We start from the raw sequence: 69065 nt of genomic DNA, 5'->3' as shown, positions 1-69065 counted from the left end.
AGCTACAACGAGCCGTTAAAGGCAGAGAGTGAAATTCAGTGAATACACGTAGTTTACAGAGATGCTGTATGAGGAACCAATGTGAGTTGCGTTTATCTTTACCCATGGATGCACAATGAGAACGGATCCATATCGTCTTACTGCCATCCCACGGAGCTGTAATAATGGATATATTGCACATATTTGCTGTAATTCATTGTCATACTACATGGGCTGTATGATTGAATCTTGTACCGTAAATGTTGTATTAAATGGAGTTAATATTACCGATATCACTAGATCATTACTAGCTAGCCGCTAGCTGCTAACTGCCGCCTCGTTCATATCAATCCATGGCGGTAGTGTGTATTTGTCATTTAATGCAGGCAACAACCGGAAGACAGAGAAGAAGAATAGACTGCGTGATATAAAAATAATGGGCATACCTCCACCCCTCGATAGTTATCGCTGACTCAGCCATGTTTAGGCAGCACTGCACGTGGAGATGTGGACGCGCAAGTCGCGCAGATTACGTACATAAACCTACAAAGTACTGATATAGTAAATTGAAAAAAAATAAATGATTATTTTTGTGTAGTTGTATATTGAAAAAAAATAATGTATGGTTGTCACAAAATCCCACGGCACACCCGGACTTGCCTCACGGCACACCAGTGTGCCGCGGCACACCGTTTGGTAACGGTGGTAACTCAGATGCTTACATGGACTTGTATGTTTTTTCCTTCATATCTAACAGAAATAAGAGAGAAAGAGATGGGAAAGTGAGTAAAGAGGGATAGGAAGGAGGAGAGATATTTGCGAGTTGCATACTCACTCTGAGTTTTCTCGATTAATAGCTTATATAGACAATACCATGCTTAAATAGACTCCTAAGTTATTATTTCATATGTGACAATATGTAAGAAAAGAGGGGAAGAGTCAAATTATATTGAGAAATTGAGCAATTGATTTCATATTGGAACATTCATTTCTCAAACCTATGTTTTATGGAAGAGGAAATGTACTTCTGATAAACTAATCCTTGATCAAACGGTAAATGGTGAATTAATATAACATTTATAATCATTGAGAAAGGGTTATTCCACAGGGACTAGCTCACATTTAACTTAAAATAACATTTATCTGCTTTGGACTGATGAGTATATGATTCTTGCATGTTAAATGACTAACACAAACCTTACATTTATAATGTGCATGTCTCAGGAAGGCTCCCAAATCATTCTGAGGGGGCCTATCCTATTTTTGTAATTGAATGATAATGTGCTAATCCATTACCTTGAGTTGTCTGCACTCAGGAAAACATCCCTATCAAGTGTTAACCCAATAACTAGGAGAGCTCTGAAGGCCAAGGGTCAGAGAGAGAGGATCACACTCTGCGGCTGCAGAGAGCAACTTATCCACGGGCAAGGAGGTCGTTCGAGATGAGAGGATTCTAATCTTCAACTTTCTGATGAGATGGGATGCTTCTTCATTTTCGCTCGCAGGACGAGCGATGGCTTCAGAGGCTTCATACAAGGTTTCCATGTTTCATTGGAGGAGCAGATGTTTTCATAACCTCTCCCATCACAGGGGGGGGCATCTGGATGTGCCACTTGGAATAGGCAGGTGCACTGCTCTCAAGCAGATAGCAGAAGGAATACAGGCAGATGAGCCTCTGTTTCACTGGGAGATCATAAAGCGCTCACTGAATGAGCCACAAAAGCAGAGCAATTGGGGGGGATTGAGATATGGCGAACTGATGAAGAGTTTTGAGCCAATCAGCACCTCAGTGCTAATCTACAGATAATTGAGTTATGGCGCTCTGATGAAGAAGAGTTTTGAGCCAATCAGCACCTCAGTGCTAATCTACAGTATCAGGATGCCTTTACACACCAGACATTCTGTGTCATAAAGAGAGGAGGAAAACATGTCTTCTAGCTCTCGTACAAAGATAACATTTGAATTGAATGACCAGATGATTACAGATGTACAATTAATGATTGTTTTTGTATTCCCAATGAACAGATATGTGTTAAATAGTGGTGATAAATATATTTTATCAGATTACACTTTCACACTAAACTAATTAATGAATTGATATTTTCAGATTTATAAGGTATTGAACAATAAGATATTTCTAATATTATAACAGACAATGTTACTATCCTTAATCATTACCAGGTAAGAACAGATGTTTTGATATTGATTACAGTTGATGCTCTGAATAAAGAACAGATGTTTTGATTTTTCTTTTCAGGTTGTTATACAATAAAATGTTTGATTCTTCAGATTGTTAAACATTTTGAGAATTGTTTAGCTTTCCCTTCAGATTTTGAAATGACATAATGATTGATAGTTGAAGTAATGTAATTAATTAAATATCATGCCTTACTCTTGAATAAAGTGTAATGAAGTAAACGTAAAGTAATGTTAAAGATTGAGGACACTGTAACTTTACAGATTACAGATTGATCGATTCATCACTGTGAATTTATACCTTAACTAGGAACCTTAGCTGGATCTCTCATGATTCTGATTTAATACCTCAATTGGATTTATTATAAATCCTAAATTCTAATTGTGTTTTAATAAGTAATTGCCTTAAAGTAAATCTTTGAGATGTAAGATGATTTAGAATTTGTGTTTGATGAATGAGATTAACTGAGTGATAAATGATAAAATATCTTATTTTTGAAACATATATTTTGCTATAATATTGTTGTATTTCATGTGTTTATTATTGTGCCTTTTGACAAAAGATGCCAAGCACTGAAGAGAGATGATTTTTATTATGATTGACTGTGTTCAATCAGGGTGATTGAAATGTTTTCAATCTTGTTCTATTTTTAATGTAATGAATGTATCTGAGCCCACCCAACTCTGAAGACGCTTATTGATTTTAAGTATTGACTGAAATATTCTTAGACTAATGTTAATTGGTTATCAATAGATTGATAAAAAGAGTGAATCTGTAAGAGAATATTTTCATCTGATCTGTTTATAGAGTTTCTTATTGTTTTATAGAATCTGTGATACTGCAAACATCTGCTTGTAGTCAGTCAGAGACTCCTCTATAGGTTGAGGTCACAGGTCAAACGCTTCTCCTATGTCCGTGGGGGGTTGACCTGGCAGCATCTCTTTGAGACAAGCAGACCATTGTCTCGCATCGGCTATTGATTATACGCGGGCTTTCTGGGAGCCCGCCTCTCCTCGTGTTGGTTAGATGTTTTGTGTCTTGTGGGGCAGAGATTACCTTGGTGGAGCACAAGGACAGTGTGAAACTAGGATGATCTCCCGGCCGTATGTAATTGTCTGTCTCTCAATAAATATCAGTGTATTGACAGGCGAATCCAGTTTCCCTCATTTGATGATGCGCTCAACATTGCTGCAAAGAAGTTTTTACTTCACATATCCTACTTTTATTATTTTTGAATAATAAATCTAATCGATAGATTTATGATTAGCATAAGTTCGTTCATGATGGCTCACTTCAGTGATAGTGATGACATCGTTGTGAATTTATTAACCGAGTCATTTTCAAGATTATGTTACAATGATAAACTGCAAAGGATCAGCTGAATGACCCGCCATCAAGTGCTTCATCCAAAAGGACAGGAGGATGGACTTTGCGTTTGAGTGATTTGATCATCAATGGTAGGCCCAAGTCATTTTCAATGCGGGCCGCCGTCATGCCCTCCCCCAATAAACACGTTTTTTATTATTTATAAAAATTTAAAAATATATATATTTTATTTTTTTTAATTATAAACTGTGAACTTTTATGCTACGATGTATGTGATGTCAGAACAAAACAAAAAAATCGCAGGCTACGTCAAATAAATGCATGTGTCTGTTGTGATTTGTGATTCGTCCCCATTTAGACCAATCACAGCGTCACACTCTGCCGCCTATTCTGGATTTGTTTATTGTGCATTCTGTAGACTCCCATTTCTGTTTGAATTACAAAATGGACATCAAAAATTGGCTTAAAAGGTCTAAGGATTTGTTAAAACGAAATAGCGATGAAAGAACTGCAGCCGATGGTGCTGCTGGCGACCCTGCACCTGCCGTTGCAGCAGCACGCCTTAATGTCACAAGCTTGACCTCGGCAAGCTGGATCGTTATCCAGGGAGATTGTTTTCAGGAAAGAAGCGCACTTTTGCCGCTGCATGGTACAACAACAGACCATGGCTTGAAGATTCGTTAAAAGCAGACGCAGCCTTCATCTGATGCGGCTTTTACTGTCAAAGGTTTTTGCGACTGGAAACACGCATTACAGACTGATAAAGGACTGCTAAGGCATGCCGCATCAAAAGAACACATTTCATGGGAGAGTTTGTGGAGAGAGAGAGACACGCGAGGAAACAAATAAGGAAATTATAACTTTGGTGCAGATCAGCTGGCACGGAGCCGTTATTACGTGTCAGCTGTCGTTGATATTATAGCTTTTTTAGCTGTCAACCAACTCCCTCTCAGGGGTGACTCGATGCACTCAACAGCATGTCCGAGTGCAGTGCATAGGAACATAAACCATGCCCAAGGCGGGCTAAGCAGTTCATCGTCTCCGTCTCTACTATTTCTCTCCGAGTGCAGCGATGAGGAAGCTGCCATCCGTAACCAGTGTGCCTTGCTCGTGATTTACCAGTGTCTGTGCTGCCACTTACGCCCACAATGTTTCAAAGTGGTTGCTATGTTGCCCTTTATTTGTGTATGTATTTGCGATAAGTGTGCGTCTTTACGCAATGCTGTTGGCCTTGCTGTTTGATATTGTGCCGCAGGCCCGCAGCACGTGACGGTTTTGTGTGCCCTCCCATGAAAATCATATGCCCTCCCTTTAGATTTGTTCTGGCGCCGGGTCTGGCCGCCGTGCCGACTTAATTCATTTGTAATTGGTACTTGGCTGTGGGTGCCTGTCATGATAGGTGTTTATATAAATGATGTTGTTTTCAGTGGCGTTTTCTCCCGGAGGCCAAGGGAAGCCAGGCTTCCCCTGTTTTTTCGGATTGTAGTTATAATTTAAATAAATAAATAAAAACACTTTGTTTTGTTTCGATAATTCTCCTTTGCTGTGTTGCTGCCGGCCCGTCTCTCCCCCATTCTCATTGAGTATTTTACAAAGAGTGAAACAAACAGCGCCTCTCTAGATGTTATGGTGAAACAGTAGATTGCACTCACTGTTGTGAGAGGAGGCCAGCCGAATCTGGCTTCCTTTGGTGAAAAAAAATGGAGGGATTGACCAATCAGATGAGGCCCACGTGATGCCCCTGTCAACCTGTGATTGGTCAGGGCCATGCCAAGGGAAGCCAGCCGCCTCTTGCTTCCCTTCAGAGGTGGCTGGCGGCTGGCGATTTGATTGGACACTGCCATCCAATCAAATCACATCAACATCAGTTTTAATACTGTAACTGTCATCACCGCCGTTAGAAATTATCAAGCAAATGAAGCATTATGGAGGGTGGAGATTTGGCGTACTTAATCAAACTTTACTAAACTTCCGCTACAGCAGCAACTAAAAATTAAATCAGATGACAGGCCAATGCCCGCACTCGAGCTGTGTGTACACCAGGGGCGTTGCCTGGACCTGGAAACATTCGGGGCTTAGCCCACAGTGGCGGCACTACAGTCAAATTTTCTACTGCAAGACTCCCCACACGCACATACACAATTGCGCCATCTAGTGTCACAAACGTATGCCTGCATTAGCTTTGTTATGGCAATAGATTGTGGGAGATTCTCATAGCACGTGAGGATCTCTTGAGGGTAAGGGGCCTGTATTATATCGGTGGACAAAATGTATGTTTTTATTTTATAAGGACTATAACGTACTGTTGTGTTTGTTTAGTTTAATTTTAATTGTTTAATGCTCACAGTCACAGCAACATGTTTTTTGTGTGATTGGCTATTTGCAGTGGCGAGCCGTGCACTTATACCTAGGCCCTCTGACCCCCACCCCCTTCCCCCGAGTTATTATGTCATAAAGTCCGCGATAATAACACCCACCCATTTAGAAGGAAGATATGATTGGTCAATTGTACTGACATTTGACATTACTCTCTCGTTTTAGTTACAATAGCTGGCCCTCTGTGAATTCTAGCTGGACGTCCAACAGCTCCTGTCTTCACACTCACAGAGAGGAGCTTCTTTCATTTAACCCTTCACATTCCAACAGAAACTGAACAGGCAGATTCGAAGGATTTATTTCTTTGGAAATGTTATTTTAAATACAATTAAATCAAGTTGGTAAAAGTAATGAAAAATATAACTAAAATGTTTTTAAATATTATTTTGTAGAATATCTTAGGCCCTCACAGAGTTTTTTTAAGTTTAATGTTTCACATCGCTTATGAAAAATATACTATCACTATACGATCACTGATATTTTGTTGTTGACTGGACACTTATTTTTTAAAAGAGATAGCATGTGAGGATCTCTTAAGCAATGAAGCTCACATGTCCTTTTTATATGCTGTCAATTGAAATGCTGGAAAGTAATCACCAACTGTGAGTGATCTGTTGCCGAGGGGACAATACACCGGAGTTACATAAGCAGAGGTAAAGTACTATTTTGGGGGAAACTCCCCCAGGAAGATTTTTTTTAAATATTGAAGTTAAAAGCATCAATCTGATGCACTTTGAGAGCAACATTAAGAGATCTATGGATACATTTCTCAACACCCATATGTACAAAAAATCAAAGAATCAGAATCAGAAAGGGGTTTAATATTTAAAAACACTTGATTTTCAAGTCACTTTCTGCTTCCTTCCTCACTTGCCGTTTCCCCTCATCACTTGCTTCCGTCATCACTTGCTTCCTTCATCACTTTCTGCTTCCTTCCTCACTTGCCGTTTCCCCTCATCACTTGCTTCTGTCATCACTTGCTTCCTTCATCACTTTCTGCTTCCTTCCTCACTTGCCGTTTCCCCTCATCACTTTCTGCTTCCTTCCTCACTTGCCGTTTCCCCTCATCACTTGCTTCCGTCATCACTTGCTTCCTTCATCACTTTCTGCTTCCTTCCTCACTTGCCGTTTCCCCTCATCACTTGCTTCTGTCATCACTTGCTTCCTTCATCACTTTCTGCTTCCTTCCTCACTTGCCGTTTCCCCTCATCACTTGCTTCTGTCATCACTTGCTTCCTTCATCACTTTCTGCTTCCTTCCTCACTTGCCGTTTCCCCTCATCACTTGCTTCCGTCATCACTTTCTGCTTCCTTCCTCACTTGCCGTTTCCCCTCATCACTTTCTTCCGTCATCACTTGCTTCCTTCATCACTTTCTGCTTCCTTCCTCACTTGCCATTTCCCCTCATCACTTGCTTCCTTCATCACATTACCTTTCATTTGCTTCGTTTTTCTCCCCATCATCACTCGCTGTCTTCAGACTCTTTATTGTTTTGTAGGTGGAAGTGTTAGGCTGAATCGCCTTGGTTTGACATTCGCAAATTGGTCGATGACCTCTCCATGGGCCACATTAGCCAAGACCTCCTTCTCAATGGAAATGATGGCCAAATGACTAAGCCTCACCTGGCCCATTGTACTTCTCAGCCAAGTGTGTAGCCTTCACAGGGCACTGAAGGACCTTTCACAACTGCAGCTGGTGACTGGGATTGTCAAAGCAGCTTGGAAGATGGCCTTAAGAGAGGGGAACATATCCTCATCCAAAAGGGAAAATACACTTTGGATACTTGGCATGTCTTTCTCTATCCTGGCAAGGTATTGTCTTGCAACAACAACCTCTTCAGTTTGTAAGTGGATGCTGTAATGTTGTGCAAGATTTTTGAGTGCCTCTTCATTCAGGAAATTCTCAGAAGCAGGGTGACATGCCTGTATGCCGATTAATATTTTTTCCCCAACTCCAGAAAACCTGTTTTGAAGCTCCTCCAGCATTCTGTCGAGAACTGGAAAGAAGATTCTCCCTCTCAAGTCATCTCCTGTTGTCAGGTCTGACCTTGCTCCACATGATGCCTCAACTACAAAGTCTTCCATGTTTCTTCGCTTCTTCCTCTGTGTCACAGTTTCGGGAATATCCAGATCATTGCACAGGGCCTTGGTCTTGTCATAGACCTCATGTGCTTTCTCGTCACTTCGGTAACTTTTCAGTGTGTTCTCAACTGCTGTTTTGTAATTTACTGCCTGCACCAAGTCAAGTGTTTCTTTCTGCAGGTATTTGTGCAGGCCCTGAGTGGTTGAGAGCAGTGTCTGGAACAGGACAAGCATGTATATGGTACTGAATTTGCAAAGCTTGCTTTCCAGTCCCTTTGCCAGAGGGGCTGGAAGGCTCCCTAAAGTCTGGATCAAAGCAGGGAGGTTTTTTAGGATTGCATTCACCGACTCAATTTGACATGCCCAGCGAGTGTGTGACAGCTGAACAAGTTGTTTGTTCCCTACCTCTAGCTGTTTCTGAAATGTTTCCAATCTCTGATGGTGGACAAGAGATGTGGAGAAGAAAGAGTAGAGACACTCCAGGAGATCAAAGAAGTCACATGCCTCTGGGATGGCTTTGCAAGTGGCGCAAAGGACAAGATTGAGTTCATGGGCATAGCAGTGAACATAAAGTGCTTCTGGATGCTTCTCTCTAAACCGAGCTTGTACACCTCTCACTTTTCCACTCATAACAGCAGCACCATCATAACTCTGGGCAACACATTTAAGATGTCCTATTCCATGTTTGTCAAGTAGCTGCTCTATTGTGTCAGTGATGGTTTTAGCATCAAATGCTGCAAGCTGAGAAAGTCCAAGGAACCTTTCTTTCACTGAGCCTTGTGGACTTACATATCGCACACACAATGCAAGCTGCTCTGTGTGATTATCTCTTGCTTCATCCACCATTACCGAGTACATTTTTGCCTCTTTGATCTCAGATATTATCCTTGCCATTATAACGTTGGCGGTGCTTTCAATCATCTCATTCTGTGATGAGGGTGAGAGGTAGGTCACACATGAAGGTGGCTTATAGGTTTGCAGAAAAGGATCAAAGTTTTCAAGAAGCTTCATGCATTCCATAAAATTACCCATATTATCACTCTCTGCTGCTTCGTTGTGCCCTCTGAAAGCAATCCCTTGCTTCCCAAGAAAGGCTGTCACTGCTGCTATGCGTTTCAGATACTCCCTACGTTCCTGAATCTCACTGACATTTGCAGCATGTAGCTGCTGTGTGATGTCCCTGTGGACCTGGGTGGCTTTAAAGCTCTTCCAGAGAATAATTAAGGCCTTGTGTACGTTTGACTTTTCATGTTCTCGAAAAGAATCCAATGAACGCTTCCAGTTTGTGTATCCTGAGGTGGTGAGGGTGTCCCTTTGATCCCTTGACTGCTTTGGTTTGCCATATATTCTACAACTAAAGCAGAACGCTGCATTGGCAGTTGTAGAATATTCAAGCCATTTAAAAGCAACTTGGTTGAAATGATCTTTTTTGCTGGCCAAACATGCCGGATGGAAAGCAGTGATGTCTCACTTGCCTTGGCCCTGTATCTGCAGTCCCTAAATCAGTTCCCCAGTTACCCATTGACTCTTGTCTGTTCTGATGTTCCTGTTCATTGTTGTTCTTATCTGTTGTATCTCCTTCTTGTGTGTCCCTTTCTCCTGTTCTCATTTCTTCATCCTCTACTCTGTTTGGCTCATCTGTGATGACTGTGTAGGTAAAGACAAACAAGTATTTTAAGTCAATCAGTTTCCAGCTCTGTCAAATAAATGAATTTCAAGATACACAAATGTGTCTTCATTAAAATGAGTGTCACCACACTGTCACAAAATGTAATACTAACCAATTGAAAATAGTTAAATTTACATTGGAAACCTCTTGTAAATATCACTAAGAGTAGTTATCTGCCAATAGGACAGAATCATTCCTATACAAATGTAGTTTGAGTAATTCACATCCATATATTTCAGTGCTACATTGATGCTTAGCTAAGCTAACTATGAAACACTTTAACTGACAGGACTCAGGAATCAGGATCAACTGTACTACTGTAAAGTAGCTTATAGCTTCATGTCGAACACTGACAGTAAGTCAACATTTCCCAGAGAGCTTTCTTTGAAATCACCAGGTAACGCTAAAAAACACAACATTTAGATTGTATGACAAAGTGTTTATTTAATCTGGCTAGCTATAGCTACTTGCTAACGGTTTAGTTTACCCGCGCGATTCAAAGTAACGTCAACGTAGCTGTATTTTACGCTTTGCTTACATGTTCGCATAACTTGTAAGTTTACTGACAGGTACATACCTTGTTCACCTGGCTCAGGTGGTGGCTCTGGGGTTGTTGTGTGAGCCACCACTTGAGAATTGCCGTCTTTTTTAATAAAAAAACTTCTAATGTCCATCTTCAGAATCTCCGCGTCCGGGGCTGACAGTTTAAAGTGTAAACATTGTCACAGAGGAGAGGTACGTACCTGTCAGCCAATAAAACACGTTTATTTCCATGCAACTCTCTGATTGGTCTGGTGGCGTCGTCTTGCCTCTGTGTTGCATTCACTGAACATGGGAAATTACAATTCTGCCGTCCGTCCTATAGGTAAAGTAGGTTAATGTATTATATTATTGAGGGAGAATTTGTCCGGGGCTAAAGAAAAAACATCCGGGGCTAAAGCCCCAGATGCCTACCCCAGGCGACGCCCATGGTGTACACAGAGGAAAAAGGGAGAGAATCGGACATTCAATGAGGACAATTATGTCCGCACGGAGTGGCTAACTGGAAGCGCTAAACTTCAGCGTCTATTTTGCTGGCCATGTCTTCTTTTTGACAAGGATTCGTGCTCCCTGAACAATCCTTGGGCAACTTCAGGATTCATCGACCTTGCCAACCTGTCACGGGCAATTGAGAGGCACGGTAAATCCAAAAATCACATAGATTGTGTGATTGTCTGCATACATTAATAAGTAAAATGCTTAAATTAATAAGGAGAGAGTTTCAGCTGGAGAGTGCGTGCGGACCTTTCGGTTAGATAACAGGCGTGTGCAAGTCCTGCATCTGTGTGATACAAATGTGTGTGAAATGATACCGGGCGCTGTAATCACTCATCTGGTTACGTTATTGACCACCCCCCCGACCCAAAAAATGGGCTTCCCCTACATTTTTCCCCACGCCACGCTACTGGTTGTTTTGTGTGGTAGAGGGTCGCTGTCATTGATGCGTTTTGCACCCCGGACCGCTGTTTTGATATTCCGCTGAAGTCTACATTGAGACGTAATATCTCTTCTTTTTTTTCGAGGGAAGGGGGGGTCAGAGGACCTAGGTATAAAAGTCACGGCTCGCCACTGCTCTCCAGCCGGATTACTCTCCACGCTCCTCCACCTCAACAGCCGCTATCAACCGGATTGTTCTCCACGCTCCTTCACCTCAAAATAAACCTTTTTAACACTCTGCCGTGTCCTGCGTTTGGGTCCTCTCAGATAACCGTAACAACGGCTAAGCATAATCTAAAGCACTTTCATCTGTTATGGACTATGCTCTGTACATAGAGGTTTCTGCAGAGAAAGATTGCTTGAGTTTACAGAAATACAGTAAATGAAGAAATACAAATGAGTTGTTGAAAAAAAAATCACATTTTATTCAAAAATCAAATTGTGCAACATGCATCTCAGCACATAGTTACTATGTGTGATTGTTTGCCAAAACCCAGTTTGTAACTGCTGCTTCCTGTGCCTCATTGGAAATCCTTCCACCTCTTTGTTTCTCTGTCCTTCAGATAAACAACAAAGATATAGTGGTCGGTCAGTGTCTGTGTTGCATAAAAGTAAGTTTACCACAGTACATTGTGCAGGATGTGTGTACAGTTATAGTATGCAACATGCCAACAATTCAATTACAGTAATGAAGTAAATACGTTTCACACAACAGATATAAGCACTGAGATATCATGAGTTAGGCAGAGCTAAAACTAACTAACCTGTTTTCAAGTCTAAGTGTCCGGATTACAGAGGCGACAGTACATCGGCTTAGATTAGGCCGAACCCTCCGTCCAGCCTCTCTCATCGTCAAACCATGGTTGATAACATTTAATTTCATTAGAGAGTATTCTTCTTTGTCCACGTCCTCTCCCTCCAGCTCTACCTCCTCTCACTCTCAGCCCAGCTCTTCCTCTTCCTCTTGCTTCCATGTTGGCTTCCATTGTTGCTGTAAGAAAGTACTCACCTGTGGTCTTTTCATAGTGCTAACATCCTGATTGATGAGCCAACAATTATGCTATCAGGTGTTTGGTCAGGTGGAACGTGTTTCTTGATCATTGGTCCATGTGTGAGGCATTTTGAATATCAGTGTTTTAAACCTGCTAACACGTGACTTTATGTCAGATTCCTGTGTCTTACGTGGAGAAACGTGTGCAGTGGTTTGCAAAAAGTGCCATGTTGATTTGCAAATTGTGTGAAAAGCTGAAAACGTGTTTAGAGTTTTGGAGATTTGAGCCGATGTTTTGCTCTTCGAGTGTCAGTTAAAATAATTGTGCTTTATGTATAATGTTAGTGTGTTAGCAATCGAGAAAAACTGTAATTCAATTTTTATTTTCACACTGTAAAGGACCTGAGTACATTTTCCACCACTGCTGGAAATGCAAATTGCTTCATGTGCATAAGCCTTGAATGACCTCTTCAGACCTCTGTTACAACAAGAGTGAAATAACCTGATCTACTCTCAATATCTGCTATTTGAAAGTCACATATGAGTCAAAGTTAAAGCTTCTCAAATGTTTCAAATTAAAAAACATTCTAAATGTAATTTTAATGTATCCTTTTCTCTTATCAGAGGAGGAAAACACACATACATTGGAAACGTTTTATCCATAAATGATAACCATATATAAATACAAATCACTTAAAAAAAACATGATGGTCAAACCTTTCTCCACAAGTGGTTTTGTTGTCAGTTATTTGGGTCAATGGATTCAGGTTTGCTGCTTTGTTTCTATCTGCTGCTGTCCAACATGCAAAACATACCACACCCAAACAAAGTCGCACCCTTTCATTTTTTGACAGCTCCAGAGTCGCCAAGAGTGTTTCCAGCTCCATCAGGTAAAATATATTTGTAGTAATTGTTGATTATAAGTTTAATGCAGGCAGTAAAAGGGAATTTACCAGTATAAGAGCAGTTTTTGAAATGTATATTAACCACAGGCATCATGGGTTATTCTGAATGTCACCAGTTGATTTGTGTTAAACTAACTATAAAAAAGAAATACAATATACTAAATCTTCAATTGATCCGTCATCTAGTATTGTGGTTGTACCAAGAGACTTCATCTTATTTTAAGTTGTTGTATTTATTTTTGAATGGCTATCATTAACATTCTTTTATTTGTGTAATACTGACATAGATGTAGCATCAATTTAGAAATGGAATTATACTGTACTATAAGGACATAATTCACCATTATCTTTGGTTACAGTTTTTCTCGATTGCTAACACACTAACATTATACATAAAGCACAATTATTTTTAACTGACACTCAAAGAGCAAAACATCGGCTCAAATCTCCAAAACACGTTTTCAGCTTTTCACACAATTTGCAAATCTACATGGCACTTTTTGCAAACCACTGCACACGTTTCTCCACGTAAAACACAGGAATCTGACATAAAGTCACGTGTTAGCAGGTTTAAAACACTGATATTCAAAATGCCTCACACATGGACCAATGATCAAGAAACACGTTCCACCTGACCAAACACCTGATAGCATAATTGTTGGCTCATCAATCAGGATGTTAGCACTATACAAAGACCACAGGTGAGTACTTTCTTACAGCAACAATGGAAGCCAACATGGAAGCAAGAGGAACAGGAAAGGCTGAGAGTGAGAGGAGGAAGAAGAGGTGGGTGAGAGTGAGAGGAGGAAGAATGAGAGGTAGAGGAAGAGGAAGAGCTGGGCTGAGAGTGAGAGGAGGAAGAATGAGAGGAGGTAGAGCTGGAGGGAGAGGACGTGGACAAAAAAGAATACTCTCTAATGAAATGAAATGTTATCAACCATGGTTTGACGATGAGAGAGGCTGGACGGAGGGTTCGGCCTAATCTAAGCTGATGTACTGTCGCCTCTGTAATCCGGACACTTAGACTTGAAAACAGGTTAGTTAGTTTTAGCTCTGCATAACTCATGATATCTCAGTGCTTATATCTGTTGTGTGAAACGTATTTACTTCATTACTGTAATTGAATTATTGGCATGTTGCATACTATAACTGTACACACATCCTGCACAATGTACTGTGGTAAACTTACTTTTATGCAACACAGACACTGACCGACCACTATATCTTTGTTGTTTATCTGAAGGACTGAGAAACAAAGAGGTGGAAGGCTAAGGATTTCCAATGACGCACAGGAAGCAGCAGTTACAAACTGGGTTTTGGCAAACAATGCCATCACACTTAGAGAGATCCGAAGCATAGTAACTATGTGCTGAGATGCATGTTGCACAATGTTAGTTTTGAATAAAATGTGATTTCTCATTTGTATTTCTGCATTTACTGTATTTCTGTATACTCAAGCAATCTTTCTCTGCAGAACCCTCTATGCACAGAGCATAGCCCATAACAGATGAGAGTGCTTTAGAGTAGGCTCAGCAGTTGGGTGGTCAAACAATCTAGTTTTATCAATGAAGTGTGTTATATTTGGTGCAAAAGTTTGCATTTGGAAAGTGTTTATGTAGTTTTGAGTGCAGTTCTTCATTTGGCAGGAGAAATTAGGTGTTTTGCACTTTGGGTGTGTGGTTTTGTGAATTGTGTTTAGTGTTCTGAGAAACTGAGCAATACAAAAAAAAAAGTGTGTTAGCAATCGAGAAAAACTGTAAAGACTAGCAAAATACTTATTGCCTTTTCTGTATGCAGTATAAATGTAAGGACAATGTCTCATCTTTTACTGCACTTTATTTTGGCAATTTGTATTCAAAGGTCCTCTTAATAACTGGAAAAGAGATTGTTTGCCACAGTGGCTGTTCTACTCTTACAGTTTTTCTCGATTGCTAACACACATTTTCTTTTTAATTGCTCAGTTTCTCAGAACACTAAACACAATTCACAAAACCACACACCCAAAGTGCAAAACACCTCATTTCTCCTGCCAAATGAAGAACTGCACTCAAAACTACATAAACACTTTCCAAATGCAAACTTTTGCACCAAATATAACACACTTCATTCATAATACTAGATTGTTTGACCACCCAACTACACACTGCTGAGCATCATCTAAAGCACTTTCATCTTTTATGGACTATGCTCTGTGCATAGAGGGTTCTGCATTTTATTCAAAACTAACATTGTGCAACATGCATCTCAGCACATAGTTACTATGCTTCGGATCTCTCTAAGTGTGATGCATTGTTTGCCAAAACCCAGTTTGTAACTGCTGCTTCCTGTGCCTCATTGAAAATCCTTAGCCTTCCACCTCTTTGTTTCTCAGTCCTTCAGATAAACAACAAAGATATAGTGGTCGGTCAGTGTCTGTGTTGCATAAAAGTAAGTTTACCACAGTACATTGTGCAGGATGTGTGTACAGTTATAGTATGCAACATACCAACAATTAAATGACAGTAATGAAGTAAATACGTTTCACACAACAGATATAAGCGCTGAGATATCATGAGTTATGCAGAGCTAAAACTAACTAACCTGTTTTCAAGTCTAAGTGTCCGGATTACAGAGGCGACAGTACATCGGCTTAGATTAGGGTGAACCCTCCGTCCAGCCTCTCTCATCGACAAACCATGGTTGATAACATTTCATTTCATTAGAGTATTCTTCTTTGTCCACGTCCTCTCCCTCCAGCTCTACCTCCTCTCATTCTTCCTCCTCTCACTCTCAGCCCAGCTCTTCCTCTTCCTCTTCCTCTTGCTTCCATGTTGGCTTCCATTGTTGCTGTAAGAAAGTACTCACCTGTGGTCTTTTCATAGTGCTAACATCCTGATTGATGAGCCAACAATGATGCTATCAGGTGTTTGGTCAGGTGGAACGTGTTTCTTGATAATTGGTCCATGTGTGAGGCATTTTGAATATCAGTGTTTTAAACCTGCTAACACGTGACTTTATGTCAGATTCCTGTGTCTTACGTGGAGAAACGTGTGCAGTGGTTTGCAAAAAGTGCCATGTTGATTTGCAAATTGTGTCAAAAGCTGAAAACGTGTTTAGAGTTTTGGAGATTTGAGCCGATGTTTTGCTCTTTGAGTGTCAGTTAAAATAATTGTGCTTTATGTATAATGTTAGTGTCTTAGCAATCGAGAAAAACTGTAATATTTCAAAGCTGAGCACAGTTCATTCTCATTCAAATAAATTATGCAAAGCGCATCGAAAATCTAATCAGATTATCTATTAAAAGATAAATATAGTGCAAAAATTATGTTTTCAGAGTTCTCCAACTGAATAAGTGGTATGAGACTTACAGAATGAGCTTTTTGTTTATCAGAAGTGTATTTTGCTTTGCACTGATTTGTGTGTTTACAGGTTAATTGTTCACTGTGGGTAGCTCAATTTATCCAACATCCGATGGGAGCCCCACCACCTGAGAAAGAGTGGAGCAGCGATCTCTTTGACTGCTTTGAGGACCACGCTACATGTAAGAAATAAAACCATGACTTAAAACGTTTTTTTCCCTTTTTTTGTGCATTATTGTGCAATATATTCAGCAAGCATCTCTGTCGGTGTATCTCCCTGTTTTTTTCAGGTTGCTACGGCTTCTGGTGTGGCCCTTGTCTGGCCTGCACTGTTACAGGACGGTTTGGTGAAAACCGTTTACTCCCAGTATGTGACATACTGAGCATGTGCACATCAGTAATGTGTGGAATTCCTGTCTATGTGCCTCCAGCAGTCCTGTCTGTTAGGGTTGCCATGCGAAACAGATACCACATCAAGGTAGGATGCTTGTAAGCATACTAGATGTCACAAAACAAATTTCATAAAAGTAAAAAAATGTAACTTAATAAACATATTTTTGTTTGGTTCTCTGCAGGGTTCTCTCTGTGGAGACATGTGTGTGTCCTGTTTGTGTCAGTGGTGCTCCTGGTGTCAGATGCATCGTGAGTTAAAACATCGCAATAAAACTCCTAATGTCATCGTTGTGCAAAGTCAACCCATTATACAAATGCAGCCTGCTCCAATGATGATGGTTGCTCAAGCTGGATATGTGACCCAACCAGGAGTCACCGTGATATCAAACTGAGCTCTGTGGACTCTCATGTGTCCGTCTGCCTTGTGAAGGAAGTTCAGCTCAGGCTGCTGTCTGTTTTATTAACATCTATATATCTAAGTGCATGTTTATCAAGTGTAATTACACTGCAGTCTCTTTAAATTGTGTCTCTTTTTGTCAAAAGTATAGAGATTTCTTTTTTTTTAACTATAAAATGACAAACCTTGTTTCAAATCTCTTGGGAAAAGTACTTTGCATGTATTTGGTCAAGGATAAAAAAAAGCTTGTGGTTTTTTGCATTTTTACCCAAATTAATTGTGTGTGGTCTATTAATAAGAGAAATAATAAAGTTGTAGAATGAGGAATAAAGTAGGCCTGCTACTCAGCGTCTTCATTGTAAGTGCACTTCATCCTAAAGGCCAACAGAGGGCACTCTGTGATCCAGATTGATGGTCAAAAGACATCATTAACTACAAACGGGGATGCACGGACCCTCCCCATACCAGATAGTATTACTTCATTGAATTATAAGACATATTTAGGATTTTTGGGCTTTTACTGATTTTCATCAATATTTTTAGAAAATAACATGAAACTGCATAGTACAAATCAGCAGTGTTTTTTTTATTAAAACTTTTATAATCTGACTCTTATACTCTAATGACAGTCCTTCACATACATGTTATGTGAATATGATATTTAAGCAGTTTTTGTTAAAACCTTTTCTATAGTCTCCATGTCATGTGACACAGTCACTCCAAATCAATGCATCATTCTTTTTCTACACTTGACGAGTAGGAAACAACTCCTGCTGTTTTTTATTGAAAATTCTTAATTATTTTATGCTGTCCATTATCTAATTCTGGTACTCCAAAACAATGCAGCATTGTATCACTTTATAGGCCAAGGACATACCTTTCATTGGATTTTAGTTGATCTTCTATTTATATGGATATTTGAATTACAATTCATAATTTTCTTTATTGGAAAATCTCATTGTAAGCAGCATTGTCATACTACAGTTGAAAGTAGGACACACCCTTTTAAACAATAACCATTATGACTTCAATATAGCTTTCACAATGGGATAAATGATGGAGTACTTAAACTAAAGTACAGTGTACATAATTAAAAAAAGGTCAAGGGCTAGCACAATATCTGATTGACTTTCAGTTTCTAATTTATAATAACAGATATTGTTTAAAATGTATTGGGAAGATCAGACCTTTAAAATCTTTATTTCACCATGAGTAATCTTAGGAACTGAGTGTGGTCTGTAATCAGGGCCGGACTGGGACAATAAATCAGGCCGGGAATTATACACCCAACCAGGCCACTACCAGTTTTATTTTGTGTAATTTTCCTGGATTTATGTGTCAATATTTACAGCGTTGCTGCCCGTAGTGATAACCCTAAACTTTAAATCTACTACCCCAGAATAAACATGGACATGGGTTACTATTTTTTTTTAAAAGTGCAAATCTATTTAGGAACCTATCCATGTGAACATATTTTAAGTGGAGGTGGACCTCAAATCCTCTAGGGGGGTCCGGGGGCATGCTCCCCGAGGAAGATTTTTTTTTTAAAATGTTGGACTTAAATGCATCAATCTAGTGCACTTTGAGGGGGAAATAAAGAGACTACACCCATATGAAACAGAACTGTATACATTTAAATAATCATAAAATCATAATAACATGGCCATAACCAATAACATACCATATCCAATATGAAAAAACATTGAAACTTGTTTATTTATTTGTTTTTGGTTCATTTATAGTTAGCATGGCATAGTGTGTCTGTGCTCCTGAATCAGCCTCACCTGTCTCCCTCCTCTCCCCCTGCTCCTCTTTGAGGCAGCAGCAAAGACTAGTTTTAGCTCTCAACAAGTTTTTAAAGTTTATCTTACCTTTTTTCACCTAGTTAACTTTTTTAAATTATTATTCATGCATATTTTACTAATCACTCCCCCTTCAAATGGAAATATGTGTTTACATAAATGGTGACCAAACCGTTTGAGACCCACAGAGATAACTTAGACTAAGTTAACTATCTAAACACTCCTCTAAACACAGAGTCCTTTACCTCACCTGAGCTGTAGTTATCAGTCTCTCAGTCTGACAGGAGAGGACTCTCCTCCACCTTGTTGACAGCTCATTCCGTTAGCGCCGCTAGCTAGCACCGGATGCTAACAACAACAATACACGTAACCAGTGCACGCAGTTCTCGCGCCACACATACACACCCTCCCGAGCTTGAATGACACGAGACCAATCGAGGGCATTAGTGTATGATCTGTATGAAAGTGTCCATGTCGGCGGGCCACATCATGTAGACAGCCAGTCACCCTCTGTGAGGCAAAGTCAGACCCACATTTGCGCAGCGTTGCGTTCACAATACATAAAAAAAATTCCTCAAGCCAGCAGGCCACTTAGCAGGCCAGGCCATCGGGAAACCTCCCGGTCCTCCCGATGGCCAGTCCGGGCCTGTCTGTAATTAAAAGAATAAATAAAGTTGTCTATAATGAGAACCACATAGTGTTCCCTTATTGAAACCCTGTGGTGAAAAGTGAGGGCTGGATGTGAGATAGCCATCCACCGACTGCTGACAGGGTGAGTAAAATGATCGAAGTAAATCGAACCAGAGACATGAAGCTGGGAGCGTTGTCGCAGAACAAAGAGACAGCAAATCCGGAAATTAGTGTGGGGGAAGTTATTGTCAAGAAAGAAACCTTCACACTATTGTAGAAGTAAATTCCTTCACAGATTATCTATCATGAGATAAACATTCACAAAAGGAAATTATCTATTAAAAGGAACTCGAAGGAGTGGCGTTGTATTAAAATGTCACTGCTTGTTGAACAAGGAAACACCAAACAGATGAAACCAGGGTTTTTAAAGAAATGTTGACTTTGTCTTTTGGCTATCTCTTTTAAAGTCATAGAAAATGTCATTAAACAAAGGGAACACTTTTAAACATATTAACTCATATTTATCAAACTTCATTAATTAGTGTAAGCTAAGATGTTTGAAATAAAAACTGCCAACATAACTTGTAAGGGAATATTTCTGTCTTACTCTTAAGTGTCAAAGAATCATTCTTCCTTACTCCTAAAATATGTAACCTTATTGCCTGTTGACGTTTACGACCAAACCCTGGCTCTGTTATCTCTCATAAGGAATGGGAGGCTCCAGCTATCTTGATAAACCAGTTCAACTCTCGGTCACGAAATGGTTTACGACTGTGAGAACGCTGGCTTTCTAAGCTCCACAGATGTTTACGCCTCCCCCAATATGCTCATTAACTCTCTGTAAACTAGTTAAATGGTCTATCGAGAGATAGGCTAGGCAGAATTGACATGGCAACCCACCGTGCAGTCAGAAACTTTTGCTGCTGTGACTTGTGATATGAATTCTCCGGCCGTTGACTTGTAATAAACATCATTGTTTGACATCAAAGCTCCAACTCTCCTCGTGTCTCTCTGTGTACAGTGTACATAATGAAAAAATGTCAAGGGCTAGCACATCAAACAATCAAACCATTCCTCAGAAGTAGTTCAGTTTCCGATATGTTGTGCCAATGGATTCAGGTTTTCCAGCATTGCTTGAGTTCAGCTGTCTGAAACACACCGATTGATACTTCTAAACCATCACATAGGCTCTCATTAATTGGCAACTTCAGAGTCGCAGAGGTGTCCAGCTCCATCAGGTAAACATGTTACACCTTTATCCTAACTGTTAAATGAAAGTTTAATGAGAAGAATTTAACAGTATAATCTTTCTGAAGACAAAAATGATTGTTTTGTTTTTAAAGACTTAACTTCATTATGTTGAAATATAAAAACACAATCAAAGGTCAACTTGGATTACAATATGATAAATTCTTAGAAACAGATCTTAGTCTTTTGGTTTCTAATGTATCTGCAGCGACAAACACACCTGCACATGTTTAATATTTGGTTGTTTTGTTGATCTGTACATTTCCTCTTCTGTCTTAAAAGTAAATGGACTTTAATGTACTTTAAATTAATTCGGTAGTAACAATTAATTATCATATCAGATTTTGTTTATAGCCCTGTAGTAGAACTGTTTTTATGTCTTGAAAGTAAATATAATCATTCATGGACTTGAATGTACTTTAATTTAATTCTTAAGTAACTATTTATTTGACAAATATTTTTAAGATGTTCTGTGAAAAGTTGGGGTATGAGTTTGTTTTCCTTATTAACTGTTAGTCAAAGCTGAACACAGTACAGTATATCAAAACATGATTGAGTGGAAACACAGTAATACATACACACTTTATTTGATACACCTGTTCAACTGCTCGGTAACGAAAATATATTATCAGCCAATCACTTGGCAGCAACCCAATGCATTTAGGCTTGCAGACATTGTCAAGACGACCTGGTGAAGTTCAAACAGAGCATCAGAATGAGGAAGAAAGGGAATTTAAGTGACTTTGAACGTGGCATGGTTGTTGGTGCCAGACGGGCTGGTATTTCAGAAACTTCTGATCTACCGGGATTCTCACACACAACCATCACTAGGGTTTACAGAGAATGGTCAGAAAAAGTGAAAATATCTAGTGAGCGGCAATTCTCTGGGAACAAATGCCTTGTTTATGCCAAAGGTCAGAGGAGAATAACCAGACTGGTTAAAGACAATAGAAAGGCAACAGTAACTCAAATAACCACTCGTTAAAACCAAGTAATGCAGAAGACCATCTCTGAACACAAAACACTTGGAACTTTGAGTGTATAAATATATACCGTATATATTGCGTAGTGTAGCATGCTCTGCATTTCTCGCAATAACAGAAATGTATTGTTTACTAGCAATTGATCTAAGAAATATTTGTATTTCCTTTACAAGTGCTAACTGGTGGATATCAAGAAGTTGGAAGGTTTGCATTTAAAGACGCTTCACATTTTCTCATAAACAAGATCTAAAGTCATATTACAGTACACCGAAACATGTCAAACTATTCCTCAGATACTTTCCCTTCACATTGTTTTGTGCACATTTATTCAGGTTTCGAAGCATTGTCTGCTATCAGCCAGCTGTCAGACAAGTCTAAACAAGTTATGAAATGCTCTCCGAGATCTGATCAGTTCATCTGCTAAAAGATGAATGTGCTGCAATAATGGCCTTTCCATAGGGGCTCCAAATGAATTACTAGCAAAAATAATTGCAATATATGAACTTTTTATAATCAGAAATTGAGTATTTGTTTTTGCTTTGCTCTGATTTCTGTGTGAACAGGTACATTGTTCACTGCTAAACTCATCCAACATCAGATGGCAGCAAAACCCGAGACAGACTGGAGCAGTGGTCTCTGTGACTGCTTTGAGGACGCGAGCACTTGTAAGAATCATAATCAAAACTTTTATTATTGGATTATCAAACCCCTTCTTTAGCAAGTAACTCTGTTGAGTATCTCTGTGTTTGTTTTTCAGGTTGCTATGGTTTCTGGTGCTGCCCTTGTCTTGCCTGCACAGTTTCAGGACGTTTTGGAGAGAACCGTTGTCTCCCATTATGTGACATGCTCAGCCCCGCTATAACAGCGTCCTGCGGGATACCCCTCTTTGTGCCTCCTGCAGTCCTGTCTTTGAGGGTTGCCACTCGTCACAGATATCATATCAAGGTATGATGTAAAGCTGATGCATACTGGACGTCCCATGTCACATTTCATGACAGTGAAGCTACTGTATGATGAATTTCCAACACTACGTTTATTTCTTTGGTTCTCTGCAGGGTTCTCTCTGTAATGACATCGCAGTGTCCTGTTTCTGTCTGTGGTGCTCCTGGTGTCAGATGCATCGTGAGTTAAAACATCAACAAAAAGAACCCAATGTCATCGTCGTGCAAAATCAACCTGTTGCACAAATGCAGCCTACAGTGATGATGGTTCCCCAAGCTGTATATGTGACCCAACCAGGAGTCACCGTGATGTCACGCTGAGCTCTGTGGATTCTCATTGGGTCTTCTGAAGGAAATTCAACTCATGCTGCTGTTTTTGCATGTTTATCATTGAAAAAACAAAGTGCAATCACTTGAAATTAACTAAATGTAATCACTTTAAATCCATCTCTTTTTTATCAGAGTATGCTGATTGAGTTTCCGTTTCTAATTTATAATGACAGTTATACATCTTTAATCTTTAGGAAGTGATCTTTAATCTTAGGAAGTGAGTGTGGTCTGTAATTAAAATAATCAATAAAGTTGTCTATAATGATAACCACAGCACTGTTCCCTTATTGAAACCCTGTGGTGAAAAGTGAGGGCTGGATGTGAGATAGCCGTCCACCGAGTAAAGTAAATCGAACCAGAGAGATGAAGCTGGGAGTGTTGTCACAGAACAAAGAGACAGCAAATGAGGCATGTGACGTGTGCATGTGTAAAAGAAACGATGTTGCTCAAGTTCACTGCCGGAACTAGCTTGCATCCTTCACTCCATATGTAAATAAAACATGAATTACTGATTTGTACTGCTCTTATTAATTCTGACATTTAGCTTTTAATTTAAAAACAAAAAAGAAAATAGAGAGAGAGAGAGATACAAATAGCCTGCTGGGTGAAGCACACATAAAAACAAAACAAAAGCATTCCAATAAAAGCTCGTCATTTTGATGACGTAGGTTTCAGAAACTGATGTATGTATTATGATGCACCTGGCAAGGTGCAGAGAATATATCGAGCTACATCAGGTAAGACCAAATCAATTGAATTTCACTTTCTTTGTATTAGGAACATGCAGCCGTTTTTATATATGAGGATATACTTGAAAACAAAATGTCAGATACTTTAATCGTTCATCTAAGTACAGTTTTTTAAAATCTGAATTGACAAAAAACACATCTACACATTTTTACCATCACTTTATAAATCCTGTATAACAATTCCTATGACTTCATTGCATCAGTGAAAAGTTTGTTAATGTACAATATAATATGAGGTGACTTACAAAACGTACTGCTTTCACTTCCATTAGCCTACTGCGTCAAACTGAGCTTAAAGGTGTGTCAGGTCAGGAATGATAACTTGTAAAAAGTCTGTGGCTAAAGTGTGAGTGGTTTATCGTGGGAGAGAGTTAGAAAATATATTTAGTTTTTAGTTTGCACTTTCATTGTAGGCTACTGCCCTGAACCATATCCCGGCTACTCTAGTCACTCTGTCATCAAAACTGTATAGTAGCCATACAAAAAGAAGTCTAATAAAGTATTTCACAAACAAGTGATGGTTTACTCCATTGTAAGCAAAAAAAAACACTTAATAGAAAACGTAGTGGATGCCATACAGAACTCTGTTGTGACATAACTAATCTAATAAGATGATAAAAGTCTTAATATAACATATATTATTTATGAATGTCATAACATGTAACAACATTTGCATAATACAGTATTTCCTATAACATGCATTAACAAGCCATGGTCTAGTATTTCATAGAAAAATAATAAATGAATGTCTTAAAAAGTCAGAAATAGTGCTATGCCCTTCATATATCATAATATAGTATGTCATACGACAATTATAATACGATTCATAATAAAGCATATCATGCACTGGTGCCACACATTTGGTTTTTCTGATTTCTCTTTGTTAAGAGGTTCATTGTTCACCGTCTTTGGCGAAAGTTTCCCAACAACAATGGCAGGAGAACCAGAGAAGGCCTGGAGCAGCGCTCTCCTCGACTGCTTTGAGGACATGAATACGTGTAAGAATCAATACAGCTATGTTGAGACATCTTCATTGTATTGGGATAAGGCCTTATTTTGTCCTATAGGGCCTTCATTTAAAAGTCACTGTGAGTCAATACAACTGTGGTGTGTCCTTGTGGGTTTTCAGGTTGCTATGGTTTCTGGTGCGGCCCTTGTCTTGCCTGCACCGTTTCAGGACGGTTCGGGGAGAATTATTGTTTCCCATTATGTGACATAGTACCAATGTGCACATCAGTAACGTATGGAATACCCATCTGTGTGCCTCCTGCAGCCCTGTCTATTAGGGGTGTAACGGTACACGTACCCGTACCGAAATTATTCGGTACGGGCCCTTCGGTTCGGTACAGGTGTGTACCGAAGTGTACCGAACGAATATAACGTTAAACGTAAAACATTGAGAACGTGAACAACTTTTTGGAAGTAATCTCAGGTGCTGCGTCGCAGCATTCAGAGTAATTTGCTCACATTGGGTTCAACGCGTCATAGAGCGAGCAAGTCATTTCATTGGATGAGAGGCATACTATGAGAGCTGGACAGAGGAATGCGTTCAAATGTAGTCAGTAATTTGAGGAACTGTCGAAAATTAATGGCGAACGCAGATAACGTTGAGCTCGAAAATCCTCCAGCATCATTGAAGTCTCCGGTTTGGGAACATTTTGGTTTCGCAGTTACGTACAAGGATGAAGGACAAAGACAGGTGGACCGAACCAAAGCTGTTTGTCGGCATTGTTCAACTAACATTGGTAGCGCGGCTGGCAATACATAAAACTTGCACACTCTTGAAAAGGCATCACCCGAACGTGAATATCACCGGTACCAAAAGAAAAAAGACTGAAGTGCAAACCCAACTCCCACTAGCATGTAAGCCTCCACCACTCGCAGAGAGTTCAGACCGAGCCAAAGCTATTACAAACGCCAAATATCCTTATGTTGCCATGTTAGCAAAGCGCTACCTGGCTGTATCTGCTACCTCTGTCCCTAGAGAGAGGGTGTTCTCCACATCAGGAGACATTGTTAGTGCCAGCAGATCTGCCCTTTCGGAAAGCAATGTGGACAAGTTCATTTTTCTTTAAAAAAACATGAAAATACAATGACAAGCAAGTCCTAATGCCAAACTGGCTGCTTAGGAACTAGTACAGTACAGTTCAAATACAGATTATTTCAGTTCATCGAAAAGCTGCACCTTAATGTTTATTTTATCATATTTTGTATTTATTTGAGTGAATACATTATTCACAGTTTAATAATAATAAAAAATATATATATATGTTTTGTTTTGTGAAAAAAAATTCTGCTGTACCGAACCGAACCGTGACCAAAAAACCGAGGTACGTACCGAACCGAAATGTTTGTGAACCGTTACACCCCTACTGTCTATTAGGGCTGCCATGCGAAACAGATACCATATCAAGGTATGATGCATGTGAAGTGTATACTAATGATGTATGCTACATTTCACACGACAAGTTTAATCAAAGTGAAGCACTGTCTAGTATACAACTTAGCATTTTACTTTTCTTTGGATCTCTGCAGGGTTCTCTCTGTGACGACGTTGCAGTGTCCTGTTTCTGTCAGAGGTGCTCCTGGTGTCAGATGCACCGTGAGTTAAAATATCGCAATACCATTCCTGTTGTCATCAATATGCAGCATCAAACCGTGGTACAAATGCAGAATCAAAACCTGCCACAAATGCAGAATCAATACCTGCCACAAATGCAGAATCCATACATACCACAAATGCAGAATCAATACCTGCCACAAATGCAGAATCAATACCTGCCCCAAATGCAGAATCAATACATGCCCCAAATGGAGCCTGTCTTTGTGACGACGGCTCAACCACAGCCAGTTGGTTCTGTGAGCCCACCAGCATACAAGAAGTCACCCTGAGTTCTGTGGCATCTCATTGGTCGGTTGTGTCTTGTGAAAAATATGTGATTCTGCTCCGACCGTACGGCTGTTTATCTTAGTATAAAACACAAAGATTGAAGCTCATTTGTATTCTGTTCCCATGGTATGAAGAACATCTTTCAGTTTCCTAATAATAGTTTAAAACATCTTCAAGCCCATGAGGCTTCATTCACACATCACTTATAGTCATATAACAATGTTAACCATTAGTTTCAAATTATTTTTCATTATTGTTAATCCTTATTTCTGGATGTATCCTAAACCGCGCTTTGTTTCTGAGAGGTTTGTTCCAAGTCATGAAGCAGACACACCGGTTTATCCACTCGGTGGACTGCTTCGGCACATTTCTTCTGAAAGCAAAACTAATTCACTCCTCTCACTTTCACTTCTCAAGAAGTCTATTGTTTTAAAGAATGTGAAACTTTTCCATTTCTAATTGACTTACAGGATATTACATTTAAACTTGAGATTTTATTGCTTTTGTTGTTGACTCATTGTGAGACTTGTAGCATGAAAGGATTCATTCAGATGTAATCTAAACTTTTTTTCAATGTTGATTTATCATTTACGTTACTTGTTTATAGCTTTAGCATGTTTTGATCTGTTAAATTAATGGTTGGTTATTTTATTTGTTTGTGAATAAACCACTATAATAAAACAGATTTCCAGTTTATATATGTACAGAAAGAAACACACAAAATCCAAATAAGCGATTTCATTTGTTTTGTATTGATGATGGTTTCCTGCTTTGGACCACAAGAGACCTACACATGTTCCATTTTGTCTTTTCTCCACGGGGAGAAGTCAGTTTACTGAAAATGTTGTGTTTTTAAAAGTCCCAAGATTTAAAGTCCAATGATTTTACAATCCTCGTATTTTCTTTCCTGTTGAAAACTGCTCCCAGAATGGCGAGCCCTTCACCACTACGATGAAGCTGGGAGAGCCTGCCTTGACGAAAAACCTGTTAACAGAACAAAGAGACAGGGAATCAGGAAATGAGAGCGAAGGAAGTTAGTGTCAGTGTAGTGTTAGAAAGAAACCTTGGCACCGTGGTAGTAACACATTCCTAACACATTTCTAACAGATCACCTTTATTTGATAAAAGTTGCCTATAAACTAGAAAACAGCAAACAACTGACAGCAGGGTTTTTAAAGAAATGTGCATGGTTCTCATTGTTGTTTTATTAAACTGGCTGGATCAACTCATACTGTAAAAACTACAATAACAATAATATGCAAAGTTGTGTGGGCATGCAACAACTAACATGACTTAAAACCAGTGTTGGGACTAACGCAACTACCTTTTGCGGTAACTAATAACGTTACTAGTTACCTATTCCATTCAGTAACGCCGTTATAGTTACTGTGATTTAAATGGGTGCGTTACTGCGTTACATTATGTGATCCAACTGAACCGAATCTCCCTGTGGATGTAACTTACAGGCGAATACAGTGGTGTCCTCTCACAGTAACATGGAAAAGTGAAAGTGACTAGAGAGGAGTGATGATTGGTTAACGCGGGGTAACATTTCAGGGTAAGCCAATCAGAGACAGAGTTAGGCGGGTCTTGCCTTATGGGGAAAATACACAGACACAAACACTTGCTCACACACACGGCAACGCCCACCACCAGCACACACTCACACAATGGCAGATGCAAGTATCAGCGAGAGCAGCAGCGCATTTACAACTTGGAGATATAACGCGTTAGTCCCAACACTGACTACAAGTGCACTAATTAGAACTTGATTGTTGAGGCTATAATAAAGATGCCTGTCAAAATGTCTAAACATATCTTTTGTGTTTTATTGTTCCACTACATTTCATAATGACAATTGCTACAATTATGGGGAGTTGTCTTTTCTCTTACTGTGCCACAGAACAACACAAAAACTTGTATTTTTATTGTTATTATTTTTAAAGTAAAGTAACTTGTTACTTTTATAATTTAGTAACTAATAAAGTAACTAGTTTTTTGAGAGCAGTAACTATAACTAGTTACTTTTTAAAAGTAACTTGCCCAACACTGCTTAAAACTGACTCATAGGCTGCAACACACAATTGTTATATACACGATATTAAAAGAAGAAACAATTATTCTTAAACAACAAAAAAGAGGTGAAGGTTAAAATATCAATAACAAGACAATACTGAACACCTGCAAACTGATGAAAGTGAAGAACTCTTGATGGCCATGTTATGAATCAAAATGAAATCACACCTAATAGGGCTGCACGATATTGGAAACAACTGACATTGCCATATTTTTTTCCCTGCGATATGAAAAAATACAGGAATTCAAGAAAAGACCGTTTTTTTGTCCACAAAGCATCCTTTCTTGAAATGCTATACAATTGGTATTTTTCTAACTATATTTAACTGGATGAAGGATTTTAGTCACGGCCATCTGGATCTTAAGTTATCAGAGCAACAAGCTGAGCTAGCTCGGTTAGCAGCGCCGAACTGCCTTTGAGAAACACATGCAACTACTTTATTCAGTGTTTTTACCTTTAATCACGGGGTCCGTTTGCTTTGGAGATTTGATTGTGATTGGTGGTTTGCTGTGCATGCAGAGCCTGCATGTCACTCACTCAAGTACCCCTGACATGAGAGCGGCACGAGTTTTCCTTATGTAGCAAGCAGCAAAATAATTGTAACATGACGTGTTTGAGTTCATTTGCCTACTTAATATCGCACGTCCTAAAAAAATGATATCGTGCAGCCCTAACACTAATGAGAAACAGACTTCATATGGACGCACCTTTTATGCTGCAACACCTTTAAAAGTAAAGTCTCCGGTTTCACTTGGTAGAGAGTGTCCTTGACCTCATCTTCAAAGTACAGCTAGAGAGAGAGGGGGGGGGTTAAAAATGCATTATTATTATTTCATCTAGAGATACTACTGCCCTCTTTTCAGTATTGAAATCTAACCCTGTAGTCTTGATTACTTGTATTCATCAGAAACCAGTAATGTACATAATACTAGTAACATCATAGTATGAAATGTTCTGTTTTAAGGTTCATGTCATACATTTTTGCAAGTGTTTGAACTTGGCTGCTATAATAAGTCTATAATAAACTGCGTAGTCAAAATAAAATGCCCATATTTAATACACAATTTCTAATCACAAAGCCATCGGAGTATAAAACATGTATTCTGTTATAACAAACCTTCGCTCTGGTTTTAAAATTGTAGATTTAATTTTTTACAAACAGGTTTAATAATTTCACTATTGGACAACTACATCATATTTCCTTAAAAAAAATAATGGCATTATGTAGGAAATCACTGTCACTTAAAATAGTAAAAATGACACTATGTTGACTTTTTCAGAGTGGTATTCTCAAATATTCATGACATCTATTGTGGTGAAGAAGAAAATCCCCCAAATTATATTTTAATTGCTTTTAGCTTAATCTACTGACTTTCCATAGGAGTCACTGAGTGATAACATTCATCCAATAAAGGAAAACACACAAACCTGCAGATTCTGTGGATGGTATTTTCTGTCTGCGTCCCAAGGTGGGAGTTCTTCTCCAAACATGAGCGCCAGATGATTAACGAAACTGAACAAGACAAGTAGAACACAGTTATATTGTAGCATTCTTACAGACACTACCAACAGATTAAACTTTACTTAGGTGAAATGGGGAAAGGTTGACATGTAGAGTGTCCCACAGAAGTGCGACAAAACAAGATAAATTCAGGACGAGACAAAAAACATTTACCAGTCGTTCTCGCAGAAAGCAGAGATGAAATCAGTCTGCTGGTGTTCGGGATAGAGGAAGAGAACAGGCCAGTGCAGAATGTGCTGCTCGTCCAGGAACACCCGAGCTCCCGTGGCCTCCTGAGAGCTGAGGCAGTCCAGGCTCAGCTGAGACAACGCTGCCGAGGAGCTTTCTTCCTCGCCGTCTGACTCACGATGACGAGGCTTGCTGGTCTGGAAGAGCTTGATGCCACGATCCTGCACAAAGCACACAAAGAAAATAGGAAAACTGGCGTACAGATATAGAAAAGTCTCAGATTTGACGTTTCAGATATCAAATAATTTTCGCATACATATTACAAAGTCCAATAGGCTAGATGCTTAACTGAGAACAAGTTTGAGTTTAAATGGTATGCTTACCGTAATAGCAGCCAGAAGAGCTTCTTTCTCACCATGCAGCTTTTTCTCTCTGATCTTAGCCTTCCTGGCATCTCTCTCTGCTGCTCTCTGTTTAAAAAACAGGGCTTTATGCTTGAGTGGAACTAAATCTTCCACCCCAAAATCCCTTGAACTCATCAATGACTGTACCTTGTGTTTATCTGCTGTAGCTCTCAGCTCCTGCAGCTTCTTGTCAGTGGGATGGATCTTGAGCCCCTCATCACACCACTGAACGCCCTCTGCAAAGCTACGCAGCTCTATACAACTCTGAGCACCTGCAGAAACAGGCACGATGTACACAGGTGTCCTTATTTTAAGCATTGATTTGCTTAAGCAACATTAATGCAATTTTCTAGAAGATAAGCTAATATCCCACACCTCTGATCAAGGCTTTTAGGTGGTCTGGTTTGATCTTCTTTGCAGCTGCAGCATCGTTCAATGCAGAGCGCATGTTACCTGGGAGGGGGAAAAATACAGAAAGAGTGAGACGGAAATTAATAAAGAAACACATGCAGATTTTAACACGTTCCCATATTCAGAATCGCTTTATTGGCCCAGTATGTGTACTGTAAATGAAGTACAAGGACAACAAAGCTGAACAAGGTAAACATAAATATTTGGCTACTATACAAAGATTTATATGTTAATCTACACAATGACATATGTAACTGTGGGGACACTAGTTGTAAGGGTCTGGCTTATACATGAGATGATAAATGTGATAGGTTGCTTGCTTTACATGAGGACGGTGAATATGATTTTATATTAAGAGTATGCAGCGGAGTATGCAACATATATTTACATGTTTCCGGTGAACAGTGTGAATGTACAGTATACAAATACACGAGTTACTCGAAAAGTGGGTGTTTGGTGTAACAGGGTTATTGTTTCTTATACTAGATGGCTGATGTTCATTGTAAATCACATTTAAACAACTGTGTTATTTTATATCTTTGATTCTACATTTAGATTGTTGAAGGGAGCCTGAGAACCACAACATGAATTATCAATGACTGCTTTATTGTTAATGTTGCGCATACAAATCCTGATGCTAGTTATAAATCATATTTCTGTATCCTATTATTTAATGTATTTGTGTGACATGTAAAGAGCTCCTTACCCAGATGGAAGTGTGCTGCCGCCCTGTTGGTGAGGAGGACCGTGTTGATGTTCTGGTCTCCACACTTCTTATTTAAACCTGCTGTGTAGGACAGTATGGCCTTCTTGTAGTTCTTTTCCTTGAAAAACTCATTGCCCTCATCTTTCAGGTTAGCTGCTTGCTCTGACAATAATGAGGGAAATGAAAGGAATCAATAACAGTTTCTGAAATCTGAAACACAGGAGATATAAAGGGGCTTGTGGTCCACCTACCTTCTGGGGGGGCATCTTCATCATGGATCATGGCCTGCAGACAGGCTAGTTCCGGGTATGATTGTGAGTCAATCTCTTCAGGGGCTTTTTTCATGAACATAGGTATTTTATCAAACTCCTAAATGAGATGTAAAGAAACAGAGAGCTCACTGTGGATGGACAACATATGTACCTGTGAGTTAGCATGCTAGCCCACAACAATAACATTCAAGTTAACATATTGTAACGTAGAAATAACTTCCTTCTCTTATCTTGGCAACTGATAGTTTATAATGCTTACCTCTTCCCAGTTGTCTTTACTAAAGGCATTTTTATATGTGGTTGTCTTGAATTTCTCCATGAACTCGTCCATGCCATCGTCGCTGTCATCCTGAGGGGCCGCCATCTTTGTATCAATGTGCGTTGAAAGCCTTGAGCCTGTTCCCCTGTTTATAAATCTGCTGTCAACTATGACAAGTGACTACTGCCACCAGCACACTAGCTGTAATAATGTTAAATCTTCTAGGAAGTTGCCGAGCTCCTTGTTTACACATGTGCAGTAGCGGTACTACTTGCATACAGATCCGTGCGGAAACACATCATGGATACATTAGTTCCGTTGCGGCCTGACCAAAAAACGATATTAAAAATCTTTAAAAACAATACAAAAGTAATGTTTCTACCTTGAGTATTTCCATGTTATGCTGTATTATTGTTCATCTCAAACATATTTGTTAAGGGAATACAAATGTAATGCTACATAAATAACAAGGCTATATGAGCCTTGCACTAGTTTTCATCACAATTATTTGAGTTGCAATTGCAAGCACTGAGTTGTAATGTATGTTACAGATGCAAATGTATATTAAGACACAACAGCAAATCATTATTTATGTTCACCTCATGTATTATTTTAAAGATTGGACAATTGATTTTGACATTCCTAACTTTAATGTATGTACAGTATGTATGATCCTCAAAGAAAATGTCAAGCTCTTGTTATTACATAAAGCAAAGTCAACCAGGATGTTTGTTAAATATTTGTATACCTTTAAAATAATTTCCCCTTCTTAATAAAAAAACTTTAATAAAGAAATATAAGGCTTGTATCTTCTTTCCCACCACCTCTCTGATTGCATCACGCACAAAGTACACACAAACATAAAATACAACTTTTATTTCCACAGTTGTTATTCATACAGTTTCCACTCTTCCTAGTAGATCTAAGAGTCCATCTTTACTGAGAAACATTGTCTCACCTGTCAGTTGACAGATAACCTCAAACCTGGGAGTTTCCTCCAGGGCTCCCTGTCCCACCACAATCACATACGGGTAGCCGAGTCTGCTGGCATCCTTCAGCCTTTTCCCAATGGTCATCTGGGTACGGTCATCAAAAACAACTTCCCCTCTCAAACGAGGCAGAGTCTCTCCCAACGTGTGAACCAGTTCCTCAGCTAAGACTGCCGCCCCGTCCATCTTACTGCCCTTCTTTGGGGGCACAACACAGGCCTGGTAGGGGGCGAGAAGGCCAGGCCAGCGGATCCCCTCTTCTGTCGACAATACCTCAATGGCTGCCGCGAGAATACGGGTCACTCCAAGACCATAGCAGCCCATCTCTGCAATACAAGGCTTGTTCTGGGCACTGCTGAAGGTGGCATTGAATATATTAGAGTACTTTTTACCCAGGTAAAAGGTGTGGCCAACCTCTACACCCTTTGATTCTTCCAGCTTGCCAGTTTTGCAGTTAGGGCAGTCACTTGTTTCTTGTGACAGGGTCTCTACATTAGCAGAGAAAGAGCAGTTCCCACAGACCAGAATCCGGTCCTCACCGATGTCTGCTGGCAGCTGGAACTCGTGGGAGAGTTTACCACCAATGTTGCCCGTGTCCGCCTGCACCTGAACGCAGCGCAGACCGAGCCGGGCGAAGAGCCTGGTGTATGCCTGGCACACAGATTCATAGGTCTCGAAAGCTGCTTCTTCACTCACATCAAATGAGTACATGTCCTTCATGTAGAACTCCCGCCCTCGAAGCAGACCAAACTTAGGCTTTGGTTCATCTCTGAATTTACGGGTGATCTAAAAAAAAGAAAGAGGTAAGGTCAAATTGTAGTTTTATCAACCAATATACTGGTGCCAACAGGAATAAATGGTACCTGATAAAGGAGCAGAGGGAGCTGTCTGTAGGAGAGAGTCGCCTGGTGAGCCACCAGAGTGGTCACTGCCTCCTCGTGTGTGGGGCCCAGGCAGTAATCGGCTCCATGGCGGTCTTTCAGACGAAACAGCTCCTTTCCCATCAAGTCCCAGCGCTCACTGGTTTTCCAGAGATCAGCTGAGCACAAACTGGGCATGTCCAGCTTCTGCCCACCGATCCCCTGCATCTCTTGGTCAATAACTCTCACCTGTTGATTTAAGACAACAGTTACTGCATGTTCGGGGGGAATCTACACTTATATATTCCTCCACAATATTGCCACCCTAATACACTTTGCTGTAATCTTTCCTTTTTCTGTAATAACGTTTTTAAAAATGCATGATCTACTCAGGTCTTAATGCCTTAATGTCTTAATTGACTGTCAGACAGATTGTGCAACCTATAATCAAGAATCGGATTACAATAAACATTTTTATTTTAGTTTGATACCCTTAGATCCCTAAAGTGGTTGCTGGGCTTTGCGATTAATAAAAGAAAAGCAATCTATAAAATGATGAGAGGAATAACATTAAAGAGCAGAATACCAGGTAAATAAATGAACCAATTAAAAAAATTAAAAGGTGATCCAAAGGTGAATCTAAATATGAATACAAATAAAAGTTATACAGTAACAACAATATACATCTGTGTGATTCAGTATGCTTTGAACTAGTGTATATTCTTATTATAGCAGGACGTAATCGACATTTCCTGTTCTTGTTTTCGAGCATGACACAACCAGATTTACCATGCCCACTTTACATGTATCATTTGTTTTAAGAAAAACAAGTCTCACCAGCTTCTCCATGGAGCGGACGGTAGCAGGGAGGTAGTAGTAACAACCGGGGTTGGACTGATAGATGAGCCCGGCCTGCTGCATGAGCCTTTGACTCTTACACGTCATCTCCCCTTGCAGTCCCATGTCACGCAGGTTTGCGGGCTGGTAGAGGCGCGACACCAGGAGCGTGGGTTTGTTTTTTCTGGAGTTGGTGGTGGCGGGAACAGCAGCTTGTTCAGCACATCCTGAATGTTTCCTCCGGGGTAGTACTGCGGCTCTGTGGAGGCGCTGGAAGACTCTTGAGCGAATCTGATTCATTATGGGCTCCATGATAAATGCAGACCTACTGAATAAGACAAATCAGTTGGAAAATAAATTAGTAAATTAGATAAAGGAGTAATGAGCATTATTGTGATCAGGATTTATTGTGTTATTTTACCAGGGAAAGTTGTCTGTTTGTTTGTACAAACAGACATTTGAGAAAAAGTCTTGTTCTTATAGATATTGTAATAGTAATTTCCTTATTTCTGGCATTTAATTTGTTTTACAATAAACAGATTAATCCTAAAAAAATAATAAACAGATGAGTCCTTATTGAAAATGATGTGTGTTGAAGTACATGAGTACATTCATTTAAGTGCTATAGATATACAATCCAGACAGTCAACTAAACTTTTCATTGTATTCTACTTTAGCATTTAATTTGAGAGGCATTCATACATTGGTACTTTAACCGGTATGTAGTTTTGTACCGTTTTTGATTAAGTAACACATAAGTATGATTCTTATCACCTTAACTAATAACAAGTTTACATTTACTAAAATGTATACTTAAGGAAAGGATCTGAGTTCAGTGATGTACTGAACTTCAGTACAATTTCCATGTACTTTATTTACTGAGTATTTCTAGTTCATGCAGCCTTTTATTTACTTACTTCTACATTTCATCTTTAGTTACTTACAGGTTCAGATTAGTAATACACATTCTAATCATTAAATACGTTTACATGTATAACTACAATGATGTATTATTATGAATATAAATAACACTTAATTGTTCTCTTCGGTATTTCAACACAGTGGTATTGCTACTTTTGCTTAACTCTGGCAGTAACTAGGTACAATTATGCATGCGCGTAACATGACAGTTGAATTCAAGGTCGTCAACTTCTCTACAGATGATTATTTCATTCTTTTTACTAAGCCACAGGCATATAACGTAAATGCAGATGCTTGTTGTGAATGCTGATGCCACTGACCCATGTCCTAAGTGTGCACAGCAGACAGGGTACAGTCCTGACCTGCTCTGACGCTCTTTGGCTAGCTTTTATCATTAGCCTCCACATTTAGCACATAACGACGGAGTCACAAATAAACAAGACTTACCTTTGGATCAACAACCCATGTATGATTGTTCTTTATATACTACGAGAGAAAATAAGCAAAGAGTTTAATTTCTATGAAGTTGACAGACTACAAAATACTGAAGGTCCCTTCACCATGCTGTCTTCTTCACTACTCCCCCGGAGGCTCGTCGCCTCGATGTACCATCGCCCCCTGCAGGCCGGGAGGAGCACCGACGGTTCAGTGGTTGGGATCTTTATATACAGTCTATGGTTGGGATCCAGTAGAATATAATTTGTATCCCTCTAGTTCAGGGGTCTCCAACCTTTCTTCATCTGAGAGCTACTTTGAAAAAATGTAAGTGGCCAAGAGCTACTTGCATCACATCGCTTACTTACTTGTGTACACGTGTGAAATTGCATTACGCAAAGCTTGTCAAAAATCTTTACTTCACATCAAGGTCCAAGAAAACGACAATTTCTCACATATTATTGTGGCCCACATAGTAAGTACATCACTGAAAATTCACATAAATGTTCACTTCTTATTATGGCCCACATCATCTTAATCACCACCTTACAAGCATTTTATGGCACGTGTAAAATAAGTGGCATTCACTCTTTTTTACAGTTAGTGAGATGACTGGCACTGCATGGAGTCCACTAAATGTATGCTGGAGTGTACCCACTTAGGTTCACTCTAATATAGTCATTTAAATATTTATCAGTCAGTCATGTTCTGTATTTAGATTTCATGATATTCATGTCAGAAAAAGCTGCTTCACAAAGGTATGTAGAGCCAAATAAAGCAGAAATGTTCAGTGCTGCTTGGTGATGTTCTTAGTTTTCTGGGTCTACAAGGCTCCAGAAATGTTGTGAGTTTTGCTGAGACTTAAGCTGAACATGATTTTAGAGATTTATAACCTCCATCTCCATCTCCACAGGATTGACACTGAACAGTTCAGCCATCTTCTTCTTTTTCTTCGTCTTGACATGAAATTATAAACCATAATAAATCAATTGTATAGGTCTAGCCTCCCTATATCTGTGTGAAATTGTTCCATCCCCAAAAACAAAAAACTAATGCAGTCTTGCTGCATTTTCTAGCAATGGTCTTCTGTTAAAAAAAGGACACTGAAGGTCCTGAATGTGGCCTCACAAACATGACTTGAGTCTAAACCTATATGGTCTGAACACACCAGCATACTTGCACCATCCTTGATGGAGCATATGTGTGGGCTGGACCTGTATTTTTCAGGAAAGGAGTGAGCAGAGGGTCGTGTTGTCGATTCTTGTTCAGTTTTCTGTGACTATCTTCCTCACCCTCTCAGACTTTGAGTTGCGCGCGCTGCAAAAGAGATGCGCTACCATGGAAACCAAACAATGGTGTAGCTGTATTAAAGTCCGAGTGGAAACAGTCCTGAGTAAATCTGATGTTGTCAGAAATCGGGAGAAATATGACCCCGGGAGGAAACCGGGAGAGGGCAATGAAATCGGGAGTCTCCCGCGAAAATCGGGAGGGTTGGCAAGTATGCACACCAGACAACAGCATATAAGAACAAAAATAGTGCATGTGGGTGCACACGTATTCTCTGTTTTAGTGTTACATAAATCCCATGAATGTATGAGATTAAGTTAGCTTTATCATCTCAATCAGTGATTAAGTGAATAATAACGTTTCTATCAGGTTACTAGCAGCCTGTCACTCATTATTTTTAGGGAGGGGGCGGGGTTTGGAGGAACAGAGGAGACGGTGATCGCGGAAGCTTTTTTCCTCCTGCCTTCACAAACTTTACACAAGTATTTATCAACTGAAAATAGCAAGAGGACATTCATACTCTGCAATCCAAGACGTGATTAAATCCACCAAAAACCTGACATGGTGCTAACGCGAGTAATTTTTAAAACATAAATCCATGTGTGTCTGAGCCGCAGCGACACGGACTGATTCAGGTGCATTTATTGTCGTCGGATTTTTTCTACAGTCTGTGAACCGCGAGCGACGTGCTACTGAAAAGCTGTAGCTCGCGATCGACGTGTTGGAGACCCCTGCTCTAGTTGGACACAGTTTGTCGTGCGTTGCCTTTTCAGTTATTTCGTTTTTGTTTGTTTTCTGTTCTGTTTCTTTTTGGAATGTCTGTATGACGTTGCTTTTGTCGGGACCCCCTTGAAAACGAGATTGTGCAACTCAAGGGGTTTATCCTAATAAATACATTTCTTAAACCTACCGGCAAAAAAAGCCTTGGATCTGTTCTAAAAGGAAGGCTTTTTCTGGAATGTTTCTCCTTCTCTTCCTGCCAGTGGCGGCGCCAGGGTATGGCTGGGGTAGGCTACAGCCATCCCAAGAAATGGCTTAGCCCCACCATGAAAAATGATGTTAGTAAGCAAAATAAAGTCCGCCAACTCGCGCGGAGTAAATTGCACAGACAGCAGTTAGTAAGATTGATTTCAGTAGCCACTTCTGGTCTGGAAATACCGAAGACTAGAAACGTTTTTGAAAACGTTTGTCACGTAGTGATCGTCTTCTCAATAGAACATCTTTGATAATGTCTTCTGGCCAATCAGAATCAAGATAACGGCGTTGCAGGTGTTGTTGCAGGAAATCCCGAGGGAGAATACTTTTGCTGTAGTACATCTCTATATACATCGATACAACATTACGTAATGAAATAATAACCCACGGTTTGATGATTGATAGATGTGTGGGCTGTCTTTCATTTTGACACACAGAACAATGGGGGCTATCCACCCTTATCCACAATGTAAAGTAATTCACACAGCCTCTTCTCTCTGTGAGGAGCAGCAGGTTCAGCTTTCAGAACAAAGTAACACAAAACTAAAATGGCATTCATTTTGTCGTGTAGTAATATATTTATTTATTTTGCTTCTCAAGAGAGTACCAGAATGTGTATTTTATGTTTGTATTTCAAAAAATCTCCTGGGGGAGAATCAATCAATCAATCAATGTTTATTTATATAGCCCAATATCACAAATGTTACATTTGTCTCAGTGGACTTTACAGTTTGTACAAAATATCAGTATGACAATACGACACCCTCTGTCCTTAGACCCTCACATCGTACAAGGAAAAACTTCCGGAGAAAACCCACAGTTTAAAGGGAAAAATGGGAGAAACCTCAGGGAGAGCAACAGAGGAGGGATCCCTCTCCCAGGACGGACAGACGTGCAATAGATGCCGTGTGTAAATTGAAAAGATAATACATTTGCAACATAGGTAGTCCAAATGTTTGGAAATGCATGTGTGTATAATAGTAAGATGAATCCACGAGGATATCCATCCAGGACCTATGATCCAGGACCACAGCCACGACTCAAGATCCAGGGCTCGCGATCCAGGACAGAGGAGCGCAGGATCATCCATGACTCCGGATCCCGGCGTATATAGACACCAAAAAGAAAGACATTTGGGGAAGCTGGGTTAATCGGAACATGAGAGTACACAGGTATAGACAGAGAGAAGGAAGAAGTAAGATGTCCCCCGACAAACTAAGCCTATATCAGCAAAACTAGGGGCTGGATCTAATCAGCCCTAACTATAAGCTTTATCAAAAAGGAAGGTCTTAAGCGCACTCTTAAAAACGGATAGGGTGTCTGCCGCCCAAACACAAACTGGAAGCTGATTCCACAAATGTGGAGCTTGATAAGAAAAGGCTCTGGCTCCCATTGTACTTTTAGAGACTCTAGGAACAACCAACAACCCTGCATTCTTGGAACGCAATGCCCTAGTAGGACAGTAGGGTATAATGAGTTCTTTAAGGTAAGATGGCGCCTGCCCATTAAGGGCTTTGTAGGCGAGAAGAAGAATTTTAAATTCTATCCTGTGTTCTATAGGGAGCCAGTGTAAGGCAGCCAGAACAGGAGTAATGTGGTCCCTTTTCCTAACTCTGGTTAGTACACGAGCCGCAGCATTTTGAATCAGCTGAAGCGACTTGACTGACTTCTTGGTACACCCTGATAATAAAGAGTTACAATAATCCAGCCTTGAAGTAACAAATGCATGGACTAGTTTCTCTGCATCGTTTTGAGCCAAGATATGCCTGATTTTTGCAATGTTACGTAGATGGAAGTAGGCGGTCCTTGAAATTGATTTTATGTGGGCGTTAAAGGATAAATCCTGATCAAATATAACACCAAGATTCCTTACAGTCTCACTGGAGGCCAAATTAATGCCATCCATAGTTAGTATATCCTTAGATAATTTGTTTCGTAGATTCTTCGGGCCAAGTACAATAACTTCAGTTTTGGTCGTGTTTAACATCAAAAAGTTTAAGGTCATCCACGTTTTTAAGTCCTTAAGGCAGTCTTGAATTTTATTTAGATGATTAATTTCATCAGGCTTGATTGATAAATATAGTTGAGTATCATCCGCATAACAATGAAAGTTTACAGAATGATTCCTTATAATATTGCCTAACGGAAGCATATATAATGTGAACAAAATAGGTCCGAGCACTGAGCCCTGTGGCACTCCATGGCTAACTTTGGTTTGCGTGGAAGATTCATCATTGACACGTACAAACTGAGAGCGTTCAGATAGGACCTAAACCAGTCTAAAGCAGTTCCCTGTATGCCAACTAAGTGCTCTAGTCTTTGCAATAAGATATCATGGTCGATAGTATCAAATGCAGCACTGAGATCGAGCAAAACAAGAATAGAGACACGTCCCTTGTCAGAGGCTATTAGAATGTCATTTGTGACTTTAACCAGAGCTGTCTCTGTGCTATGATGTGTTCTAAAGCCAGACTGAAAAGCTTCAAATAAATCATTGTTTTTTAAGTAATCACACAACTGTTTTGCGACCGCTTTCTCAAGAATTTTTGAGAGGAACGGAAGATTGGAAATAGGTCTATAATTGGCTAAAACCTCTGGATCGAGGTTGTGCTTTTTAAGAAGCGGTTTTATCACTGCTACTTTGAATGATTGTGGAACATAGCCTGATAATAAAGACATATTCATAATATTTAATAAATAAGTGCTAATTAATGGAAAAACTTCCTTCAACAGCTTAGTTGGAATTGGGTCTAACATGCACGTTGATGGTTTAGAAGAGAGAATCATTGAATTTAATTGTTCAAGGTTTATGGCTGAAAAGCATTCTAGTTTACTATCTAGTGTAATATTAGAACTTACGTTTCCGGGAGCTGTTGATAACACTATACTGGTCAAAGGCAAGAGGTCATTAATTTTGTTTCTAAGAGTAACAATTTTATCGTTAAAAAAGCACATAAAATCATTACTACTGAATGCTATGGGAATAGAAGGCTCAATCGAGCTGTGGCTTTCTGTCAGCCTGGCTACAGTGCTGAAAAGAAATCTTGCATTATTCTTATTCTCATCTATTAATGAAGAGTAGTAAGCTGCTCTCGCTTTACGCAATGCTTTCTTATATTCATTGAGAGTAATATGCCAAATTAAACGAGATTCTTCAAGTTTAGTAGAACGCCATATCCTTTCAAGTTGTCTCGACTTTTGCTTTATTTTGCGGGTTTCGGCATTATGCCATGGAGCTAGTCTATGTTGTTTTATTTTCTTCTTTTTCAAAGGAGCAACAGAGTCTAATTTTATTCGCAGCGCATCTGTAGCACTATCAACAACATGATCAATTTGGGGTGGTGTACATTTTGTATACGTTTCCTCCCTTACATGCAGACATGCTATCGAGTTAAGTATTGGTGGAATCTCTTCCTTAAATTTGGCTATAGCACTAACAGATAGGTTTCTGCTGCAGGAGCTTTTGACTAATGCTTTGTAGTCTCGTAACAGTACTTCAAAAGTTACTAAGAAATGGTCGGATAAAGCAGGATTATGCGGTTCGACTAATAGTTGCTCAATTTCAATACCATAAGTCAGAACAAGGTCGAGAGTGTGATTATAGCAGTGGGTTGGTTTATTTACACTCTGACAAAAACCAACAGAATCTAATATAGAGTTAAATGCAACAGTAAGGCTATTTTTATCATCGTCAACATGAATATTAAAGTCACCTACGATAATTACTTTATCTGTTTTAAGAACCAAAGTTGATAAAAACTCAGAGAATTCAGATAAGAATTCTGAATAAGGACCTGGTGCACGGTACACTGTAACAAATAAGATTGGCCTCAAAGTTTTCCAGGTCGGATGCGTAAGACTAAAAACGAGACTTTCAAAGGAGGTATCATTTAATTTTGGTTTAGTATTGATAAGTAAACTTGAGTCAAAGATGGCTGCAACTCCACCTCCTCGGCCCGTGCCTCGGGCAATATGAGTATTGATATGGCTGGGTGGAGTGGCCTCATTTATGCTGACATATTCTTCATGTCTCAACCAAGTTTCAGTGAGACAGCATATATCAATATTATAATCTGATATTAAATCATTTACCAATATTGCTTTAGATGCTAGAGATCTTATGTTTAAGAGACCACATTTAATATTCCTGTTTTGTTGCACTGTAGTAGTTGTTACATTTACTTTGATTAGGTTATTATGTATGACACCTCTATTAGGTTTTACCTTAACTTGTCCTTGGGCAGACACACACACCGCTAATATTGGGTATTTTATTGGGTTCGGGATTCCTATGGATGACTGCCTAGGAGAGAGCGCAGAGAAGCGTGTAAGACTGCGACTCTGCCTCCTGGTCTCAACTCCAGTTTGTCATGGATTAAGTCCACAAAGCCCTGAAATGTTTGCCGAAATGAGATCGGCACCTTCCAAAGTAGGATGAATGCCGTCTCTCTTAATCAGACCAGGTTTTCCCCAGAAGGCTGTCCAATTATTTACGAAGCCCACATTGTTTGCTGGGCACCACCAAGACAACCAGCGCTGAAATGATGACATGCGGCTAAACATGTCATCATTGATCAGATTGGGGAGGGGACCAGAGAAGATTACGGTGTCCGACATTGTTTTAGCATAACTACACACCGACTCCACATTAAGTTTGGTGCATTCTGATCGGCGTATACGAACATCATTACCACCGACGTGAATAACAATCCTACTGTATTTACGTTTATTTTTAGCCAGCAGTTTAAGATGCGCCTCAACGTCGCCCGCTCTGGCCCCCGGAATGCATGTGACTGTGGAGGCTTCGGTCTCTAATTTCACGTGTCTCATAATAGAGCTACCAATAACCAGAGTTGGCTTCTCAGCGGGTGTCTCGCTGAGTGGGGAATATCTGTTAGATACGTGAACGGGTTGGTGGGGACCTGCGGGTTTCGCGTTATGCCCCTTCTGAACAGTCACCCAGTCTCCCTGCTGCTCGGGAGTTGCCGGGGGACGGCTAATAGGAGCTACCTTTTGCCGGTCCGCACCGGCTAACATGGGCTTTACTGTAGCTGAGTTTCTTTCTAAGATGCGGAGCCGGGCTTCTATGGCTATGATTCCCGCCTCCAACCTAACAACTATACTACATTTAACACATGTACCGGTACCAGTAAAGGAGGCAGGGAAGTAACCAAACATGAGACAGTTAGAGCAGGAAATAGCACCCGAGGGTGGGGAAAGAGCCATGGCTAGCTATCAAGCTAAAGTAGCTACCGTTAGCAAACCCGAAAAGAGTGTAGGCAACTGTGGAGTTACAGTCGCTAAGAGAAGGAGAGTTGTGAGAGCTTAAGTTATAGTAACGTGTGATTACAACGTCAGGCAGTTGCCGTGATCAAGAGTTTTAAAACGATCGATTAAGTTAAGATAATAAGCTATCAGCAACAGAACAGGCACACGGGATACCCGGAGATGACAACAACCGGAAGTTACAACATGCTTACCGCAATAGTGGTCCGTGTAGCATGTAAACAGAATCCCCCCAGACCCCCCTGCAGGGGTTGGGTTTTCAGCATGTCAACTCTTTCACTTGTGGGGAAATTGCAGGATTGGCTCCAGGTCGCCCTTTTTATTTACTACAAGACAAATGTGCCTTTTTATTTCGTACAGTTCAATTTGGATTGAGAGAGGGAAATAATCTAAACCTCACGCGTGGCGTTTCACTGTCAAGGGGAGCGATATAGCGTGTATGTAATTCAACCCGGTATCACGGCAAGACGTGAACATGTGACGATTTACCATGCTGGGAGACGTGAAGATGTCACGATTTCGTCCCCTTCAAACGTGACAGCTACACGGTATTGTTAACTCATGTTAACCCATGTTAACCAGTGGAGAAATAACCGGAAATAACAAGCAAATGCTACCCCGACGTAATGATTTATTTTTTAATAGCCACACTCGATTACGGCGATTTTCTTGTTGCCCCAGCTGGTCGACACCTCTTTTAGCAGAAACAAAGGCTACATTAATGTATTAAATCGATGTTAATCCATGCGTGTAGATGTGGAATTAACGGACGTGACGTTGTGCGATTGAGTTGCCAGGCAACAGCTTCGGTTTATGTTAATTTTAGGGCTGTCAAGTTAACGCGTTAATAACGCGTTAACGCAAAAAATGTTTAACGCCACTAATTATTTTAACGCGATTAACGCATGTGTATTTTTTTCCTCGGCCGCCCCGTAGTTTCAGAGCGCATCGAGTTTAAAATACCGTCTACAAGCTGATGCTGACAGCCCCGCTCCTGCTGCCTGCTTGCAGCAGACCACACTTCCACGCTCACCGGCAGGCACCGACTGGCTGTTGGGAGGACCGGGAGGGTGTGTGTATGTGTGGCCCGAGCGAGCGAGAGAGAGACCTTACGTGCATTGTTGTTGTTAGCATCTGGTGCTAGCTAGCTGCGCTAACGGATATGGAGCTGTTTAAATGAAAACAGAGGAGCGACATTTCGCCACAACTGCGCCGAGCACTTGACTTTATGCAGGAAGCCAGACAGTGGGACATTGTACGAAAAGTCAGCACACTCAGCACGAATAGTGCGCAACATGATTGCAGCGTCCAGGCAGCTCCCGTTCGAGCATATGCCTTGTGTTGCACATAGCTCCAACGATCCATCACACACACACACACACACACACACACACACACACACACACACACACACACACACACACACACACACACACACACACACACACACACACACACACACACACACACACACACACACACACACACACACACACACACACACACACACACCATTTGTATTGTATTATTGTATGAGAGAGGTTCCAGGTTGAATTGAGGCGAATATTTGTAATGTTCAGAGGTTGTTGTGTTTAATATTCATGAGAATATTTGTCATTGTTCAAATGATAATAAACATTAGCATAAAGCATATTTGTCCACTCATATGTTGATAAGAGTATTACAAACTTGAAAAATATTCCTCTAAGGTACATTTAGAACAGATAAAAAATGTGCGATTAATTTGCGATTAATCGCGATTAACTATGGACAATCATGCGATTAATCGCGATTAAATATTTTAATCGACTGACAGCCCTAGTTAATTTACAAACTATTTATCAACTACAACCGTAGTTATATTTAAAAACATGTTAGAAGGCCTCACGAAATACTTTAATGCAAATTAAAATGTAAATGTTCAGCTCGATGATTGGATGGTTATCCGCAATGCATGCTGGGATTTGGTGTTTATGTGATGTGAAATCTGAAAACGTTTTTTAAAAATACAATAATACTTTATTCCGAGTGTGCTTGCTTTTCTCTTTGGAGGTCATCACATAACGGCATTGTAATACACGGTTCGGCTGAATTAAATATTACATATCTGCCGTAATTCTCTATTTATAGAGCCCTGCTGAGAAGACTTCTAGACAAACAGGAGAACTGCCGCCAAAACTGAAGATGTGACGTGGATCATAAATATATAAGCAATTATACAACATCTTACATTTATTTTTCACACAATGCGTCTCCTTGCAGTATCAACACTAATTCGGCTGACTTTTATATTTGATCCAATTGGTAGATAGGCTGTATTTACACCATAAAGGTGCACAGCTGATATAAAGGGACACCTGGTGGTCAAAGCACGTTATTGAATTTTATTATTTTATTATTAGATATGAATAGGATCCCTATAAAGTATATTCATTACTCGTTATTCTCTACTAATAGTTCATTAAAGACTGTATATAATGACTAGTTTGCACATCCCTTTCAAGATTTTCTAAGCTAAGGTTTATTGACATATCATATTATACACAACTACTGTGTAGTTATGCAATGAATGAAAAACTTGGGTCGCAGGTTCCTCAACAGTGCATTACAAGACATCTATCAATATGTGTTTATACTCCACCATTAAACTGTCATTCTGCACATTTCTTATACTATCGACATACATCTTATAAGAGTATAATACATATGTATAATATCAGTTTAATAATAAACAAATAATAAACAAATAAGTGCTTAAACATAGTTAACATTGCAGGAAAGCAATATATTAGACGTTAAGTACTTTGTCAGGCTTAATATTTATCTGTAGATACAAATGTCACTGTGTGTGCTCTGTGCTCTGCATGTGTGTGACCATTAAAGAATCAGAATACCTTTATTAGTTCCACAGAGGGGAAATGTGCAGCGTTACAGCAGGAAAGAGCCACAGACAGCTTAGTGTTGCATATCTTACATGCGTTAAAAAGTACTAAGTTAGAATAAAATAAACAATATGCTAAAAAAGTACTAAGTTATAATATAATAAACAATATGCTAAAAAAAAGATAAAAAGTTACATAATTTTCAAAAATACAGATCAAAAACAAAACGGCATATATATATATTGATTTAGTGGCCAGGTATAAATTACACAGTTATTAATGGCATATATATATTGCACATATAGCACATATTGCACAAAGTTGGTTTGTATTTAGCAGCAAGGGGTGTTATAGTCTGTGTTGTGGTTTGTGCAGTGCTGGTTGTAAAGTCTGACCGCTGCAGGAAGGAAGGACCTGCGGTTTCAAGAGGGTTTCATCCCTCCATATTCTTCTTAAAGCTTTTTTCTTATTCAAAATAAGACCTTAACCTAAAGTACTCTTTAATGTTTAAATTAAGCCTTATTAGTTTGTCTGTTTTGCACATCCTCCTATTAATATCTAATAATACAATTCAATAACGTGCTTTGACCACCAGGTGTCCCTTTCTATCAGCTGTGCACGGTTATGGTTTAAATACAGCCTATCTACCAATTGGATCAAATATAAAAGTCAGCCGAATTAGTGTTGATACTGCAAGGAGACGTATTGTGTGAAAAGAAATGTAAGATGTTGTTTAATTGCTTATATATTTATGATCCACGTCACATCTTCAGTTTTGGCGGCAGTTCTCCTGTTTGTCTAGAAGTCTTCTCAGCATGGCTCTATAAATAGAGAATTACGGCAGATATGTCATATTTAATGCAGCCGAAACCGTGTATTACAATGCCGTTATGTGATGACTTTCAAAGAGAAAAGCAAGCACACTCAGAATAAAGTATTATTGTATTTTTAAAAAACGTTTTCAGATTTCACATCACATAAACACCAAATCCCAGCATGCATTGCGGATAACCATCCAATCATCGAGCTGAGGATCTTGCCTACGTCTGTTTCCGGTTTCGTTTAATGACCGATGTATTTTGTTATACACACATTCCTTCACATTTACATTTGAATTTGCATTAAAGTATTTCGTGAGGCCTTCTAACATGTTTTTAAATATAACTACGGTTGTAGTTGAATAGTTTGTAAATTAACATGAACCGAAGCTGTTGCTTGGCAACTCAATCGCACAACGTCACGTCCGTTAATTCCACATCCACACGCACGGATTAACATCGATTTAATACATTAATGTAGCCTTTGTTTTTGCTAAAACAGGTGTCGACCAGCTGGGGCAACAAGAAAATCGCCGTAATCGAGTGTGGCTATTAAAAAATAAATCATTACGTCGGGGTAGCATTTGCTTGGTATTTCTGGTTATTTCTCCACTGGTTAACATGGGTTAACAATACCGTGTAGCTGTCACGTTTGAAGGGGACGAAATCGTGACATCTTCACGTCTCCCAGCATGGTAAATCGTCACATGTTCACGTCTTGCCGTGATACCGGGTTGATGTAATTACATTGCAAATACTGACTTGAGCCCCACCACTGTATGGGTTAGCCCTACCATAGATTACCCAACAAAAATACTCTGGTGCCGCCATTGCCTCCTGCAGAGATGGCAAAAGTACACACTTACTCAAGTATAAGTACAAATACTCGTGTTTAAAAATACTCTGGTAAAAGTGCAAGGACTGACTAAACTAGGGTGACTCTACCTCTTCATTGGAAACAACACAACAATTATTATGGTAATAATTTTAAAAAAGTGTCCCCCCTTATCAAAAAAGTAAAATCTTATAGGCCTATAAGGGGGCCCTTATCAGAAAAGTATAATTTTTACAAGGCGGGGGCTACATTTTATATAAGAGGGGATATATAAGTTAATGCTTATTATTTGCTCCATCATAGTGTCGTAGTGTGTTAATGCCGGTTTTCTGTGTTCATTTGCAGATAGTAAATATATATCCCTCACCTGTTGCCACGGACCTCCTTAGTGATAAGTGATTATTTGTGCCCTTTACATGCTCCCATTAGGCCCCTTAATTAGCCAATTCAAGGGTGTCTCGTATCACGTTACGCAGATGATATCCAGATATATTTATCTTTCAAACCCGTCAAAACTGAGAATTTAAACACCCTGATTATATGTCTGTCTCTGCAATTGAGGAGTGGGTGTCAAGCAACTTCCTACAGCTCAATGCATCGAAACCGGAAGTCTTGATCTTAGCGGATGATAACATCCTCTAAGAGGTATAAGCCACCTGGGTAACGTTACACTCAAAAAAAGGACTTTGGCTGGCTGTTACATCAAATAAAATGTAACATGTATTTTCAACGTAATAATTTCATGTTTCCAAGATGAACGTGATGAAAACATGTATGGTTTGCATGAATCGCAACAACTTCACATTTATTAGATTCATTCATGTTGAGATAAACTAACACAAAGGGATTAGGGTACATATGATTCCCACTCCAGAGCAGAAGGTGGCGGTATAACCACCAATAAACTGGATACCAACTAATGTAATCAGAGACAAAAATCAATCTACTTTTAAATGTTCACGGTTGTAAAGATGTGAAACGACAAACAATAAGACATGCTACATTCTTGACTGCTCTTGGACACTTCCATGGATGTATTAAGAGAACTCTGCCAGACTCAGCCAGCCATTGTTTTATTTTGTCCGCGATCTGGCGGGAAAGGTTTTTCCCTGCATCCTGTGTGCACTCGCGATATTTGGGTTTAACCGTAAACTTAACCATCATCATCGCGAGAGAGGATCATTCAGACAAGAAAGACCGATGGCGAAAGTTGGAGGAGGTAAGCAGAAAACATTGTCATCTAACTGTGAAGCTGTTACTAAATGTCATCAACTGCTAGTCCATGAGCGATATTGTGGTAACGTTGATAGTTAATTTGTTATTTAGTGTTCTTTTTTATCTCACTTAAAAAGCCGAATGAGCTGACGAACATGCTAAAGCTAAAGCCGTTAACTAGCTAGTCTGTGTAACTGCCAGTTAGGGAGATGGTTCAAATATAGGATATCAGGATTGAAAACTAAATGACGGAAGCATTACCCTGAGAAAGTTAAACGAAAAGTGTGCAACCCCCGGCGCTTATATGTCAGTAATATCAGCCCCTTTTACAAAGGAATGTTGCGCCGTTATTCGAGTAGCATGAAGCTGCAGCGTCGGAGACGACACTTGTAGAACCACACACACAGGTCCCGCGTCACGAGCACACACACAGGTCACGGCGGCACGTGACGGAGCACGTTCACATGAATGTGAACGTCAACGCAGAGAATGTGAGTAATGTGAAGTGCTTTTACAGTTTTATTTGTTTAACATTAATAACAATTCCGGTGTCTTGAAATGAAGTGTGATTAGCCAACATTAACTATGATAGTGTTAAGGCAATACAAACAAACATCTGTTTGCTTATGATAGCTTCTAACCGTATTAAAGTCTCTAAAAACAACTATTCATTAGCTATAGCTTTCGGCAAAAGCATTAGCAAAAGCATTAGCTCGTTAGCATATTTGATCATTTGTTTAATGAAACTAGCGTGATTTTGGCAAGCCCAACTAGGTGTCATAGTTGAGTAATTTAATCACTAATTACAGTAATAGTGTGAGTAATGTGAATCATGTTTTTTTTTTTTAAGTTAACAACTATTCTGTTGTATTGAACAGCCATACAAGCAACAAGTGCTAAATGTCATCTGTTAGCCTATGATGACTCGCTGCAAAACCAACTGTTAACCATTTTGTTTATTTGTTTAATGAAACTGTATGTTATGGTTATGTTATTTGACAGAGGCTTTTATCCAAAGTGACTCACAAAAAACATAAAATAACCATAATTAACATTAGAATTTCAATACAAATAGTTACATAGTCAAGTTACATTACTTATTACATTTTTAACAGGGTAATTACTCATCTGTAACCTACTACATTTAAAAAAGTAAACTTCCCAACCCTGATGATTAATTATAGTCAGCTAATTAATTAAACTTCAACGGATGACAAAAGCATGTCAATATGTCCACTACATTAAATCAGCAGTAGCCTAAGTTCTGTCTTCAGTGTAAATGCTTCTTTAATAGTCATTGTATTACAATTTGAATTCATTGTAAATAATCTTCACTGTGCTGACTGCCTGTTTACCGTTTATCAGACAGTCTCATCATTTCGACATGTTTTGTAATATTGCATGAGGTGTTTTAGTCAGTTATGTCGGCCTATTATGTAGGTTAGAATCTGTCGTGTCAGAATCAAACAATTAGGCCTAATTTATGTCTGTCTGTGTAATTGTTTCAAAATGTTCAGTTTGACCAATTAGGCTCTCTCTTTTTCAAGATGCATATTACAATCCGAGAGGGGAGATCCTTGCCGGACCTTCAACGGTGCACGACGTGTTGCAATGACTTCCACTGCCCGTTCTGTGTCTCTCGTTTATTCTCTCCAACAAAACACTGCAAGGTGAAAAGCCATCTCGAGAGCCACTTCCAGCGTGCAGTTCTCCATGAAGGTAAAGTTAGCTTACATTCTCTTGTGAAATGCAAATGGAGTTGCAATGTGTCTGCATTAAAAGCAGCCTAAATGTTATGATCAGTTCCATTTGAGCAATACATCAAAACAAGTCCTATGATTTGTTTGTGGTGACCAGTTACTTGATCCAGATGTTTGGTATTCATAATTTACACTTTTAAATAATATGATCACAAAATAATAATACTACAATTCTATGTTCTTATGTTTAAGGGTATACCATTCACAGATGTGGATTAAATTGCCGACCAGACTATCATTTTCACTGCTGCTACTGCCAATCCATGCATACTCGCAAATCTGGCTTTGTAAAGCACCTCGCTTTGTGCAAGGCAAAGCACTCTGCCATAACCCCCATCATCCCAGATCCAGCAATCCCCATCATCCCAGATCCATCAACGCCCGTCATCCCAGATCCAGCAATCCCCATCATCCCAGTGCGAAAGATGCAAAGGGTCCGTGTAGAGCCTGTACTCAAGAAAAAATGTCCCATATGCCATGTTCTCATGAATAATTTTTTTTTGAAAAGGCACATGGAAAGAAAGCACTCTGCCAAACAAAAGGACATAACCGCAAGTTCACACCTACCGAGTGAATGCATAGATCCTGAACATGGAGTCTATGCTGTCCACAAAGCCTTCCATGGAACAAGTATTCCTCTGCATGTTCAGAATAAAGTGTGGGGAGAAAATCAGCATGTGTCTTGTGAAAATAATGAGTGCCAGGTGAACCTGGAGTTGGCATGGAGGAGTGGAATTAAAGCCTATCAATGTACACATTTAAAATCCATAACCTACTGTTCATCCTATGCCTCCCCTATTGAGCTTGATGAAGATATTCTAACGGAGATGGTGAACAACAAATGGTTTGGTGAAGATAAAAAGAGCCTCTGCCTCGTTCGGCAAAACCTTGCCAAATGTAACCACGTCCCTTTATCTGTGTACTCGAAAACTGGAACCCCGAAGACAACAAAATATGTATCCGTATATGAGCCTACGGTTTCATATTACAGTCGATTGGGAAGAGTCATGGTGTCGTACGACACAAAGAAGAATTTGTGGCACTGTCCTTGTGCCAGGACTAAGATATCATGCCCACACAAATACATTGCAAAATGGCACTTATTTCAGACACACCGTGAACTATTCAGGAAAGTCAGAAGCACAGAGGAGGTGGAATGCCTGAGTGCAGCAGCAGCAACAGAGGACGAACACAGTCATGATGAGGCTGATCTGGGCGATGTTCCATATCCACCAAAAGATGTCCAAAAATTGAAAGGCATGACCCAATATATTCTGAGTCACAAAAAGTTACCTGCTGTCCTGCCAGAACATTTGCGGCTTCCAGTGGAAGTGCAATATCCAAGGCACCTCATTCCAGAGGAGATGATGTGCCAGCACTGCCCAGGCAACGGCACTTGGGCTTGCCACGCCAGATCTGTGGAAATGACTGCGGGATTTTTATGCTTATGGTAGGGTATCAGTTGGCACGTTTGCAGGCTTCTGTAAACATTGTAAATATAATGCTTTGTTTTCCATCTTCTCTGTTCCAGTACACTCTGTCCATTGTTACAAACGCCGGGTTTCAATTCCAGGAGGTTAGTTTAGGATTTGTATTTACTAAAGAAGTAAATGCCTACTTAAAGTGTTGCTTATGTTGCATCATACTGTTCATGTTGAAGAAAAATGATTTATTGTGGACATTGTGAATCAAAAATTGTCTTTGTCACTTTCTAATTTCATTCAGAGGGACATGCCTTTGATTAGGAAGTGGTGGTGTCTTCTTCTCATGGAGCTGTTTGAAATACAAGGGTATGAAAGCCCTTAACAATATGTGTGTTTTGATTTAAGTAACACTTTATTTTGAGGGTCACTTGTAGATGATCTATTATATTAGGTTAACCATGTACAGATCAGTAGACCATCAGTAACAAGAGCTGTAAGACTCTGGATGGCAATATCTGTTGAGATTATTAATGCATATCAATTGTGCACCAATGCCTTAGCCTTTCCCTATGCAATACTTTAGATGACGTCTTGTTCTTATTGTTGCAAAGGCATGGCCAAAGGTTTGCCTTTTGGACTCTGGAGGCCAGAAGCTTGCTGGAGGGAACCCTTCAGCCAATATTCAGAGTGCCACGACCAGAGAGGGAACAGCAGACCCCGCCTCACCCCCAGTGAAGAATCAGCAGACCCCGCCTCACCCCCAGTGAAGAATCAGCAGACCCCGCAATACAAATAAATAAAAATGTATTCTGAACTGAAATGCCTCTTGGTCAAACTGCTTGTTTATCTTTTGCAGGCTGGTGCATGAACACACTAACAGTTGTTTTTCAGTAATCTAGCACCTCTTCGAAGACACCTTTGATTTATTAATAATAATAATAATGAAACGAGAATTATGATAATGAAACGAGAATTATGATACTGTAGAAGGAACAGTGTTTAACAGTGTTGTTTTCTTTTGAATAATAATGAAACGAGAATTATAAACATACCCAAAACTAAATTAACAGTGTTGTTTAATATACATATAAAAGACTATATTTTTGAAATTCATTTTTATTCATTTTTGAAATTCTCAACTAAATTAACAGAATATACATATAAACATTCATGTGAACGTGCAACAGAATATGGTTCCCGTCACGTGACGCGGGTCACGTGGGACCCCGTCACGTGACGCGGGACCTGTGTGTGGTTCCCGTCACGTGACGCGGGACCTGTGTGTGTGGTTCTACAAGTGTCGTCTCCGACGCTGCAGCTTCATACTATTGCGTTATTCGGCTGCGTCACGTAAATTAGCTGCCAAGCTAGCTGCCATGCGGAGCTGACTGCCACTGTGGTTTTCGCTCTGCAGTTAATGTTACGTGACGGGTGCCGCTCTGCCAGTGTCGGTAGTCGCACTCTCTGTCTCTCCGCTAGCTCTCCCTGCTCAGCATATAGTTATGTTCGGCTCTGTGTAACTGCACCCCCGGGCCAGTAACCTACATGCTGCCTGCACTGCAGTGACAAAGAGCCGGCTGAAAATCGGCAACGTTTCCTTAATATTCCTCGATTTTAAATATTGATGTCCACACATTTGCAGTAATAATGTTGTCAGGCACTTAATAATAATACGTGTGCCTATCAGTGGCAAAAACAAGCACTTCAACTTTGATTAATATAGGATAATGTAACAATTCAGTAGGGTACCGAGCCCCGTATTAATCAAAGGAGTCCCGGGAATTAATTATTAAAGACTCTGGTGCCATTAAGCTCCAATGTTATCAGTCTTTGTATCGGTACTGGAGATATTTAAAACATGTTATATGTATTATGCTACACAAACATTATATTGCAGTTTTAGTTTTGCCAACTCCGTTTTTAATATGCAAAAAGACTGCAAAATGCGTCTGATTATTTTGAGTATTTTCGATCTTTTCCAATCCAGGGTCTCTGCGAGGGGGCGTGTGAATATATAAGAGCGAGAGATTCAGTATTAGCATTGATGCTTTTGTCTTTAGGTCTACGGACCATTGGTGTGATCACCAAGCTGGACCTGATGGATGAAGGGACAGATGCACAAGACATCCTGGAAAACAAACTACTGCTGCTCCACAGAGGTGAGAACCCCCCCCCATGCACACATTTGATTAAATCCTTGATTAGAATCCAGCTATTACATTACAATATTTACAGACTTTATATACTACCCAAAACAGGGTGTCTTTTCTTTAGGGGTCAGCAAATCATCAATCTGCATTATTTTCCCTGTAATTCCTGACATTGAAATTAAACAATTACTATGGTGTTAAATTGACTAACAGCTTTATTTGTATTGTTCCACATGTGAACAGTTCTCCAATTGTAGAAGTTATAATAATTTAATATTTGGTCGCAAGTGCTTTGGAATCAACGTTTGTCTTTATTCCATAACTCACATTGAACAACTGATATTTGTCTTTCTTTAGGTTACATCGGGGTGGTGAACCGCAGTCAGAAGGACATTGATGGAAAGAAAGACATCCGCGCTGCTTTGGCTGCTGAGAGGAAGTTCTTCCTGTCCCACCCGGGGTACAGGCACATTGCAGAACGCATGGGCACACCACACCTGCAGAAGACCCTCAATCAGGTGAGACACACACGCAGGGCCGTCCCTCCCTACAGGCCGATCATGCAGGCTGGAAACTAGAGCATCACTCGAAGATGGGTTATTGTATGAGTAAAATGTCAAACTTTTGCCAATTGCCATATTAAAACATCAGCTGCAAATCACAACATGAAGAAGGCAGTCTCTGCATAGCGCATATAGGCTAATGGAGATGCAGTTATTTCCAGCATTCTTTATTTACCATTCATTCAAGTATTTTATGCCTTTTTATCTGCTAATGTAAATACATGATTTATGCAATTGCATGTCTTAAACGGACTGAACTGCTAAATCAAACCTGTGAACAGTGACATCAAAATAGCCAATCTGAGTTTTGTGGGTTTTGTTTTTTTGTTGTAGGTGAATGCAGAATTTAAGAGAATCACAACAATTAATTTGCAATCCAAGTTCTTCTCTTCGCTGGATATTCACTCTACAAGCCTGATCGACGTGTATACCAAGAAAGGTGGAGTTCAAGGGAAGAAGATCAAAAGCATCATGCTTCCCATAACCCAGGTATGAAAACAATGTAAAGGTGACAAAGAAACTGTAGGAGCTGTACAAAGTCTACGATGTTCCGTGAATAGCATAGCATCCGGAGCATTATGTTTTCGATATTATTTTGACACTTAGCACCACATCCATTCCCCCAGTGGGGGTCATTGTATCAGAGTGAGCGGCATACTATTATGAAGGCCTAAAATAACGCACTACAAAGCTGTCCCTGACAGCAGTCTTTCATGGAAATGGCAGATGTTCCTACCCCAATGGTCATTGAGTGTACTGTAGGGCTGCAGCCAGGGGCGGCGGGTACTGTAGGCTAGGGTAGGCTAAGCCTTCGCAAATATTTTTGTCACTGCATCCTGGTAAAATACAAATATAATGTTTGTGTCTTTGACATTAGCGCTGCTATGCAGCCACCAGTAAACTGTACCACGAAGCCAGTTCAACAGACCCTGGATATGTTTGAGTTATCTTAACTAACCCTAACAAACGAGATCTCGCTAAGCGGTCCTACAACGCTGGTTATCAACTCGGTAAATCAAGCCAGGGATTCTCTCTCCAGCTGAGAGCACATTTATGTGAAAGGGGCGGGGTTAGCTACATTTGACCAATCACACACAGGGACAAGTGTACTGCGCAGCATCATATTTCAGTAATGAAAAGTAAACTAATATTAGACAAATATGAGCTTTAACCATCCATGACTTAAACATATAATCCAGGATACAAGCCACATAGTTGCACCTGCAAGGTGAATATAGAACAACTCGTTAAAAAATAAATAAACTACAGAGCGTTTGAAAGCGTACAACAGTTTTATGATATCACTGCCCCATAGACACGAGTGGATCTGACTTTAATTACATTTGAGTTGAGTGTTTCGTCAACCCAATGTGTTGCTTAAAATAATACTTCTGCATACAGTATGTGACACTAAGTGTTGCACGGCCAGATACGGCTCAGCTGACTCAGATAAGGAAATATATATTATCTGATCGATGATCTGATTGATGATGTGATATGAACGATAAGTGCGACACGTCGGTGTCTTCTCTGCATACGGCAGTTTAAACTGTATTTCCTTTATCCTGTAATATGACGTGATAGATTGAAACTCTGCACACTGAGCTCTGATTGGTCACTGAGTTGATCTATTTTCTATACACGCCGGTGGCGGGCAGCGGCAGGTAAAAAAAGTTATTTAGCCTTCCCAAACCTGAGCCTCACGCCTATGACTGCAGCTATCAATTATTTTAGTAATCGAGTATTCTATCAATTATTCCATTGATTAATCGAGTAATTGGAAACAGATTAGCTTTTTAAAGCAAAAGTATTTCTTCAATAAAAAGCCATTTAAAATATTCAAAAAATAAGACAGGTCTTCTCAAATGAACAACTAATTATTTTCCTTTTTTAGAAAAATGTATTGCTTAAATTGCATAGTATATTATCTGACTAAACCCATTTAATTAAAGTGCAATATTACATTCAGGGTTTTAAAGAAAACATTTGTGAAACGGTGAAACCCAGACTGCTTGTTGTTCATAATGGGCTTTTTTATTGCATGTTCTCTGACCTGCATACTTAGACTGACAGCATTGACGTGAGACGCGAATGCATCCTCAAAGGTCTTTGTGTATACTTCAATGAAGATCCAGAGCTGGTGAAGGAATACATGGTATGTTGATGTACCTTTTTTATCTTCACAAAGAGGAGGATGATCATAGTTGGAATGGATTGTGTTTCTTCTAAAACTAACCCTTAGGGAAATGTTGCCTTTACATTTTGATGATGTTGGATGTGTTCATGCTTTTTGGAAACAGTGTTTTTTGTTCTTTCATTTTTCAATTTGGAAAACCCAAACTACATAAAGCTCAATATGACACATTATAGAAATGGGATGTAATGCACATCAGTGAAAATCACTCTCCTTATTTGTTTTTCACAGAGCATCGACAACAGCAGTCAAACGGCAATGGCAGAGACGGTCTTCGGAATATTTGTCATTCGACACGAAGGTGCAGAGCCTGGGTATGACCCCGAGAACGTTGGGATCATTCTGGAGGGGCTCGAAGTGTTGGATGAGTTGGGAAACGTATCTTTTGCGGTGGCGATGATGTTTGCTCTCGTGTATGCTCTAAACTTGAGCTACCCTCCAGAGCTGAAGTTTACATTTGAAGCACTGCAGAAAATAATGATGGAGCTAGATGGAAACAGACTATCCACAAAAGGACAAGTTCTCAAAACATTGCTTTCCCGTGCCTAATGTCGCTGTTTGGGATCGCCTCATCTTCCAAACACGCAGCCATCAGAAATTCGGTGACTCACCTCTTCGACAGAAATGTTGATTGTATGCAAGAAGTATAAAAGTAAGCATTCAAAGTTGGCTGTAGCATGGTTACGTGGACCTCACTGAGCAGAGGGCTGTGCGAGGAGGCAGATGTTACCATGTTGCCTTATTTGGTCTACTGTTGAAATTCAAGTTTGTTATACTGTTCACCCTAAAGTTGAAACATTTTAATATTTGGGAAGAAACTGTTTTTTCAAGCATCTGTCAGTATAAAGCTATTTTGTGAAATATATATTCACTGTTATATTTAATATCTGTCAGTGTAAAGCATTGTTTATCTTTGCCTATTTTGTGAAATATATATTCACTGTTATATTTAATAACAGTGAAAGCCAGTCTGCTTGTTGGCTGAGATGGTGTTCTTAATGGGCTTTTTTTATTGCATGTTCTCTAATCTGCATACTTAGACTGACAGCAATGACGTGAGACGCGAATGCATCCTCGTATTATATTTCATATCATATTTGGGAAGAAACTTAATTTTTTCAAGCATCTGAAGCATTGTTTCTCTTTGCCTATTTTGTGAAATACAATTTTATTTCAACATGTTTGTGTTGCGTTTGTGTTATGTTTCCACCCTTGAAGCTCACTAGACTGTAGACTGTTGACATTTTGTTACTGTTCACTCTAAACGTTTTAAATATGTAAACATTCAAAAGTTATTCTTTGAATGAACTTGATTAAATCATGGACAGTATTTCCACGTGATGAAATGGCTTTCTTTCAGCTTTAAGCAATTACGTTGACCCAACCCAGGTAAATTAAGTTGGTAACACACCTTATAAATAAGTAGTATCAATCCTAATAGATTACGTTGACCCAACCCAAGTAAATTAAGTTGGTAACACACCTTATAAATAAGTAGTATCAATCCTAATAGATTGCGTTGACCCAACCCAAGTAAATTAAGTTGGACCAATCAAATTGCTTAATCTTGAAAGAAAGTGATTTAATCATGTGGAAATATTGTCCATGATTTAATTACGTTCATTCAAAGAGTTATTTTTTTGAATGTAGGGCAAACGTAAAAAAACTTGGTGTAACCTTCGATCAGTCTATGCTAGACAAACACATTAAACTCCTGACCCGTAGGCCTACCTGTTTTTTCCACCTCTGAAACATTGCCAAGCATAGTCGCTGGAAGTCATTTTGCTCAGGGGGTGCTGCCAAAAGTGGGGAGGGAGCCGCTTAAAAAAAAAAAAAAAAGGCGGTGCCGGGCCGGGCCCAGCTGTCAGCGATACGAGCCGCATACATTGTTTACATTGATTTATTATTGATTTATTCAATTGATTGTGTACATTGACACGGCAGGCAAAAACATCGTTTTTCATGCACTGGTCAATTGTGAGATGTTGTGCTATTTTGATTCCATAACATGTTTTCTTTCAGGCTTTTGGAAGGAAAACGTACAAAATACACATTTAAGTGTTCATTTTACTATAGTTTGTCTATTTGCGTCTGTATATTTCTCCTAAATTCACCAAAAGTTAGCATTCTAACGTAACATAAAGTACCGCGACCGCTGTTTGCACAATGTCATCGTTGGAAAGCTGTGTCCAGGGGCGGCGGGTGCTGTAGGCTAGGGAAGGCTAAGCCTTCCCAAATATTTGTGTAACTGCATCCTGGTAAAATAAAAATATAATGTCTTTGACATTAGCGCTGCTATGCAGCCACCTGTGCCCTGTACCACGAAGCCAGTTCAACAGACCCTGGATATGCTTGAGTTATCTTAACTAACCCTAACAAACGCGATCTCGCTAAACGGTCCTACGGCGCTGGTTATCAACTCGGTAAATCAAGCCAGGGTTTCTCTCTCCAGCTGAGAACGCGTTCATGTGAAAGGGGCGGGGTTAGCTACATTTGACCAATCACAAACAGGGACAAGTGTACTGACAGCGCAACATCATACTTCATTAATGAAAAGTAAACTAATATTAGACGAATATGAACTTTAAACATCCATGATGACTTAAACATATAATCCAGGATACAAGCCACATAGTTGCACCTGCAAGGAGAATACCGAACAACTCGTTAACAAATAAACTACCGAGTGTTTGAAAGCGTACAACAGTTTTATGATACTGCCCCATCTAAAACACGAGGGGATCTGACTTTATTACATTTGAGTTGAGTGTTTCGTCAACTTAATGTGTTGCTTAAAATAATACGTCTGCATATATATGTGACAATGTAACTAAGTGTTGCACGGCCAGATACGGCTCGAGAAGCTGACTCAGATAAGGAAATATTGTGATATCGATGTGAGATCGATGATCTGATTGATGATGTGATGTCAGTGATATGACGTCGGCGTCTTCTCTGCATACGGCAGTTTAAACTGCATTTCCTTTTTCCTGTAATATGACTTGATAGATTTAAACTCCGCACACTGAGCTCTGATCGGTCAGCAGGTGGTGCTTTCACTGAGTTGATCTCTTTTCTATAGAAAAGGCGGGCAGCATAAGATGAAAAAAAAAGTTATTTAGCTTTCCCAAACCTGAGCCTCACGCGCCGCCTATGGCTGTGTCTCTCCTGCACTCTGGCAGGAGCACTCATTCAAGGGTACTATGACTATGCTTGCACGTCATGGTACCATACTCCAAGGCGCTAAAAATAAAACTTCAAACATCGCAAAATAAACTGGTCAGACTACTGCTTGACCTTTCATCTAGAACCCACCTCACCTCTGCCCACTTTGACAACCTATGGCTTAGAGTAGACGACAGAGTACAATTACTTGCAATGGGCCTGGTCTACAAGATCCACTACACCTCTATGGTCAACACATCCTCACTCCCAGGTCGGCCTATGTTGACGTTATGTCAAGTCCCCTGTCGGCTTTTTCCAACGCAAGGGGGGGGGCCTTAGCGTCCATTTTCAACGCAAGGGGGGGGCCCTTAGCGTCCATTTTCAGCTTTCCGGGATGTCCATATGCTTCTATGGACGCTCATGGAAGCAGGGCGTTCGTTTGTGTCGACTGCCTTTAAAGGCAATGTGAGCGTCCATTCTAATTGGATAACGGATAATTGTACACCCGGAAGTAAGTATTCCCCTTACTGTCGATTGATTTCACAGTGATATCTGCACTACTCATCGACTAAAAAACACCAGATTATCCTTGTTAATTACACAACATTGATTGGTTTAAATTGTGTGCAATGCTTTTGTATTTTTCCCCTTCGATTCGGAGAAACAAATATTTTTTCGGAGTAAAGGATGGTAGAAGACACTACACTACCCAGAATCCCCAGCTATCGTTTGGACTACACCATGTGCTCTGTTTGACAAACCCCGTGATAGTCCTCAAGCTCTGTGATTGGAGAGTGTGCTCCGAGGGTTACGCCGAGCCTCGAACAGCACTTGAAATGGGAGACTGTCCAAAACTGGATTTGAACGGGTCCACCATTTTGCAAATATGGCAATAGCCATCGATCAGCTTAAGATAATATATACTTTATTGATCCCAAGTTGGAACATTTGCGTTACATCAGCATGTGTAACAGTTAAATATGCAGTGGTGTTTATTTGTAAATCATTTAATATAATCACACAAATTCTGTGTTTTATATTCAACAATTCTGTGTTCTTTATTTATTGATTGTTCAATACCGGACAAGGCCGGAGATGAAATATCTACATACATCTTATAAGAGTATAATACATGATGTATAATATCAGTTAAAATAAGTGCTTCAACATAGTTAACATTGCTGGAGGTATGCACAAATATTGATAGATGTCTTGTAATGCACTATTGAGGAACCTGCGACCCAAGTTTTTCATTCAATGCATAACTACACCATAGTTGTGTGGGCCTATATGATAATTATGTCAATAAACCTTAGAACATCATGAAATCTTGAAAGGGATGTGCAAAATAGTCATTATATACAGTCTTTAATTAACTATTAGTAGAGAATAACGAGTAATGAATATACTTTATAGGGATCCTATTAATATCTAATAATAAAAATAATGAAATTCAATAACATGCTTTAACCACTAGGTGTCCCTTTATATCAGCTGTGCACCTTTATGGTGTAAATACAGCCTATCTACCAATTGGATCAAATATAAAAGTCAGCCGAATTAGTGTTGATACTGCAAGGAGACGTATTGTGTGAAAAGAAATGTAAGATGTTGTTTAATGGCTGATATATTTATGATCCACGTCACGTTTTCAGTTCCTCATGTTTGTCGAGAAGTCTTCTCATCAGGCCTCTATAAATACAGAACTACGGCAGATATGTAATATTTAATGCAGCCGAATCGTGTATTACAATGCCGTTATGTGATGACTTTCAAAGAGAAAAGCAAGCACACTCGGAATAAAGTATTATTTTTTTTTTTTTAAATGTTTTCGGTCTGTTTCCGGTATTTGTTAATGACGATGTGCTGTGAGATGTGAGACTGGAATTGCACAGGGGAAAATAACGTAGGCTATTTTTAGATGCGGATTTTGTTAAACTAATATGTTTGCGCTGTGGACCAACACTATACATTGACGGGGAAGGGGGTAGCAATAAAGATAACACCATTAAACAGTGACACAACATAACAGAAATAATATCGATAGCAGCGTCCCTAGCAACCACCTTGGTAACAATGAAAACGTTATGGACGCAATTTCCTGAAGTAATCTTCGTAATAACTAGCACACTAGTACATCCACTGCACACATAATCTGAAATAACAACTCATATTTCTCGCATCAAATGACATCAAAACGCATTTTAATGGCCAAACTAACTTTAAAATAGGCATTTTCCACCGAGAATAAAACGAAGTTCGGTCATGTTTTTTTTTTCTGGGGAGAAATTTGAAGATTACGTGACGTCAAACAGAGCACATGGTGTAGTCCAAACGATAGCTGGGGATTCTGGGTAGTGTAGTGTCTTCTGCCATCCTTTACTCCGAAAAAATATTTGTTTCTCCGAATCGAAGGGGAAAAATACAAAAGCATTGCACACAATTTAAACCAATCAATGTTGTGTAATTAACCAGGATAATCTGGTGTTTTTTAGTCGATGAGTAGTGCAGATATCACTGTAAAATCAATCGACAGTAAGGGGAATACTTACTTCCGGTTGTACAATTCTCCGTTATCCAATGAGAATGGACGCTCACATTGCCTTTAAGGGCAGTCGACACAAACGAACGCCGTGCTTCCATAAGCGTCCATAGAAGCATATGGACATCCCGGAAAGCTGAAAATGGACGCTAAGGGCCCCCCCCCCCTTGCGTTGAAAATGGACGCTAAGGCCCCCCCTTGCGTTGGAAAAAGCCGACAGGGGACTTGACATAACGTCAACATAGGCCGACCTGGGAGTGAGGATGTGTTGCTATGGTACCCATGTACATGTCAAAATTCTTCCCAAAGGTCAAGGAATACCATGATCATAACACCAGAGGGAGCTCCACAAATCATGTGAAACCCAGATTTGGCACAAAAAAGGGGGAATACACGTTTCGCAATTATGCCACATCAAGGTGGAACGCTCTTCCCACAACTGTAAAGGAAAGTAAAACTATACTTACCTTCAAAACCTCTCTTAAAGAGCACCTTCGGGGGAGAGCATTGCAAAACTGGCCCCGGTAATGGTACAAATCTCAACCTGTCGTTCAATGGACAGCTTCCCCCCCCCCCCCCCATCTATGTATATACTCGCATTTTAGACTCTGTTACTAACTGTATATCTGTAGACTTGGTATGTCTTAAATGTCCGGTTAGGATGTATTAGAACGAAATCTAAAATGAAAATTGTAAATAAGCAATCTGTATGTAAAAAACCACCTGTATGTAAATTGTAAATAAGCCAACTGTATGTCAAATATGTCTTATATGTCTTAAATGATATGATGAATTGGAAATGGGGGACCCTGATGTAAACAAGACGAAAGTCTTTCTCTGGTCTGCATCCCCTTAACAATTGTATGTTTTGAGCTGTACTGTACTGTACCCAATATTCAAGCTGTTAATAAACTTTTCAATCAATCAATCAAAGCACAATCTCATCGGATCCAAATATGGTCATTTCCTTTGTATCAGCAACCAATCGTGAAAGTACAAAAGGGTCTTAAACCAAGAAACGAAATCTCATTGGCTGGTGTCAATTTCTGACAACGTGATTCGTTCAGATGCGTCACGTGATGTGCTAAAACACTTCCTGGTTAGCTTTCCGCTAGAAATTGAAATCTCAAAATGGCAAAAGAACGGCGAAAAAAACGTTCAGAGAAGACAACAACAATTGTCACTTGCACGAAGCAAGGTTATACAAAAAACAAATGACCCCGAACATGAAATACCTTCACGGAGTGCGTCGATGCGCAAGCTGTCATCCAAAGAACAGGAGGGTTTAGCTAGCACCTCACTGCAATCTTTAAAGGTTGTTTTCTCAAAATGATTTTTTTCTCCTACTCTGAGTTCGAAATTTCAACTTCAGTTGCACGTACATACACCAAACCTTCCAGTTATATTCCTATCAATATTATGAAGGCTTTTACAGAAGGGTTTGTTCATATATCATTCATAGCCTGAATTATATAAGATTGTATACCTAGAAACATGGCGAAAATTGATATTTTAGGGCTGTTGACAGTATTTTCTGATTTATGGAGTGATAAAAAGAGATATCCAAAATCCCTTCAGTAAAAGCCTTAAATGCTAATTTGACTACAAAATGAAACGAGAATTTTGAACCTGGCTTTATCCAAAGTTCAGATTTCGGTTCCTGAAATGTGTTAAAATATGCGCAAATTTAATGAGATAATGGATATTTGCATATTCAGAAAACTTGTAATATAAGAAACAATTGCCTTATTGTAGGTAATTAACTGCAGAAATTACCCTATTCACCTGGGGTGTCTCGCCTTAACTTTAATAAACCATTATAGACCTTAGCAACAGCTGCACATGCCCACATGCTAACTATGGGTCTTACAAACCTACATAACATTACAAATAGTCAGAAAATATTATTTACAATATTAATAAAACTATTAATTCAATTTTAACTGATTGACAAGGCAAAACACTGCACAGCGGCAGCAGCATTAAAGGAAAAATATCGTCTTACCTTGTGTTGGGGCTTCACAAAACTCCAAATGTAGCCTGGGGTGGCACTAATGAAGACCCTCATTAGAGCAGATACATCCACATTGTCCAAAATGTTACTATGGACATGCATTAAAGTCAGATGTGTCAGTCTCTTCTGTGTCATATTACTCTAGTTGTAGAGGTGGTGGGCTGAGGAGTAGCTGGTGGTCCACTCTATTTATTGGGTTCACTCAAAAAAACGATTCAAGCCCTTCTTAGACTTGACACATTAATAATTGTTTCACTTTACTTAAATATTTTTATTTAAGAAATAAACCTAAGTATAGTTCATTAGTGTAACACAAATTACATTAATCAATTCACTTATTAAATGTATTTAAGACAGAGCAACTCAAAATGAATTGTTTTCATTTGGGACCGCCCCTTTGCACATCACCTTTGCGCATGCACAAGATCCGTTCTGTCATTTGCCGCCTTTTGTCTAACACTGACGGTGTGAAACTGACGGTGGAAAGTCTATTATTTGGTAAGTATTTGTTTTTTCTAGTAGTTTAGAATGTTCCCTGTTTCCAAGTAGGCCTAATGCCTTTTCATTATATCGACAAGAATATTTGAAACCACCGTGTTATATTTTGCTCCGTTTTTAGTTGGGTCTAAACAGCAAGCTAGCTAGCTTGCTAGATATGGTTAGCATTGAATACTGGATAGTAGAGATCATTAGATTATATTAAATTAGATGTCACGTTATTGTCATTGAACACAGTACACCGAAATTCAGTTTAAATTCAACCAAAAAATGCAAAGAGTAATTCAAGTGCACGAGGTAAAGCTAGCTAGCTGGATAACTGGTTTGTTAGCTAGCTTGCTAGATACGGTTAGCATTGAATACTGGATAATGGAGATCATTAGATTATATTACATTCGATTTAACGTTATTGTCATTGAACACAGTACACCGAAATTCAGTTTAAATTCAACCAAAAAATGCAAAGAGTAAGCGCCGCCATTTTCTATCATAAAGCTCAGCAGGTCTGTCCATCTCTCTCCTGGCCTTAGTGCAGGCAGAGGAGGACAGGCGGAGCCACTCGTTTCTGTAGGAGTTCAGTTGAGTTTAGTTTTTTACTGCCAAATATTTAATATAAATAATGAGATAATATATATATGTGAATCTTGTATGGGTTACCTCACTCACAAGCAGGCACCCAGAGTTGTGCAGAAACGTAGGCCTGCTTTATAAAACATGTCTACTAGACTCTTAATTTTAAAGTGTGATCTGTTATCATTTTTTTTTTGGGTTGTGCAATCTTAGGCAATTATGTGTTGTCTGTGAAAATTCAAATATATAAGCATTTTAATCACACCTCTAATATATTTATGTTGTCTTTTGCAGTTTGATCAGCATTAACAAGCATCTTGGGGCAACCTCTTATTTATGGTAAGTACACGGCTACTTTCACATTACTTGCATAAGCTGATCTGTGACATTGTCAGTTGTTCAGTGTCAATTGCTAATTCTCTTTTTTCTCTTTTTCAGGTTATGCATGTGGCAGTGCAAACACTGCAGTTTGGAACTAGCTAGCAGGTATTTGTTGTTAAAACATTTCCGGCAGACACATGCACATTTAAGGGGCAGTTGTCGCTATCCATGTCCATATACTGATTGCCCATGTTCGTTTGACACATGGAGTAAACTTTTAAATCACACATACAAAACTCATGCTAAACAGCTAACACCAAAGCCAGTAGAATTAACAAGTAACAATTGGTTGTATTGTGCTTGTTAATAATATTTTTAAGGTGAATGCGGAGTTTTTGAGGATCACAACATCACCACTTCAATCAAAGTTCATGTGGCAGCTGGACCACTTCTCAGACAAGCTCTTGAAGATCTTCAAGACCAAAGGAGGAGTGAAGGGGCACAAAATCAAGGAAGCCCTTGCAATATCAGATTCGGTTAGTATAAATGCAGAGAACCTCGTTTTTCACTGTATTGTTTTTGTCCATGATCATATGAACACATTTAAGAAATTGTCTGCTTTTATAGTGTTTTTAAGGCAATAGCTTATTGTGGAAATGTAGGTGTAAGGAGTCCTGCTTAGGGACACACACGACAGATACAGCCCTCTACGTTGTAAACTACCTGCTCTGTTGCACATGCATTGTGCTTAATTGTCTTTGATTTATCGCCCCTGCTTTAGTTTGAAAACATCCACATCAAGAGGGGGTGCATCCTGCGAAGCATCGCGATCTACCTCAACGAGGATCCAGACTCTTTTTTTAAGGAGTATCAGGTATGTTTATCACAATATGTTTTCAATGTATTGGTTAACAGTGTTACCCACAATTATAACCACCATTACTTACATTTATAATAAGAAAATTATATGGCACACAACCCTATCCCTGCTTACATCTAAATATCTTATCACATATCATAAATACATGCAGAAATAAATAAATCTATACATTAATATAGGAATGAATATATGTAAGAATGAATAAATACAGAAATAAAAAAATAATAATAAATAGATACAGAAGTAATTTCATCGGGCAAGTGTTAAAATAAATATAGAAAAAAGTGAATTAATACATTTATACAGATATAAATACATCTATAAATTAACATAGGAATACAATTGATAAATACAAATGTGAATTAAAACATGAATATATCTGGAAATAAATACAAATAATAAATGAATGCTGAAATAAATATTTACATTTATATATAAATACATCTATAAATGAATAAATAAATATGGACATGAATACATATGTAAGAACTTATAAATAATTGAATAAATACATAAATAAAATAATAAATAAATGCTGAAATATATTAATCAATAGATTCATGTTTAAAAAGGTATGTGAATGCAGCAATTACTAAATTGTTAAAGGAATAATTACATAATCACATAAATCAAGGAAATAAATTATTAAAGAATAAATAATCAAATACATATCGAAATAAGTAGGTAAATGCATAATTAACTACAGGAATAACAACAAATTACATTATTAAGTAGGGACGTAAACAAATAATACCTGAATTAATAAATAAGATAACGTTGATAATCAAACAGAACATACAGGAATATATCTTTATAACTTATTTATGCAAACATTTTCTTTCAAGCTTAATTTAGTTCTGTGTTGGAGGTCCTAACCTTCTCTGGTATCACTCGGACATTTTTGTCCAAATTGGTAATTTTTCACATCAGATTTGGCTATAATGATTTTGTGTTTTTTCTAGATACTTTTTGGAATTTCAATTTTTCTAATCGGTCTCGAATACACTGTACAAATTACCCTAATTGTCCATTTAAAAAATGTTCCCACACTTCCCAAAAAGTGTGGGGGAAAAATATTTAAATATAATATTTGTATCATATCATTTTATCATTCAAGTTTTTGAA

The 69065-nt window shown here is 39.3% G+C and overlaps 4 protein-coding genes and 1 long non-coding RNA gene across 7 annotated transcripts; 3 read left to right on the top strand and 2 right to left on the bottom strand.

Annotated features, from left to right (window-relative positions):
• The first annotated feature begins 12967 nt into the window (after positions 1-12967).
• On the top strand, positions 12968-17235 carry LOC117543006 (cornifelin homolog B-like). The gene is made up of 4 exons (XM_034210984.1): positions 12968-12984; positions 16408-16519; positions 16628-16815; positions 16913-17235. The coding sequence occupies exons 2-4, from the start codon at positions 16450-16452 to the stop codon at positions 17120-17122; spliced, it is 468 nt and encodes a 155-aa protein (XP_034066875.1). The 5' UTR covers positions 12968-12984; positions 16408-16449; the 3' UTR covers positions 17123-17235.
• Positions 17236-23051: 5816 nt separating this feature from the next.
• On the top strand, positions 23052-25214 carry LOC117542584. The gene is made up of 3 exons (XR_004568457.1): positions 23052-23798; positions 24699-24808; positions 24940-25214. It is a non-coding gene; the product is annotated as an uncharacterized LOC117542584 (long non-coding RNA).
• A 2215-nt stretch (positions 25215-27429) lies between these two features.
• Positions 27430-32809, bottom strand: ttc4 (tetratricopeptide repeat domain 4). The gene is made up of 10 exons (XM_034210331.1): positions 32520-32809; positions 32240-32357; positions 31989-32150; positions 31247-31324; positions 31019-31143; positions 30851-30937; positions 30453-30688; positions 30206-30290; positions 29485-29567; positions 27430-27684 (listed from the first exon to the last, which is right to left on the bottom strand). The coding sequence occupies exons 1-10, from the start codon at positions 32622-32624 to the stop codon at positions 27585-27587; spliced, it is 1179 nt and encodes a 392-aa protein (XP_034066222.1). The 5' UTR covers positions 32625-32809; the 3' UTR covers positions 27430-27584.
• Positions 32810-33378: 569 nt separating this feature from the next.
• pars2 (prolyl-tRNA synthetase 2, mitochondrial) lies at positions 33379-36715 on the bottom strand. The gene is made up of 4 exons (XM_034210973.1): positions 36574-36715; positions 35206-35533; positions 34372-34617; positions 33379-34294 (listed from the first exon to the last, which is right to left on the bottom strand). Exons 2-4 carry the CDS (start codon positions 35515-35517, stop codon positions 33413-33415), a joined length of 1440 nt encoding a protein of 479 aa, XP_034066864.1. The 5' UTR covers positions 35518-35533; positions 36574-36715; the 3' UTR covers positions 33379-33412.
• Positions 36716-49736: 13021 nt separating this feature from the next.
• LOC117542973 (dynamin-like) lies at positions 49737-59280 on the top strand. 3 transcript variants are annotated; one of them, XR_004568511.1, is made up of 8 exons: positions 49738-49863; positions 55104-55202; positions 55551-55711; positions 56090-56245; positions 57822-57911; positions 58182-58651; positions 58715-58810; positions 58880-59280. XR_004568511.1 is itself a non-coding variant. In XM_034210876.1 (6 exons), exons 1-6 carry the CDS (start codon positions 49845-49847, stop codon positions 58497-58499), a joined length of 843 nt encoding a protein of 280 aa, XP_034066767.1. In that variant the 5' UTR covers positions 49738-49844; the 3' UTR covers positions 58500-59280. The 3 variants fall into 3 exon arrangements, 2 of the variants coding, with proteins under 2 accessions (XP_034066780.1, XP_034066767.1); XM_034210876.1 differs by having other exon boundaries at positions 58182-59280; XM_034210889.1 differs by lacking the exon at positions 57822-57911 and having other exon boundaries at positions 49737-49863; positions 58182-59280.
• Positions 59281-69065: the final 9785 nt, after the last annotated feature.

This window comes from Gymnodraco acuticeps, unplaced genomic scaffold, assembly GCF_902827175.1.
Source record: "Gymnodraco acuticeps unplaced genomic scaffold, fGymAcu1.1, whole genome shotgun sequence".
NCBI classification, from domain to species: Eukaryota; Metazoa; Chordata; class Actinopteri; order Perciformes; family Bathydraconidae; genus Gymnodraco; species Gymnodraco acuticeps.
This window is presented reverse-complemented; position numbering and strand designations above follow the sequence as displayed.

Bases quoted from the DNA above. Each gene is read 5' to 3' on its own strand.
- LOC117542973 (XM_034210876.1), top strand. The intron at 56,246-57,821 runs GTATGAAAACAA...CTGCATACTTAG, and splicing joins TCATGCTTCCCATAACCCAG to ACTGACAGCATTGACGTGAG. The intron at 57,912-58,181 runs GTATGTTGATGT...TGTTTTTCACAG, and splicing joins AGCTGGTGAAGGAATACATG to AGCATCGACAACAGCAGTCA.
- ttc4 (XM_034210331.1), bottom strand. From the start codon at position 32,624: ATGGCGGCCCCTCAGGATGACAGCGACGATGGCATGGACGAGTTCATG. The intron at 32,358-32,519 runs GTAAGCATTATA...CATCTCATTTAG, and splicing joins GTAAAGACAACTGGGAAGAG to GAGTTTGATAAAATACCTAT. The intron at 31,144-31,246 runs GTGTGGGATATT...CTGTTTCTGCAG, and splicing joins CCTAAAAGCCTTGATCAGAG to GTGCTCAGAGTTGTATAGAG.
- LOC117543006 (XM_034210984.1), top strand. From the start codon at position 16,450: ATGGGAGCCCCACCACCTGAGAAAGAGTGGAGCAGCGATCTCTTTGAC. The intron at 16,520-16,627 runs GTAAGAAATAAA...TGTTTTTTTCAG, and splicing joins CTTTGAGGACCACGCTACAT to GTTGCTACGGCTTCTGGTGT. The intron at 16,816-16,912 runs GTAGGATGCTTG...GGTTCTCTGCAG, and splicing joins GAAACAGATACCACATCAAG to GGTTCTCTCTGTGGAGACAT.
- pars2 (XM_034210973.1), bottom strand. From the start codon at position 35,517: ATGGAGCCCATAATGAATCAGATTCGCTCAAGAGTCTTCCAGCGCCTC. The intron at 34,618-35,205 runs GTGAGACTTGTT...TTAAATCAACAG, and splicing joins TCCGCTCCATGGAGAAGCTG to GTGAGAGTTATTGACCAAGA. The intron at 34,295-34,371 runs GTACCATTTATT...TCTTTTTTTTAG, and splicing joins TCCCTCTGCTCCTTTATCAG to ATCACCCGTAAATTCAGAGA.